At 51.5% G+C, this 70,941-nt stretch overlaps 1 long non-coding RNA gene across 1 annotated transcript; it reads left to right on the forward strand.

Moving 5' to 3' along the window:
- The first annotated feature begins 2,867 nt into the window (after positions 1–2,867).
- LOC103658028 lies at positions 2,868–22,944 on the forward strand. Its single transcript, XR_567025.2, has 4 exons — positions 2,868–4,070; positions 5,074–5,195; positions 17,707–17,834; positions 21,767–22,944. It is a non-coding gene; the product is annotated as an uncharacterized LOC103658028 (long non-coding RNA).
- Positions 22,945–70,941: the final 47,997 nt, after the last annotated feature.

Consider the following 70,941-nt stretch of genomic DNA (forward strand, 5'->3'; position numbering starts at 1 on the left):
GTTATTTATTTTTTTTAATAAATCAGCTGTACAACCTGTGCTTGGGGCAGAACTAGAGCTCATGCTTTGAGGTTTTGCTGAGTCACTTTGGACATTGGTAAAATGTTAAAGGAGAGCTTCCCTGGGAGCCCAGGAGCAGGGCCATAATGTGAAAAGTTGAAAATTTGTTTTTATCACTCCTGTGTTCTTCCCACCAGTAGACCTGCGGTTTGTTCAGGTAGTCGTGCAGATTCCCCGATCTCAGGGAGGGGGAGCCTGGACCCCAGCCCCAGGGGACGAATCACAACTGTACCAAGGCCAACATGATAGTATCATTCCCGCTGACCAATCGTTGGTTTAGGTGGGCGTGTGATGCTGTTTTGGTCAATAAAATGTAAGTAGAAGATGGCAAGAGAGGAAGTAAAGTAAAAGTAAAAGTTGGGACAGATCTGACCGGCTGAACCCTTCAGCCCTTTATCCTATGCTCTTCTTGCTGCCTGGGATGCACATGGAATGTCAGAGGCACAGCAGCCCTTTTGTGACTCCGAGTTGACAAGCACGAGGACAAAGGCCAACACACCAAGAATGGCTGAGCAGAATGAGCCTGTGTCCTTGAGGACCTGGTCCACTTTTGAACTGCCTATTCCAAGACTTACTTCCTGCTATGCAGAAAAACAGTGTTATATTTACTTACGCCCCCTTGACTGGCTTCTCAGTTACTTGCATCTGAATGCATTCCTACCAAGAGATATGCCAGGATAGATGATGCTAGCTGCTGTAACAATGTCTCAGTGGCTGAACACCATACAGTTTCTCACTCACGTCACAGTCTGATGTGGGTTCGGCAGTGCTCCTCCAAGCCGTGACTCAGGGATCTAGGCTCCTTCCATTCTGTGACATCATCTTTTTCAACACATGGTCTCCGGGGTTGCCTTGGAAGGCGAGCATGGACCATCATGTCCATGATCTTATGGCCAATCCTGTAAGCGGCCTGGATCGCTTTGGCTGACATCTCCTTGGCCAGGACCCAGTCACAGGGCCTCAATCTAACTGCAGGAGAGGCTACGATGGAGTCTTCCTGTGTGCACAGATCGAAGAAATGGGCTTAGTGAGCAAGCAGCCAGTCTCTGCTCCACACTCACTGGAAGGGAAACATCCCAAAGATGAACACGTTGGCATCATGGTTTGCCAAAGACCCATCTGGGAATGTGCATTCTGGATCTAGAAAGTGAGCCTGGTGTAACGTGCAGTGGCAGAGCTGTGCCTGAAGATTGGCAGTCTGTCATCAGCGTCCAGGGGCAACCTCGCCAGGGGCCCGATTTCTGTTTTCGTTGTTTTTAGTCCTGCAAAAAAAAATGATATTGACATTTTTCAGAAGTGTGCTTTAAAGACTAGTAAGACCCCCCTCTTTCTCTCTCCCTTCCTTCCTTCCCTCCCTCCCTCCCTCCCTTCCTTCCTTCCTTCCTTCCTTCCTTCCTTCCTTCCTTCCTTCCTTCTTTCCTTCCTTCCCTCCCTCCCTCCCTCCCTCCTTCCCTCCCTCCCTCATTCACTGGCATCTCTAATGACTCCTTTTCTAAAGCCAGAAAAAAAGTAAGAAGATGCTACCCTGCTAGAAATATTGTAAAAGCAGCACCCATTCTTTTAATAGGAAAAAAGAAGTCTCTAGCGATGATGATCTTAAAACAATCATATCTGATATTTTACTGCTTGCTACCTTTAGGTAAGGAGTGGGAGAGTTATGGACTAAGCTTAATTGACTTTTATCAGATGACCTGCAGATGGACTGAAGCAATGCTCTCATCATCCTGGAATTGGAATTAGGTCTATCTAAATATCTTGGATGATGATTTTGAGGGGTTAATTACACCTTACTTGGTGCTAAGTTAGCAGGTGTTGCTAAACTGAAGTCATTTCAATATTAATAAATAAAAATGGAGGTGGAAAATATTTACAAAACATGAAGCAAAATGTTCAGCTAAATTAATCACCATGTTATGGCATGGTTGGATGGAGTTTCTATCAAATGTCTTGTCTCTTATTCACACACAAAAAATCTATTTTCCTTCCTTCCTTCCTTCCTTCCTTCCTTCCTTCCTTCCTTCCTTCCTTCTTTCCTTCCTTCCCTCCCTCTTTCCTTCCTTCCTTCCCTCCCTTTCTCCTTCCTTCCTTCCTTCCTTCCTTCCTTCCCATACCCAAATTTATCAAAAAGGTTTCCCTCCCTCCCTCCCTCCTTCCTTCCTTCCTTCCTTCCTTCCTTCCTTCCTTCCGTATATTCTGAAGAGATGGGTGATCTGTGGCATGGTTTGGAATGGACTCATCAGGATCTCAATCACCTTGGTCAGAATGTCTTCTCTTAGATGCTGTCATCACAAATTCACTTATTAACAGTCATGGGTACTGACTCTGTGAAAACTCTGGGCCACCCTTGGGGCCCAGATACACACACATTGGGATTCTTGCCCCCAAGGAACCTGCCATTTTGTCAGCATGTAAGTCCACAATAAGGGGGGAAGGACAGGAGGGAGGCCAAAATGGGGGCCATGGCCAAGACCCCAAGGATTATTGAACCACACTGGGTCACACAGGGAAAGCTCACTGGACAGAGCCTCTAAGAAATCGTGGGGCCATCATTCATGCATTTAATCAGGCAGTATATGTGAAATGCTGAGAACCATGTCTGGCACATGACACACTATTTTCATTCATTCATCCATCCATCCATCCATCCATCCAACTGAGAAGGAACACTGGGTACGTTCCAGGCCCAGGGCTGATGCTGAGGACAGGTAGAGAGGGCTCTGCAGGGTTGTAAATCTGGTGATTAATTCTGAATGTCCCGTCCAGCTGAGGAGCTGGTCAGACAAGCAGACAATTACAGCACAGTGATGGGAGGTGTGTTGTTTTTTGTGGGGGTGCACAGGTGGGACACTTAACATCTTGCGGAGGTAGGGAGGGCTTCCTGGAGGAGGTGGTGCCTAAACAAAAGGATGAATAGGCAGGAGCTGGCCAGGCAGAGATGGTTATATAATACACAGGACTCAAGGCAAAATGAAAATGCAGGGCCTCTTGCTCAAAAAGCAAGGACGAGTGCCATTTAAAGCATTAAAATATAAAGTTTTCCCTTTTCTTCCACATGACCTTTCTTGTCTTGTCCTAGGGCTTTTATTTGCTATTTAATGATACTCTAAATAAAGAGAAATTAAAAATTAAAAGTATCAGCACACGTTTTACCACTCACCGCTATACCGTGCCGTGCCAGTTTTAAATGGAAATATAAGAGCATTCAGCTCATAAGCAGAACCACTGAAATGACACGGCCGATCTCAGAGGTCTTGCATGCACGCGAACTTCATTCTTACCACAAAAGTGGGAACGTTCAACTATTTTTTTTTTGCTTATTGATGAAGTCACCTTCTGCCCACACTCTGTGCCTTCATCTTCCTGCTGAGTGAGGAAGGGCCCTCAAAAAGGGAACTGTGGGGGCCCCATCTCTCCCTTTCTGTGCCTCTGGTGTAGGCAGAAGTGATGGGCTAATGCAGGGACGGGACATGACTAAGAAAGGGCTTCTGGAAAGTGAGACCCTGGAGTGGGGGTCTCTTCCGTGGACTGACTCCAAGCCTGCACAGAGAGGGTGAGCCCCACACCGCCCCACCAGGTCCACACTCGGCCTCCACTGGCCTCTCCTCCTCCACGTGCCAGCCTCACCTCCACGTGCCAGCCTCACCTCCACCATTTGGAAAGCGCCCATTTGCCAGCATCCAAACCTTGACCTACCAGTTTGGCCCATCCATCATCCTTGGCTAGGGGGTTGGTGTCTCCTTGGTCAGTCCCCTGCCCACCTCTCCAGCCTCATCTCCACCTGCCCCGGTCTCTCCCCTGCCGCTTGGCCAGGGCGAGGCCCTCCAAAAAGAACATAGGGACGTTGGCTGCCGGGGGCGGGCAGGCCTCGGAGGGCACGGAGGTTTGACCGGGACTGTGGGAAAGCACGATTGCTCAAGGACTCTGACTTCCAGTTCTGCTAAGTCGGCTGGAAGCTGGCAAGGCTCGAGCAAATCTGGTAAAGGAGACGCAAAGCAACAGGAAGTCTGGAGGTAAAACAGGATGGGGAGGAAGTGGAGGACAGAAACTCCCTCCTGGCCGGGCGCCTCCTCTGCCCGTCCATCGTCTGAGAAGCCCATAATTAGCTGCCTTTAGTTCTCCATGGGGTGAGCTGAGCTGCACTGAAGTGCCAGGAGGCCCCGAGCGTTTCTGGCCAATTCCGGTCCAAGCGGCTCTATTTCTGGCAGTTTAATTTTGGATGCTCTGCTCCCAGCGTGGGAAGGAAGACAGGAAGGGCATTTAGGGAGCTGGACCAGAGGGGACCCATGGCTGCGTGACTTTTCAGACTGTGTCCCACGAGGAACAGGCTACTCTTGGCGGCTGAGCTGTGCCCCCCACACCTACTTCCAGGTCGGGGGGCCAGCAGGGAAGGGGGCCTGGCTTAGCGAGGCCAGCTACAGCTGGGAAGTTCTTCCTACACTGAAGGAACTAGGGTGTGTTTGCAGAAGAACCAACACATTCTGAGGAACTCGGGCCTCCTCGTGAGGATGGGGCTGGGCTCGGAGTCGGCCAGGCCCCGGTCATGACCCCAGGGTGATGCGAGCATTCATGGAAATCACAACACATCTGAGGCCAGCTCAGGGCCTGGCACCCAGCACAGGATCTGCCAGCGATCGTCTGCATCCTGCCCTGTCTCTCCCTTCCCTAATAAAAGCATCTCGGGGCGGGAAAGGCTGCCCAGGACTGGAGAGCTTGTCTTTGGGGACTCGGGCCGGTGTGGAAATCCACAAGCCTGAGGGTGGAGGCCAGCAGGAAAGAATTTGGGTGGGGATGGTCTTTAAAGAACTGGTCACAACAGGAGTGGTGACTGACGAATGTCCTGATGCTTAAGAAACAGAAAGCGTAGGTTTCCAAATCTGAGACTGATGGGTTGTAGTTTTGATTGAGCCCATCTTGGCATGAATTCCGGGACACGTTATAAAACAGAAAGGAAAGTGGGGATTACAAAGAGGTTTGGTTTATTACTTTGTTTATTTACTTGTTGTTTACTTACAGGGCTGAGCAGAGGGCTGGCGCTCAATCCACGCACTTGGAAATGAACTGTCAGCAAGCCAGAGTGATGCCATTTTCCCTTGGCCATGGGGCGACTGTGGGTGTCCCAGGAAAATGCCCTGCACGTAAGCCATTTTGAATTTGGCCACACATTAGAGAGTCCCTCCCGAAATCTTCATGAACCACAGAGGGAACTAGGAGCTGAATGTTGGCCAGTTAAGGTAGGATTGAATACAGTTGTTCAACCAGCTGTGAATCTGGTGAAGTTGTGCGATTGCCAATATTTGACTGTTTTGACCTACAAACACGGCCATGCTGCACAGTTCACCTGCTGTTTATTGGACTAGGGAACTGCGTAAATCCCTTCCAACACAAGGGCTCTGTATTGCTAGGAGACTCTGGTTGCCCAGAGAAACTGGAACCTCAGCCACGCATGGAGGTGAAGACTCCGATTCTGGGGTCAAAAGGCTCTTGGCTCAAATTCTGGCCCCACCACTCGCAGGGTTCATGGAGGAGCACGCATGGTGTGTTCAGCATGGTGCCTGCCCAGGGTTCCTGCCCCTCTCTCTGCTGAGGGTCTTTGCTCTGTCACCTGGCCTCTGCTATGCCTGGTGTGAGAGCCAAAGCAGGAATGAGGCCAGGAGGTGCAAGGTCAGAGCTGGGAGTGGCCGTGCATTGGGTCTGGGATCCAAGGGCAGAGCGGGGATAGCGCCAAAAGATGGGAGGTATTAGGGAGATGCCATGAGCATTAAGACTAGCATTGCCCAAAGGTAGACAGCAACTGGGGCTGAAGACATAAGTAGGACACTCAAGTACCTAGTCTGTTAGTTACTGCTGCAAAATGCTGCAAAACCAACCCCCAGCTCCCCACTCAGCGGTCTTCAACAGCAAATCTTCATTCTCAAGATCGAGAGTTTATAGGATGAATGGCTGGGCCTGGGTGGGTGGCTGTTTCAGGCAGTGGGTTGGATTTTGTTCTGGGGTCTAGGACGAAGAGACGGAGCCCAGCTAGGGCATGTTTTCCTCAAGGGGTGAGTGGAGACATGCCATGTCCCTTAAGGCCTGTCACCTCTACCCAAATCCCATTGGCCAAATCAAGCCATATGGCCAAGCCCGGTATGAATGGGGCAGGATCGTGCACAAACCCTATGGCGGCGGGGGAGGGGGAATGAATGATCGCCAAGCAAGAATCCGTTTTGCCACCGTGTTCGAGAGTGGGACAGAATCAGCAACCACTAACACGAGTACCAGGAATGCTGGAGACTGGAGAGCTTCTCTTTATTTTTAAACCATTTTTTAGAGAGGGAGCATGCCTGTGCGTGTGTGAGTGGGGGAGGGGGCAGAGAGAGAGGGAGAGAGAGAATCCCAAGCGGGCTCCATGCCCAGTGCGGAGCCCAACCTGGGGCTCCATGTCACGACCCTGAGATCTTGAACAGAGCTGAAATCAAGAGGTGGACGCTTAACCGACAGAGCCACCCAAGCGCCCTGGAGAGTTTCTCTGTAAAAGGCCAGGTACACCCTTGTCCCACAGCTTCATAAAGGTGCTCTGTGACCCTGACAGTGTCTAGTCCTAAAAACAGCCCCTCCTATTATGGCTCCTACTATGGCTGCATACGTTATTTCCAGTCCTCAAATCTGTCCTGCCAGGTGGGGTTATCATTCCATTTTCTGTTTGAGGAAGCCGAGTCCGGAGGTCAGGGACGTCCTGGCCAGTAAGGTATTTCAAGGCAGAACCAGGATTCCAAGGCAGATCTGGGTGCCTCAAGGTCTATATGCTTCACCTTGTGCTGACCTTGAAGACCTGTGCCCCAAAGTGCGGGGGATTCTGGCTCCCATCAGACTGCAAAGAGGCATTTGGGGGCAGAGAGGGCTCCCTGTGGTCCCTCGTATAAAACAGAGTTCGGTGCCTGTCCAGCTGTTTTGAGGAGCTGGCCGTAGCTTCTTTCCTTTTATGAGATTGGATGAAACTCACCCCGGCCCCCTTTATGGGCTGTGCTACAGGGCCGACTCCAGGCGAGCAGGGGGGTAAATCTGGGTCCTTTAGGGTGAAATGTACCATGCTGAAGGCATCACATTGGTCCCCTAAGAGTTAGGAGATGATGAAGTCATTATTGCTCATGATTGCTCATAAAGCTCGTCCCCCTGAGCACAGCTCTGTCGCTGGCCGCCCTGGCCGCGGGCGCTCAATAAGGTGCCAGACTCTTCATTCCACGCCTATTACTTGTGGACGCCTTTGCAAGGACTGCTCGTGTTCTCAGTCATTGATCCTGCCGGGACAGATGGCGCCACGCTCCTGCCAAGGCTTCCCATAGACCCCGAGTCTGAGCTTTGGGCGGCCTGGCGTGCAGGTCACCCCTGGAAATGACCTTGGGAAACCATATGTTGGGGCCTTGGAGCAGGGAAATTTGTATTCATGAGAAAATTGACGATCCCATACCTTGGGCTATAAAAGGGCCTTGGTGCAAGGCTAATAAAACTCTGAAATCAATATTCTATGAGGTCCTAAGTGTTGTGGAATGAGGCGCTGTTTGCTTCAGGTTTGCCTCTGAAATTAGATAAATTAACGTAATGAATTCTCACGACTCATTTGCATACATTGCCAATTTGATTTTAGAGGGAAGCATTGGAAAAGACGGTGTTGTGGAGCGTGCGTTGGATTTGACCTATTTTCTGAGCTGTTTGTGTCTGCAAAGCATGCACATTCTCTTCAAATGTAGCTGTACCGGGCTTTAGAACCAACGAGAGGGCCTCAGCCGGCCCGGAAATGAGCCAATGTCTCAGGAAGGAATACGGGGTGGCTTGTGACCTTTGGGGACACTCTGTGCTTCTGGAGGCTTCTGGCTCAGCCAGTGACATTGGGAAGGTGTCTCGACCTCCTAGAAATTCCGTGTGTGTGTGCAAGGCTGAGATTCTGGGGGGCCTGCCCATAGCCTGCGTGGGTGCCAGGAGGAGGTCATGTGGGGCGGTGAGTCCTATCTGTGCTCACTCCCTTCGCTCTTTACCAGCTCAGAGTCTGGGGGATCCAGGCCAGGACAGGTGACCCCACACCCAGCCATCTTCACACGGTTAAATCCGGAGTCTGAACCTGGCCACGCCATGTAGCGAGTTGAGCACTTTGCTGCTCTGACAGCAGCCACGCCCCCGGGGAGCAAGGTGCCCTCTGCAGTGTGGAAGCAGCCAGACCTGGGACTGATCCCGGGGCACACCCCACCCCTGTCCCCAGGTGGTCTTCAACACTGTTTGCTTTCACGGATGAGCCCCGGGAGCGCCGGCTCCTTGCTGGGCTCCTGGCGGCACCTCGCTCGTAGGCGAGGTGGACCCATTCCCCTCATACTGGACCGTGTCCGGGCTCCAGCCCCAGGAAGTGAGGCTTTCCCGTTAAAAGTACTCATTTCTCCTGCTGTGTGGAGAGGGGGCTCTAGAAGTCCGGAGTGTGAGTGTGGAAAACTGGCAAAGGAGGAGGTGAAAGCTGTGTGATCACCAAGTCAAGGTTTCTCAACCGTGAGAAAGAAGCAGGTGAAATTGTAAACCCCCCACCAGGAGCTTTGATAACAGCCCTGTCCATCTGCCAGGAGCTGACTTGTGTGTCCCTGTGGATCATGGTGAGGACCTGGCCTCACATCCCACCTCCAAGCCTTTGCTCGCAGAGGAGCACAGGAAGGCCTGGGGCTGCCCTCGCCGACTCCACTGACCCGGGAGCCTGGCTCCCCACAACCTCTTGGGGGCTGAAGGCGGCACTGTCGACAGTGCTGCCTCCATCACGTCTGCCCCTCACCTGTCCTCATCTTGTGCTTACCTTCTGGAACATTCTGGGCCGAAGTTTTAGCCAAACCCGGGTATAACGCCATGCATGATGTAAGGGTGTTCTTGGTTGCCACAGAACAATGGCAATGGGCAGAAATGTGTCATCAGTTTTGCCAGCAGCAAAAACCCCTGAGTCAAGTGGCAAATGTCCCCAATGCAGGAAAGGCAGGAAGAAAGTTCTGCCCAAAGTCTAGGCATCTTCCAAGCAAGGAGACCAGGCAAGGCAGCATGGGCTTTGGCGATGCCCGGCATCGGCGCCCTAGCTCAGTGCCTCCCCCTGCCCTCCTGCACCTCCGCCACCAGGGAGGATGGCCAAGGGGCTGGGAGTGAGCCCTGGACCCGGCTGCCTGGGTTGGAATCCTGGCTCAGCCTTGGCTGCCTTCCCCAGGCATTGGCTCCGTGCAACGTGACTGGGTGACACGCTATCCTTCTCTGTTCTCCTGGGATTACGATGGAAGCTCAGGATGAGCTCTGACCGCTAACCACGGTCTGAACAAGGGGCTCTCCCAGTACCTGATGCGGGTGTGGGGTCCAGCGCTGCAGGTGTCAAACGTCTGACTGACGGTCCAGGCTGTTGGCTCAGAGGCGGAGAGCGGATGGGGCAAAGCCACTCGCCAAGGAGAGGGGGATCTGCAGGGAAGTGGTGAGCCCCCCTGCCCTGAACCGGCAGCATGCTCAGTACCAGTCACAGAAGAAAGCCAGGCCCACGTGCCTGTGTGCGAAACCTCCCAGTTTTTAAAAATTTTAATTCCAGTATATTAACATTCAGTGTTATATTAGTTTCAGGTGTACAATACAGTGATTCAACACTTCCACTCCTTAATCCCCATCCCCTATTCCACCCCCACGCCCCCTACCCACCTCCCCTCTGGTGACCATCAGGTTGTTTTCTATGGTTAATAGTCTGTTTTCTGGTTTCTCTCTCTCTTTCTTTTCCCTTTGTTCATTTGTTTTGTTTCTTAAATTTCACATGAGTGAAATCATATGGTGTTTGTCTTTCTCTGACTTATTTCACTTAGTGTTATACTCTCTAGCTCCAGCCAGGTGGTTGCCAATGGCAAGATTTCATTCTTTCTCATGGCTGAGTAATATTCCATTGTGTGTGTACGTATCACTGCGTCTTCTTTATCCATTCACCGAGCAGTGGACACTCGGGCTGCTTCCATACCTTGGCTGCGGTAAATAGTGCTGCTAGGAACAGAGTTGTTCATATCTCTTTCCAAATTAGTGTTTCAGGTCTCACATTTAGGTCCTTAATCCATTTTGAGTTTATTTTTGTATATGGTGTAAGCCAGTGGTCCAGTTTCGTTCCTTGGCATGTTGCTGTCCACTCTTCCCAAGACCATTTGTTGAAGAGACTGTCCTCTTCCCATTGCATATTCTTGCGATCTTTGTCCAATATGAATTGACCGTATAATTGTGGATTTATTTCTGGGATTTCTATTCTGTTCCATTGATCTATGGATGTATTTTTGTTCCAGTACCATACTGTTTTGATGACTACAGATTTGTAATATACTCGAAGTCTGGAATTGGGACACCTCCAGCTTTGTTTTTCTTTCTCAAGGTTGCTTTGGCCATTTGGAGTCTTCTGTGGTTCCACACAAATTTCAGGGCTGTTGTTCTGCGAAAAATGCTGTGGGTATTTTGATAGGGATTGCATTAAATCTGCCTATTGCTTTGGGCGTTATAGACATTTTAACAACATTTGTTCTTCCAGTCCATGAGCCTGGAATGTCTTTCCATTTCTTCGTATCCTCTTAAATGTCTTTCATCGGTGTTTTATAGTTTTCAGACCACGGGTCTTTTACCTCTTTGGTCAAGTTTATTCCCAGGTATTTTATGACTTTTGATGCAATTCTAAATGGGGTTGTTTTCTTAATTACTCTTCCTGCTGCTTCATTATTAGTGTGTAGAAATGCGACGGATTTCTGTACATTGGTTTCGTACCCTGCGACCGTACGGAATTCAATTATCAGTGCTCGCAGTGCTTTGGTGGAGTCTTACGGGTTTCTATATACAGTATCATGTCATCAGCAAATAGTATAAGTTTGGCTTCTTCCTCACCAATTTGGATGCTTTTTATTTCTTTTTGTTGCCTGATTGCTAGGACTTCCAGTACTATGTTGAATGGAAGTGGTGAGAGCGGACAACCTTGGTCTGCTCCTGACCTTAGGGAAAAAGCTCTCCATTTCTCCCCATTGAGAATGATGTGAGCTGTGGGTTTTTCATAGAAGACCTTTATTATGTGGAGGTATGTTCCCTTTAAACCTACCTTGTTGAGGGTTTTTTTTTTTTTATCATGAATGGATATTGCACTTTGTCAAATGCTTTTTCTGCATCTATTGAAGTGTTCATATGGGTTTTTATCCTTTCTCTTGTGGATGTGATGTATCACATTGACTGATTTGCGAGAAATCTCCCAATTTTAAGTGATAGAACCACTTTGGATTTCTGTAAGATGGTATGAAGAGCTGAGCAAGGTGCAGTGGCAAATGGGAACAGATGGGCACACGTCAGACGGAGAGACAGGAGGTCACCCCCCTCCTTTCCGGGGCTGGCTGGCCCATGTCCTGTAGGGGGGTGGCCTCCTGGCCCCTCCCCCCAGCTGCTCCTCCCCAGGACACATCACATCTTCCCTTCCTCTGCTGCCATGTCTGCCTTCTTGTCCCCTCCCAGAACGTCACTCTGCTGTCCCTTTGGCCCCTTCCAGGTCTAGCCTTCCCTGCCATTGCTGCTCGTGGGGTGACTGGTTAGCAGGAGGGACATCAGCAGGGACTTTCTGAAGCTAGCTGGGGTGTGGCCAGCCTCAAGAGCAAACAGAAAGAGTACTTCCAGGAGGAGGTCAGGAACAGAAGGGCAGCTGAGGGAGCAGGAGGTGTTCCTCCCAAACACATTCTCCCAAGGACACACCTTGGAGTCAGCGGCTTTTGATGAAGACTGTTGGCGAGCTGCTGGAGCAAGCGGAGAGGAGGACAGGCCGGGGGAGGGAGGCAGGGGTGGGCGCTCCTCTCTCACATGCTTCTTTTCCACCAGCCCCTGGCCTGCTCTTCTGGGTTAGAGCCAGACTGAGCCTTGGATCTCGAGGCCATGGAACGTCAGGGCAGCAGCAAGGCCACGGTCAGTTCCAATGGTGCCTCTGTGCAAACGCGAGCCCAGTGCTCCTCGCTCAAGGAAGATGTTTTGAAGTTAGTCCAACGCAGCACAATCTGAGGAGGTGGGGGAAGGGAGCACTCTGGAACCGTGGCAGACAGCAGCTCCGGCTGCACATACGTGTGTGCGTGCAAGTGTGCACGAACCTCTCTTCCTCCCCATTTACACAGCTCCTGGGCACTGGAGCATTTGTGTCGGGTTTAGTCTGAAGAAGTACAAATCAGGCCTCAGACAGCAATGGGGGCGGGAGAGGCAACTTGGGGGTGTCCGGCGAGTGAGTGTGAGGGTGCATGCTCTTTTTCCTGTGTATATTGCAGTGTGGGTTGGTGTAGACGGGACCTCGCCCTTACCCTTCTCCTCAACCTCCCAGACTGGCCAGGGTGTCTAGAATGCCATGCCCTCCTGTGCATTCTGGGTGCCATGTCTACAATGTGAATGAAGCCCCCTCAGATAAGGCACCCATGTGCAGTGTGCAACCTGAGCACCCATACAAGGCCATCCTGGGTTGTAAGTGTAGGTTTGGATAATAGACTCCTTGGCTTGAGTCTGGGCTCTGCTAATTGTTACTGGAAACAGTGCTTTGCATAAATTAACCACTCAATGTGTTTAGCTCTTACTATCATGGAGCTACGAAAATGGGTAAATACTGGCAACCTGGGGCCCTGAGTAGTCAGTGTTACAGCTCTCAGCTGACAATACAGGCCCGAGGGCCCCTGAATGTGGAGTTCAGGGCCGAAAGGCGGAGGGGAACCCTGAATCTTTTCAAAAGGTGTCCTGGGTCATTCTGGCAAAAACACTTTGAGCCCACTGCCCCCACAGGAGACAAACTGCCCAAAGTTCTCCAAACCTCTAGCTCTTTCAAGACTTCTGCCCTTGTTCCTGCTGTCCCCTGCCTGGGCCATTCACACCTGGTGAGCTGACCTTGCCCCTCCAGGCTCCATGTGAATGCCCTGATGCCTGCATAGGAGGGATCTGTGAGTCCTCCCTTCTCTGAGCCGCCTGGCCCTGTGCTTGGTCTCCTAGGCCTGGACTGTGGGCAGCCTGAAGGCCGCTGGGGCAGGCAGACTCTCCCGCGAGCCTCAGCGCTGCACCCGGCATCCAGGCCACCAGCAAAAATAGGTGAAAGGCCATGGGGCGTCGCTGTGCCGGCCTACGTGTCCCCTGGGCTGTGAGCTCCCGAGGGGCAGACATTGGCTTCTCTGTAGCTTGGAATCTCCCGGTCTCTGACAGAACAGGGGCTGAGAGGTCCTGGGGAAAACAGGCTCAGAAAGCCCATGTGGGAATTCGAGAAGCTGCTGGAAGTGGGGTTGTCTCCTCAGCAAGAGAACAGACGGGAGTAAGAATTACCCAGCTTCTGGGCTGCCCAACAGGATGTGCGTTAACTCCTCCAGAAACCACATCACCAGGGACTTTGGGGCTGAAATTCCTGTAGGACACCAGAGATCGTGCCACAAAAATACCCTTTTAAAAATAGCCGCTGGTTTTGTTTTGTTTCCTAAAGGCAGTGGAGTGCGGCTTCCTGATTTGGGAAGACAAGTGTCTGAGCAGCCTGGGGAAGACCAGGGTTTGGGTCCCGGAGGGTCTGGCCCGGAGCTCAGGGTCCCCTCTGTACTCTCACCGGAGTCCTGGGGGCCACGTGTGGGGGCCTCACCCGGCAGCCCCACCAGGGATCAGTGACCAGTGACACATGGAGGCTTTTCGCGTTTTATCCTTTATTGACTGCCTCCTCCTCTCCCCATCCTCTTCCCCACCTCTCTGTTCTCTCCCCTCCCCACTTCCCTTCCCCTCCCATCCCTTCCCCACCCCTCTCCCTCCCTGCTCCTTGAGGTTCCAAGAGCTCCCGAGACTGGCGCGAGTCCGGTTCTGCCCATTCCCAGCTCTGAGATCTTGGTCAAATAACTGCCCCTCTCTGGCCTCCTTTCCCTCATCTCTAGAAAGGGAGTAACAGGAGTCCTAACCTGACAGGGCGCGTGTGGGGGTGAGAGAAGCAGGCCTGGGTTGTTTCCCTCACAGCCACCCCGTGGGACTCTTCAGAGGGTGATGGTGGAGAAGAACGGGGAGCCCCTGCTCCGAGGGGCTCTCGAGGCCACGCGGCACAGCAGGGGCCCGTCTGTGGCGGGGAGACCCCGGCGTCCGGGGCGGTGGAGTGGGACTGATGTGTCTCCCTTTCGCTTTTCTGTTTCCCCAAATTTCTGCCTTTTGCTGCACTGTGTTTGTGGTCAGAAAGACAACAACAGTAAGTGCCAGTTAGAAAAGACAGCATTCGCGGAGTGCTTCTGCCCTCTGACCTCAGCTGGAACGCAGGGGCCCCGGAGGGAGGGCTTCTGGAGGGCTTCAGGCCCCATGTGGTAGGTGGGAGCCGCCAGGCAGTGGGGTGGGGGCAGGCTGGCAGAGGGCCGCAGGCCTGCTGCCCCCAGTCCGGGTCTCTGCAGGGACCTGAGCCGACCACCCCGGGCTGGGTGGCCTGCGGGAACCAGCACATTCCAGCCCCAGGGGGGCCTGTAGGGGTGTGGGGTGTGTCTGCTCCTGTGTCCCCCACTCCCTCCCTCCACAGTGTTTGTCCAGAGTCCCACCCCCTTCCACTCTGCCTTGGGGGGTGCTGCGTCCCCCCACCTCCCCTGTCCTTTGGGGACGCTGACGAAACTCCAACCCCTTGGTCAGGGCTGGGGAGATCTCGACCCAATGTTCTGTTCCTGTGGACATTTTGACCCCAAGCCATTTTGAATGCAAGCATTTTAATCAGAATTAGTCAACAGTGATGAGTTTTCCTCTAGAAAGTACCAGAATTCCACAGGGAACTCCATTAAGCCAATTGAACCCCTTTATCAATTTTCTGTACAGCACAGTCAAACCATGTCCGATGTTTCCGTTTCCCTTTTGCTGAAATTATTTTCATAGAGATCAGTTCTTTTGCATTTAGATTTTCGCAGTGGAGGTTTGCTCCAGAAATCCCTTTTCTCTCCAGCTCAGACTTTACTAATTGCGGCCGCCGCCGTGGCAAGCGGCCTGGTGTCCGTCAGGGATGGTTTTCCTGGGTTATGTTAGAGTCTGCGTTTCTCTGAGTTGATCCAGGAGGACACAGTGAGCGGTTTTATGAGACGGGGAGCTCGTGGGGCCGGGAGCATGGGGGAGGGGAGGGGGAAGGATGGACAGAGACACAGAGAGGGAGACGGAGGGGCCTCTGCGCAGAAACAGGGCCACAGCTGGCCTGGTGTCCGGGGTGGGAGGGGCCAGAGGTCAGAGTGTCCCCTTGGCCACAGCGTCATCCTGCGGCACAGTCCCGCAAAAGACCGTGTGTGGCCACTTGGCACACGGGCTGGAAGGTGAGACCCAGAGGCTGCCAGCATCCACGTCTTGCTGCATGAACAGAGCCCAGGTAGGACGATCAAGGAGTGCAGAAGAGTGGGCCAAGAGACACCCGAGTAGGGAAGTCCAAGGGCCTTAATCGCTTCGCTCCTGGATCCAGCTATGCCTGACAGGAGCTCCCCAAGCTGCCCTGTTACATCAGCCAATTAACTTCTCCAATTTTCTTTTCTTTTTTCTTTCTCTCTCTTCCTTCCTTCCTTCCTTCCTTCCTTCTTTCCTTCCTTCCTTCCTTCTTTTCTCTCTTCTTTCTTTCTTCCTTCCTTCCTTCTTTTCTTTCTTTCTTTCTTTTTCTTTCTTTCTTTCTTTCTTTCTTTCTTTCTTTCTTTCTTTCTTTCTTTCTTTCGATTAAGGTAATTGATTATGAGGTTCTTATATTTGCAACCAAACATATTCTCCCGAACACCCTCCAGCTCTATGCTCACTAGTGCATGGCTTCTGCCCCAGCTTGTATGACTCAATTTTCCTGAATGCCTTGCAGAAACCCCCTTGTCCTCTCCTCACTGCCCCCTCTGCTCAGTGTTGACATATCAGAGTCCATTTACTATTTCTTTTTCAGATGCCTATCGAGTGCCCAGCATGTCTAAACGGCATGCTGGGGACTGAGAAAGGGGTGGGGAACATCCGGACAAACTTCTTACTCAATCTCACTTCTCTGTTGCCTTCTCCGTAGAACAGGTAAATTGCAAGGAGCGTGCGCGGCTCTGTGGCTGGAGGGCTGTCCAGGCCATAGGGGACACTGGAAGTTACTCACTACTTGAACGTTGAGAGGAAGAACACCCCTGGGCCTGGGGAAGGAGCCTCGGGATGGCTTCCATGGTCTCACCGCTCTTAGAGGGCAGGGAGGGAGGGACCTGTGATCCCCCCTGGTGAAGGGAAACCTCTGGATGGAGAGGCCAAGAGGGATCAGAGTTCCCCCGAGGGGCATGTGCCCACAGCAGGGAGTGGGGCCGCAGGTGGGCAGCCCTAGGAGATGGGCACCCCTGGCTCCCTGGAACCCTGGTTTGGTGCTTGGATATTATTTATTATTCCACGTGCTGTGTCTGCATTTTTGGATGTAGGGTGGAAGCCAAATCCTCAGAAGTGAGCTGGCACCCTCCTTTCTCTTGGCGCCTCTAACCACAAGGCCATCAGGCTCGGTTGTTTACCAGAGCCCAGAACGGAGCCTTGTGTAGCATCTTGGACCCTGGTTCGGGCCAATGTGTTTATTGGAAACAGGGTGGGAGCCTCAGCAGGGCTCTCTGGCAGTGCGGCCGTCCACGCAGCGTTATGCATCTGTGGGGTGCTGCCCTACATCCCGGGGGTCTCTGCTTGGGGGTGGCGAGTTCACCTCTGTGTGCATGTTGAAATCCTGGGGGAGGGGGCTGTGACAGGTGGTGTTTGGAGCAGCATACTCAATACTCAAACATGATTTTATATTCTGAAAACTAAAAAGTAAAACCAAACACCAACTATTGTTTTAATAAAACAAAGAAAGGAAAGCTGGAAAAATTTGCCCTGGCTTCAGAGAGACCTGGATGACAGGGTGTCCTCACGGGGATGGGGGGCGGGGCGGCAGAAGCACAGCTGGGGTGGGCATGTGCCACCGTGGAAAGCTGTCTCCCTGCCCTGCTCCAGTCCGCCTCGCCTGGATTAGCCCCGACCTGGTGCCGGATCAGCTGTCCTGTCCCTGCATCCTCAGGCAGCAGAGTTGAAACATGTCGGAAATGTCCTTCCTTACCACAAGGAACATGTATCATGTTAGAGGACGGGGATGATAAGGTTTGTGTAACCCACATGTACTTTCCACCAGAGAATGCCAGGCAGGGGTGAGGCTGGACCCTCTGCAGTGGAGCAGGGTGGAGGCCAGTGAGAGGCAGAGCAATCCACCTTGGGTGCCCTGGGAAGGTCTGTCCTCCTTCCTCCAGTCCTGGCTGAGCCCCTGGACCTCAGGGGACCCTCTCAGAGAAGGCCAGGAGTCCTGGACTGTGGTCCCCAGCTCAGTCCATGGAGACCACGCAAGGCAGGAGACAGAGCAGATGACCCAGTCCGAGCTGCCGCTGGGGCAGGCATCAGCTGCGTGACCTTGGGCAACTCACTTAACCTCAGCTTCCATGTGTATAAGCTGGGGCAGCAGCTCCTCTGGTCCTCTGGTTAGCGCCAAGACAGCCCCTGTTCTCCGTCCCTTGAAAGGATTGTAGGCAGTGAATATTTCTCGAAGATTCTTGACTCTAAAAACCAACGTCTGTAGAGAGCGTCCGTGTGCCGGGCATCATTCAGATGACTTTACCTGTGTTGATTCAACAAACCCGCCCCACTACCTATTCGTTTTTACAGGTGGGGCGACCCAGGCAGAGAGCTGAGAGAGGAGGTGCCGGTGTTTGAATGTGGGCAGCCTGGCCCCCAGTCGGAGCCGCTGGACGCCGTTCCATCCCGCCTCTGATAAAAGTCCCAACGGTCGGTGGGTGAGTGACAGCAACACCCTGGGGGCCTCCGCCGGGTGCAAAGCGAAAAGGACACCCCCCGATCTCCCGAAATCTGGGAGCTTGCTGGGCACAGAATCATCAATGTCTCTCTCTCCACCTGCTTCTCCTCCTCGGCTTTCTTCAAATGTCCACGAGGGCTTTTTGATCATTTGTGTTTATGCCTCGGAGGGCAAGCTCCGAGTTGAGGAAGGCGAGGCACAGAGGGGTGACCTGTCTGAGGTCATGCGGCACACTGCTCGCAAGAGGAGCCCTCTGGCGGCACGTTGCATGGCTTTGTGGGCCAGCCAAAGCAGTGTTTAAGCTACAGCGTATGACAAATGGAACGGAGAGGGAAAGAGAGACGGAGAGGGAAGGGGCTCCTTGTTTTTCTGTTTCAGACTGAGATCCCCCACTTTGGGAAACCTGCCTAGTGGGCAGACTGCCTCTCGTGAGTACCACCAGATCAATGGCATAAAGGTGACGTCTGTCTGCAGGCTCAGGGGTAGAGCTTAGCCAGGGACCGGAGGAGGGCAGTCAGGCCTCACACTCCCTTCCCTCTGACAGGTGACAGACATGATGCCTGGCGGAACCCTGCTTGGCCTGGGGGTGCCAGGGGATAGCCAAAGGGACTTTGTTCCTGAGGCACGGGGACGCACACCCAAGCTGCTGAGATCACTCCTGCTCATGGCTTCATAGCTAGCATGTGGGCTTCGGGGCCAGGCTTCGAACTCTGGCTCAGCCACTCACTGGCTGTGAGATCTTGGGCAAGTCCCTTATCCCGTCTGTGTCCCGGTTTTGTCTGGTGCAAAGTAATGATTATAAGAGTAAACATCTCAGAGGGCCATTGTTGGGGTAAATGGGGCAGGTGGCTACGCTGTGTGTGCACTCAATAAATGTGAGCTATTACCAAGATTCATATTATCAGTAGCCTTAATTATAGCTGTCAGTGACGTACCTGCATTGTTCCAGGCTTGTTCCCGGGGTAATGCATTTAAGAAATGTGACCAACAAAAATGTTTGCCGAGTTTATGCGCGGGGTTCCTGGCTCAGGCGCTAGGCTATGGGGTGGCAGCGGGGAGGGGGGAGCCTGAATGACCAGAAGCATGAAGTCAAAGTGAATCCTAGCACCGCTGCTTATCTTTATGGGGACTTCAGTGGGTCACCTCATCTCTCTGAGCCTTGCTTTTCTTATCTGTAGAATGGGAATCTATTGGTTTGAAGTGTTCGTCACTGAAAGTAACAGAATGCTCAACCAACACTGGTATAGATGAAGGATTCTTTTTAAACTGGCCTCACCAGAAGTTTGGCATAGATGGTTCGAGTTATTGCAATGGCTCCCGACAGGGGCCCAAATTCTTTTTTTCCCCCCACCCTTAGAATATTGGCTCTGTCCTCATGCTTGCTGCCTCATGGCCTCAAAATGGTTGCTCCAACTCCAGCCTCTGGTTTGTGTTCTGGTCAGAAGGAAAAACAAGGCATTCTGTGTCCAGAAGGGGAGCCTGTCTTTGGCTGATGTCTTGTTGGCTAGACAACAAGTTGGGGGAGAATGATCACCCCAACTTTAACGGGGTCTGGGAAAGAAACTATTTTAGCTCCCTAGACTCGTCAGCAAGGGGAAGGCAATTGTGGGTGCCTTTAGGTAGTAAATCTGCAGGGCCCAGCATGGGGCCTTGGAGAGGGTGTATGTAAAATGCTAACTCCAGTGCCTGACACAGATTAAGTGCCCAAGGAGGGAACACTTTATCCTTATTAGCTAAATTTGCTAAGCAATGGATTTTAAAAAGGGGAAGGATTAATATCTTACAGTGCAAATTGGGCCTTAGTAAATGGATTTCCTTCTAGTTCTTCTCTTGGCTTCCACTGGCTTTCTTGGGGTTGTTCTCGTGTCTCCCATCTCAGACAAAGCTTCCACTGAGATCGCCAGCGTGGGGGGCATTCTGAGCCCCCCACCCCACTTCCCAGGCTCTCTGCAGACTGGAGGCTTTGTGCTGCCTGGAGAAACTTGGCTTTGCCCACCAGCTACAAAACAACTGGAGAGTGTGTTGGGCCAGGGGAAGGCTGGATTGCCCTCAGACCTATCAGTGAGAGTTCTGGGGGAACCTGCACGTTCGCGCCCCGCCCTGATCAATTGGTGATTTCACCACGGAGACCTTGGGAGGTTCCTCTCAGCCTCCTGACTCTCCAGAAACTTACCGCCCTGTTCTGCATGGTTCTGTTTTTAAGTGTATTTTCAAAAATGCGTTCATCCAGATAGAACTCAGAATTCATGATAAATTCATGATAACACTGCGGGTGTTTACAGCAGTAAGTGTTTTCTTTGGGCTCCTGATTGTTTACTGCCTGGGGTACATTATGCATGTGGGAGGTTAAGGAAGGAAATTCATTAATTCCACAGCCAACCACAGGTCTCACCGGGGAGCAAGCACCTCACCTCCAACCTGTCTCGGTAGCTAGTGAATGTGAACCTCAAACTGGGGGTCCTTCCTCTGGAAACTTAACGGAGACAGATCTCCATTGGTTTGGGAGCCGGGGAGGGGGTGTAGGTTGTGATCGGGAACTACCCCGAGGCCTAATCAAACTGGCCTGCTGATTCCCAGGGGCCAATGGCCGCTGGACAGCGGCGAGGCGTTGATCTGTGGGTCCCCCCTGAGCAAAAGATGACAGCAGCTTGTGATTCCCTCCAGGACTGAAGGGGGTTGAGCCCCTTGGAAAGTGGGAATTAGACAGATCTTCCTGCCTAGCCTCCCCTGCTTTATGGGTCTTGCCCACAAATCACAGGCTTGGGTGCCAAGCCATTGACAGCACTGAAGGAGATGGGGCGGCCGGGTTTTGATGGCTGACTTGGTTGATGCTTGGACCGAGGGTATCATCAATCTTGAAACTTTTGGAAAGCTGTATGGATTTTGTTGGGGGAGGAGACTAGCTATATTTGTGGGTTAGGAAGGCTTATAAATTAAAAGCATATTCCTGGTAGTACTTTTGAAGTTCTCCATGGCGTTTTATATCTACCCTTACCTAACATCCAGCGTTTTCTTGAGGACCTCCCGTGCGCCAGGCACTGTCCCGACGCCTTCCACGGGCGAGCCTCCTGCATTCGTCCTCACTGTGACGACGACTCTTGGAGGAAGCAACAATTCTTATTTTTTTTAATTTTAAAATATTTTATTTATTTATTAGAGAGAGCAAGAGAGAGAGAGCACGAGGAGGGGGGAGAGGGAGAAGCAGACTCCCTGCTGAGCAGGGAGCCCAAACGGGGCTCGATCCCAGGACCCCGGGATCATGACTTGAGCTGAAGGCAGACGCTTCACCGATGGAGCCAACGAGGCGCCTGGGGAGGAACAATTCTTTTTTTTTTTTTTTTTTAAAGATTTTATTTATTTATTTGACAGAGATAGAGACAGCCAGCGAGAGAGGGAACACAAGCAGGGGGAGTGGGAGAGGAAGAAGCAGGCTCATAGCAGAGGAGCCTGATGTGGGGCTCGATCCCATAACGCCGGGATCACGCCCTGAGCCAAAGGCAGACGCTTAACCACTGTGCCACCCAGGCGCCCCTAGGGATTCTTATCCCCACATTGAAGATGAAGAAATTTGTGCACCAAGAAGGGAAGTTGCTCCTCTGGGGCCACATCGTACGTGCCGGACCTGGCCTGAGACTGACGCTTCCTTCCTTTAGTGTTCGAGGGCTGATAACGACGGCCGGCAATCCTTAGAATGACCGTTATCTCCGTGTCTCTCCAGTGCTAGAGCTCTTGTGTTAGCAATAATAGTAATTAGCAAACAATAACAATTAGCAACTAATATTAACTATCATTATAGTTACATTATAATGAACTGTAATACTATCAGTTAATAATAATCAGCACTGGCTGGTGTATCCCTTCGCACCTGGTGAGGGTTCTTTGTTTGTTTGTTTGTTTGTTTGTTTGTTTTAGGTAGGCTTCATCACCAGCATGGAGCCTAATGTGGGACTTGAACTCATGACCCTGAGCTCAAGATCTGAGCTGAGATCAAGAGTCGGACACTTAACCAACTGAGCCACCCGGGCGCCCCTCCCCCCAAGGTGAGGGCGCTTAGCAGTTGTGACACACGGAACACCAGGGGTCATCTGGCCACCCGCAGTGGCGCTCTTTCGCTATCAGGCGGCAAACGATCCAGTTCTAGGATCACAGTTTGCTTCCTACAACCACTTCTTAAACCATCTTGGATTGGTCTCCCCCAGAAGCAGACCCTTGTAAGCAGTTGATTTAGGAGGTGATCTCTGGGAACATCTGCAGGTGGACGAGAGAGGAAGGGTACAGCAGCCGAGGGACGGTGTACTATCAAGCCGGTTTCTAGCTGTGGGCAACTGGAGCTCATTCCCACTGGAGAACTGTGCGGCGGTGCGAACACAGCTCAGACTTAACCGTGCAGAGGGGCGGTACTTACAGGGGTACTTACCCTCCAACCTGCGTCAGTTATGGCTTGAGGGCTACTGCTGGAGGCTTCTTCTTCTGCAGCTCTTGGGCACATACAGCCCACGGGCTAAGCCTGCTCCTACAGCAGAAAGAAGTCCTCAAGCAGAGTCATGGGTTTGCAGTAAGCAGCCTTTGGCACCTGGAGAAGAATGCCAAGGGGATCTGTGTGGGATGCTGACCGCATCGGCCGCGGGGGCTCCCCGCTCCCAAGCAGCCTATTCTGACCTTGGACTCCAGGTTGCTGGAAAGCCCTTTCTCCAGATCCAAAATCAAGTCCCAATGCCTAGAACCTGTGAATGCTGTCTTCTTGGGGAAAAGGTTCTTCGCAGACGTGAGCAAATCAAAGATCTTGTGATGAAAGATTACCCAGGATTGTGGGGGTGGATCCTGGTTGTTATCACAAATGTCCTTGTGAGACAGACTCGGGGATCTGAGGACAGAACAGGAGAAGGCAAGGTGACCACGGGGTGGAGATTGGGACAAAGCCACCACGAGCCAGGGAATGTAGCAGCACCGGAAGCTGGAAGAGGCAGGGACGAATTCTCCCCTGGAGCCTCTGGAGGGACGCCGCCCTGCCCACACCTTGATTTTGGACCAGGGATACTAATTTTGGCATTTTGGCCTCCAGAACTGGGGGCAAATAAATTACTGTTGTTTTAAGCTACTGAGCTTGTGGTAATTTGTCTCAGAAGGCCCAAGAAATTCATATAGCATTCCTGGATTTCATTTCATGGCTTTGAGTTCCTTAGCTCTGCCAGGACAGTTCTTTTAACATCTGTAGAAGGGCCCGTGCTCCCTGGGTCTTTTTTCCTGCAGGCAAAGCAGGATACCCCAATGTCCTCTGCTCGTCCTCCCACCGACAGACCCCCTCTTCTTCATCCTTTTACATGGGTGAAGAAAGAAGGTGTAGCAACAGGCTACAGCCAGATCAGCCCTGGACCTTCTCCCAGAGTCTGGAAGCTGAACCCAAGAACTGATGCTAGCCCCAACCGAGCTTGAGCTTGCCGGGCCTCATTGCGAGCGGTAGAGGGTGTCTGGTGCCCACCTTCGTGGCTGGCTCGGCTGGCGGCATTGTCTCCGTCCTTGCCTGAGCTCCCAGAATGCCTAGTACCGAGTCCAAAAATTATGACCACAACTCGTCACTAACTTCCAAAGAGTGACCCACTAAGAAATCACAGGTCACTGGTCCTCTGCAGGTCTCAAAGTCCTGATGGAATCCTGCAACTGTTCCTGCCTCAGTCCACCAGGACCCCAAGGCTAGAGCCTTCGTACAGATCGTCTAGAGATCCTGTTACAATGCGGGTTCTGATTTGGCGGATCTGGGTCGGCACCCGGATCCTGTATTTCTAACAAGCTTCTAGGTGGTGCTGATGCTGCTGGGCTGCCGACCACGCCTTGAGAAGGACGAATCTGGAGACACCCAAGTCCCATGGATGAATATTTACCATGCTTCAAATGCAGGTCATTTTCTGCAAAGCTTTAGCAAATCTCAAACACAAATCTCTATTTTCTATTGTGTAGAATGCTGTTTTCATGGTTTTGTTGCCAAGATTATTGCAGTTATAGCTCTATTAGGAAACACCTCATCCCTGTCTTCCCTAGAACAGAACACCAATCTGAGTTTTCTCCAAGAGACCGCATCTGGCCTTGGCCCTCGTTCCCTGTTGGGCTATAGATTCCGAGTGGATTAACAATGCGCCCTTCTGCAGACTCCCTAGGACTTCTGTTCTAAAATGAATGTCAAAACAATCCTGACTCCACATGCAAGCGGAAGGCACCAGAGAGTGGAGGAGACAATGACACTTCCTTGGGCTTGGGCATGTGCCAAGGTAAGGGACCCCAACTACTGCTCACTACCTTTCCACCCAAACCCACAGCCTCCACACCTTGCCTCGGTGGGAGAACACCACAGTGCTCCCAGCCTCCCACCGCTGAAGCCTGCCTCCCTCCCTGGCCTCTGGTGTCTCTGGGACAGGAATCGTGTTTGCCCATCTCTATAGCTCTGGTACCTGGCTCATTAGGGGCCTAGATAAATGTGTGCATTAAATGTATACCTCTCCAAAGGCTTTTACTTTATCTGCCTTCCTGAGAGGCCCCACAGCCAGTGACAGGGAAGGCAGATTCGTCAGCCAGAAGGAGACCTAGTCCAGCCTGATGAGTTGATAAACTGAGGCCAGGGCGGGCCAGGGACTCTGCCAGGACTCTACAGAAAGTCAGAGAATACCTGGGCCTGGATTCTGGCTATCCTGACGTCGGTCCCTGTCCACACCTCTTTTGGGATTCTATTTGTTTCCACTAAAAATATCAAGAGGAAAGATAATGAAGAAAATCTTCCAAGCTCTATAAAGAGAAGAGGGGGCTGAGCCCATGCGTCTTGCTTTCTGGGGTTGGGCTCCCCACCTGAGGCTCTGTATCAGGTTACTACCCGAGATTTAGGGAGTGTTGACGCCATCTGTTCCAGCGGGAATGGCGAGACCCTGTGGACTTGTTTGTTTGAGGGTGCAGTATAACGCACTAGAAAGAACAAGGGCCAGACTTTAGAAAATGTCTACCTTTTACCTAGCAATTCCATTTCTAGGAATCTCTTTTACAGAAACTCTTATATAAGCACAAAGGTTTATGTATAAGGATACTCATTGCGGTTGTGTTGGAAACAAACGTCTACCCCTCTGAATAATTTGAAGTCAGTGGAAAGGAGGGGGAAAAGCTTGTTTTATGTACCAACATGGGGAGATCTAAGATATACTATGAAATGAAAAAAGCAAATCACAGAAAAGTATGTATGGGGTACCCTGTTCATTATTTAATAAATGTAGGTATGTTTATATGTATATATGAAATTCGTCAAGGTACTCAAAACTGTGTGGTTCCTTTTGGGAGGAAGCATATAATAAGGGGTGATGGAAGGGCGAACGGAATTTCTGATTTTAATTTTTGTTTGAATTCTAAACAAAGAATTAATAAAATATCCTGTCCATGAGTAAAAAAACACACAGAGGGCAGCAAACAATGGCGTTAGCATTGTTCCAACATATGCTTGATCCTTGTGTTTGTTATCTGTGCCCCAAACCCAGGGGCATGAAGCCACACACATTTAGTACCTCATGGTTTGTTTCTCGGGGTCAAGAATCTGGGCATGGCTGAGTCTGGTCGTCCGCCTCGTGGTCTCTCACAAGATGTCACAAGATGCAACCAAGATGTCAGCTGGGGCTGTTGTCTCATCTGAGGGCTCCCACCAGTGGAAGGTGCTCTTCCGAGGCCACTCACGTGGCTGATGGCAGGTTTCAGGTCCCCGTGGGCTGTTGGCCAGAGACCACCCTCAGGTCCTTGCCTCTCCAAGGGCAGCTCACAACATGGCGGCTGGCTTTCTTCAGTGTAAGTGAGCAAGTGAGAGAGTGGGGGAAAGTGAGCTAGGTGAAGCCAGAGTCTTTTTGTAACTGAATCTCTGCAGTGACCTCCCCTCGCAGTTGCCATATTCCACTCAGAGCACAGCGTTACCGGGTCCCACTGGCACTCATGGAGAGGGGATTATACTAGGAGGTGGAGGCCATTGAGAGCCAACCTAGAAGTTGCCTACCGTACTCCTGGTCTCTTCTCTTCAGTGTTCACAAGCTGTGAGATATTGCGCAGGTCACTTAAAACCTCCAGACTCCAATTCCTTATCTGTAAAATGGGCTTCTAGCAGCTGTCGCTTGAGGCCATTGTGAGGATGACATACGATGGGCAAGCGTGTGAAATAGCCAAGCACAGCACTTTCGCGAGGCAAACCCCATCTCCTTCTCTCCCCCGGCTGTAGAAAGACCATGGATTCAACATTTTTCGTGATTGTCTCTATAAGTTAGAAATCTATCCACGCAGACTCTGCTTCTCTGGAAACTCACTTTCAGGGGACTCTCTAGATAAAATTCTGTTTATGTCAAGGAGCCTGGAATAAAGAGTTCTCTATTTAAAGGCTGCCAACATGGTGAGGAGGCAGGATGGAGTGCAATGTTAATAATTGCTATGTAGGCATGAAGGTGCCATAGATTATAGAATGCTCGGAGAAAATGGGGCCTTTTGCTGTGGGTCTCAGTCATTAGCAAAATTTCGCATTCAAAATTAGTCAGAAAAGGTAATTAGTGTCAAGGAACGATTGCAGCCGTATCGTTAACATGATGGATGCTGGTGCGGGCTCACACTAATGACTTATGGAATTTTCATTCGGGAGACAATCGGAGCAATTTGGTGGTCAGCAGACAGTCTGGGAATCAATCACCATGATAGTCAATAATTTATCATTTCTATTTAAAGTCTGGAATCTGTATCCGCTTAAACAGAAGTGAGCACCGATGAAGGAAGGTTAGCATCCAGCAAAATCCGGGGCCCTGGGTCCATCTAGGTAAGAGGCACCCATTTCTTCCCGGCGCAGAGGACACAGAGCGTTGCTCAAAGGATCTGCTTCGACTCCATGTTGGGGTGGAAATCATCAGATGCTGCGGGCTGCAGGGAAGTCAGCATTTAGACGTTAAACTAGATTTAGCGTCACGAGTTCATCTCTGGTGATTGAAACAACAGCTCCTACCATTCAGTGATCGTCTCATGACATCAGCAGTAACTGGGAGGTGGGAAGGGGTCAGCTCCCCCCGACAGGGAGGACACGGACTCTGAGACCCCAGTCCCCAGTCCTGACCTTGGTCATGTCCTTGCAGCACAAACAACATTGATAATGACAATAATAGTAAGGATACCAGCTAATAGTTCTTGGGCGCTTACTGTGTGCCTGGGGTTTGCTGAGAATTTTGCACACGTTATTTCACTGTGCTCTTTATAGATGGAGGCTTAGAGAGGTCGAGGAAGTGACTCAAGGTCACACAGCAAGCGGTTACAGGGTGAATCTTCGTACCCAGATCCTGGTCTCCTAAGTACTGTGTTATATTGAGCCGCTGGATACAAGAAATTGAAGCTAAATTCTTACTACCTCAGCCATCTCATCTATAAAATATGAATAATAATGTGCTCCATGCACAGTTTCAGGAACAGGTTGCCCGGCGAGCTGTTGTGCGGGGCGTCTGAAGCCTGAAGGTAACTGAGATCTGGTAATTGGAACACACGGTCACACAGCAGGCACCCGTGTGCTGTCGGTTTGGATCGAAGCCTCCCATCTCCACCCCCTCCCTTTTCACCCACGGGGCCCCCGAGTCCTGCCTGTCATTCCCCGCAGTCTCCTGTGTCCATACCACTTTGCACTCACATTGCCTGTGGTCTATAGATGCCGCCAGATTAATTTTCTCCTGCTGTATGTCTCTGAGTCCCCTCTTCTAAAGCTTCCGGTGGCGCCCCGTTTCCTTTAGGATTAAATGCGGCCTCCTCAGAGGAGCATTCAAGACGCCCTACCTCCTTGCATAATCTGGCCCCAGCCTGTGTCCGGAATACTCTCTTCTGCAGGTGTCCATGGCCTGCCCAAGTCTCAAGTCCCTCCTCTTCCTCCTCCACCTTCTTCTCTCTCCTTTCCACCACCATCATCACAGTTAGCGTCCTCTTTTGACGATGACAGCAGGCCTTCCGTTCCTCGTGACCCGCACCAACATCCCCAGCCTGTCAGATTCCCAGGAAAAGGTCCTTGTCCCTGCCCCCAAGTGGGGACTCGTGTTCTTTGTCCCAGTCTCCAGACTGGGGCTGCTCGAATACATTCTGGCACCACCTCCGTGCCCAGGAAGCCCCGGAGGGACGGCTGGGGCTGGAGACAGAGTCTGGGCTGGAGAGAGGGTGAGCTTGCTGCACATGGATCAATCTCCCAGCTCCATGCAGTGACGCAGTGACCACGTGGTCCAAATTTAAAGCATTTCCTTTGGGGCACCTGGGTGGCTCAGTCAGTTGAGTGTCTGCCTTCGGCTCGGGTCATGGTCCCAGAGTCCCAGGATCGAGGCCCACATTGGGTTCCCTGCTCGGCTGGGAGCCTGCTTCTCCCTCTCCCTCTGTCGTTCCCACTGCTTGCGCTCTCTCTCTCTCTGTTAAATAAATTTTTAAAAAATTAAAAAAAAAAAGCATTTCCTTTGTCTTCTTCCCTGTTTTTCATATCATCCGTCCAACTACAAATCCACATTTTTGGTTTAAAAGTGATGGCTACCAAACTTTCATTCTGGAATATCAAGCTTTCAGGACAAGGGAATCCCCTGAGGTCACGTACAAATACAAATTTAAGGCAAAGGGTTCCACAGGTACTCCCAGAAGCCCATGACCCGGTAAGACTTCCCCAGGAGACTTGAGGTACTGGGGACAAGTCCCATGCGATCCCCAGGGTTCTGAGATGGGACCGGAGGGGACACACAGTAGAGGCATAAGCAGGCCTTGACTGCACTACAAAGAATTACAAATCCGCAATCACAGCAGATTTTAACATGCTTCTCTCAGCAACCGTTAGATCGGGCAAACGAAAAAGTAATAAGGTTGTAGAAAAGTTGAACCACACATTGATCTAATGACAAATAAAAGAGCCCCAGTACCCACCAATTAGAGAATGCATATTTTTCCACGCACACGATTATATTTACCAAAACTGATCATATTAAGCCATAGAATTCATCATGGCAGATGCAGAATTGTCAGATCCTAGAGAAATGATGTTTTCTGCTCACATGTAATACAATTAGAGATCAAAACCTTCTATATGCTTGGGAATAAAAAAATCAGTATATAATTCATAAATCAAAGAAGGAATTATAATGGAAATTTTATAATACTTAAAACTGAACAATAACAGAACGCTGTATGTTTCAGCCAGGACAGGCGAGGTTATGCTAGGATAACATACAGCTTCCAAGTCTTCGTGGCTTACACGCCAAAGGCTTGTTTCTCCTTTCCGTTACGTGTCTGTTGTTGGCCAGGAAGACGTTCTGCTTCACACCTTCTTCACTCAGAGACAAGGGCTGAAGGAGCCTCAACCATCTGGAATGTCACCAATCCCTGTGGCTTGGGGACGAGAACATTGGAAAGTTTGGAAAAGAGACTGGAAAAGAGGAGAGCCCTGGGAAGTGGAAGCTTCTGGAAAACGCTTCCACTCAAGAACAGCTCTTGCCAGTTTCACTCACATTTCTACACAGCCAGGTTGAGCTTGAAGGGGGTGAAGAGATACAGTTCTCTCGCGGGCAGGAGAATACCAACCACCAGGGGTGGTAGTAATGGCGGCCACCATCCATGAAAACATGTGGGATTCAACTCAAGCAATGGTTTGAGAGAAACAGATGGCTTTATGTGCAAAAATTAGAAAGGAAGAAAGGCTGAGAATGAATGAGCTAGGAGTTCAGCTTACGAGAGTAGAAGGATCAAGAAGTTTTAGAGAAACCCCAAAGAAAGCAGAAGAAAATGATGAAATGGTGGGCAGAAATGAATGAAACAGAAAATAAAGGGATAATTGAAAGGATCAAACCTAAAACCGATTCATTAAAAAAAAAAAAAAACCAAACCCTAGCAAAATAGAGAAATGTATGGTAAGATGGAGTAATTAAGAGAGAGAAAATACCCACCAATCAACAGTAATAGGCATTTCTTGTGAAAATGTCAGAAGGGGGTCAGCTTCAATGACAGTGGCAGCCAAGAGTCTGTTCCCTATGAGCAGGGAGGAGCATGAGAGGTTTTTGTGAGATGGGGGGAGGTGGGGGGCAGAACCAGGCTTGCTGCTGAAAACCAGGGAATGAAGTGGGTCTCAGCTTCTGAGGAGGGCTGGGCGCAAGAGCCCTGCAGCCAACCTGCTGCCTGGGCTTTGGTTTTGTGAGGAGCTGTGGGCCTTGGCAAGTGAGAGCTAATATTAATTGAGGTTCTCGAATGTTCTAGGTATTGATCTAAGCATTTCATACGCAGAAACTCATTTATTCCTCCTCATAACCCCAGGACTAGGTACTGGTGTTATCCCTTGATTTAGATGAAGAAACTGAGGTCCAGAGAGTTGAAACATTTTTCCCCAAGGTCACGTGGCTGGTAAGTGGTGGAGCCAGATGTCTGGACCCCAGGACCCACACACGTGCTCAGTGAGGTCACTTTTGTGGTCTCCGGTCTAGAAAGCGAGTCCAACTGCCTATCGACCCTGGATGATCCAGGCTTACCTGGAGACAGGAGCCTTCCGCCCCATGTCCTCTGTCTGTACTTACGGATGTTGGGTTTGCCGTGAGAAAGAGTTTAATTTTAACGTCCCATTCAACAGTCTGTTCCCTTATTGCTTCTGGTTGCGTCCCATTCCCAGGTTATGCAGGCCTTCCCCCGTGTTTTCTTGTAGTACCTATAGGGTTTCAGCTTTTATATTTAAATGTCTGATCTGTTTTGGATTTTGCCCCAGTCTGTGGTGTGAGCTCCAGGTCTGACTTTTTCCATATGGCTAACCAATTATCTTAACACCACTTAAAAAAAAAAGAAAAATCTGTCCACACAGACTTGCGAAGCCGCCTTTCTCATACAATAACTTTCCAGATGCAGTTGGATCTATTTCTGGATTTTCTTTCAGTCCCACTGGCCTGTTTCTTCATGTGCCAACACCAAACTCCTAATTACAGGCTTTACAGTATGTGTTAATGGTGGGTAGCCCTGCCCCCCCATATGGCTCTTCTTTTTCCGGGTTCTTCTGGCTAGCTTTGCTTTTTTGTTCTTCAGGATAAGCTTTGTAATCAACTTGCTTAGCTCCGGAAAAAACCTGGTGGTATTTTTTTTTTTTAATTGGAAGTGCATTCAATCTGTACGTTAACTTAAGCAGACATCTTTATGATGATGGGTCTCTTTAGTCAAGAGCACGGTATGTCTCTCCACCCAAAATAAAATATTGAGGGGAAAAATAAGTTTTCAGGGGACACATACAGAAGTTAGTTGAACTACAAGAAACATACAAAACAGCAGTCTATGCAGTTTACGGATTCATACATTTGTCGTAAACAGACGAAAATTAGCATGGGAATGATTCACACCATTTCAGGGCAGGAGTTATTTCTGGGGAAGGGGGGGGAATGAAATGTGTGGCTTTAACTGATTTTAAGTGATTTCAGAGGAAGAGAGAGAGAGAAATCTGAAGTAATTATAGGCAGATGTTTGATCTTGATGGAGGACAGTCTGTTATATTATTTCTTTATAGTTTTCTATATGTTTGAAATGTTGCACACGTTAAAAACAAAAGAAAAAGGAACTATATCTTTTCCCATGGCTGACGGGGACTCCCCAGAAAATAGCCCAGTTCAATTTCTTTTTATGTGGCTGTGGAGTCGCGTCTGCCGGTTAGGCCTCTGTCGGGGGAAGCCCGTCGTTCTTTCTATGGAAAGGGATTTTATTAAAGACTTTGCAGCCGGCTCAGCATCTGGAGTGGGAAGACTCCCTTCCTTTAAACGGGCATCCTTAGCAGTTCCGAAGCAGACACGAGACGGTGTGAAACTTGGGGTTTAATGAAATCTTCCTGCAGCCGCCTGAATTTGTGATAGGAAGGGTCTCACGGTATTAAAAGCCTGTTTCTCAGAATGTTGTAAACATCTCATTTTCCTCCTCTACATCCAGCCACAAGATTTAAAATCGCTAGAAAAAACTCTGACAACTTCCAAATGGAAGGAGTCGTTTCTCCTCCCGACTATACAATGGTCTTAAAAGAACCTTCTTTAGAACAGCTGACAGGAAATTGTATTTTCATAAACTGATTTATTGTGCCGTCCTAATACCTCCCGTTTCAATAGGACTTAAGAAAACAGTTTCAAAATTGAGTTACTGAGGCGGTTCATTCGGAACAATTTTCCTCTATGAGGAAAAGTTTTCATTACTGAAAGTGGCCCAAATCAAGGCAATCGTGTTTTTCTGAATTCATCGCCTCCCAGGAACGCCCTTCAGGGGGGCTAGGTGGCCTGGCCTCGACATTCCGAGCTGTGTTTGTTTTCTGAAGCTGATGAGCTTAGTGTGAGCCCAGCCTTTGGACACAATTCCTTCATTTCTATTCTCGGCTGGGGGCTTGCATATATTACTATTGCCTCTTCGGGCCCACACAAGATTTCCAGAGAAATGAGCATGGCGTTAGACACCCCGTTTTATGTGAGGAGAAACCGTGATAGGTCATTAGGCCTGCACCTCGTCTCCACAGACACCAGAGGGAAGGCCCCCAAGGAACCACTTCTGCCTCAAGGAATCCTTCTCCCACTCCTGTTCTTCCTTGAGGAAAGTCCCCACCAGCATCCTTTAAAAAAAAAAAAAAGACTTAAATTGCTGGTGAGATAGTTAATTCCGAGAAAGAACTGCTAATAAACGTGAGACAACCCTTTGGGAGACACGCTAAGTCAAGCTGGCGTTCCCAAGAAAGACTTGAGAGAGTCTTTAGTGTCTCAAGGAAGAGAAAATCTTGAGGTAAGCTGACACAGTCGCTTCCCCCCAAACTGGAAACAGAGAATGGGGGAGGGCTGTTCATGCAAGAGGGCTGAGGAAAATATTTGACCTTGATTGAGTTTTTAATTGAAATCATGAACATCAAGAAACGGATGGGAGAGGAATCGACACTGGTCTCCCGTTTAATTGTTGGTCCTTCTGTTGGATTGGACTTGGAAATGCTCAGTCTCGCCCTGTGTGAGGGAGTCGAGGCAGAACAGGGGCCCTGCCTGTTTGGAGAGTGACAGGGAATGGGCCCCGCAAGGGAGACAGACATGAGCTGTGATTCAAGGGGTCCACGTCATGGCTCTTCATTTTTGTCCTTACACCCTCTCATCCTGCTGTTTCCCGATGCTATTCTCCCAGGCTCCCAGGCTGCAAACGTGCTGATATTTCCAGCTCCTCCCATTTCTTGGCCACCCACAGTCATCAGTGGTCAAATCCCGTGATTTTACCTCCAAATGCCTCTTGCATCTGCCCCACATAGACCTCTGTCCATGGATGGCATAACCCTCTAGGGGAAGTTCCCGACTTCCAGTCTGGTCTTCTCGGCCTCTTTAAACCTCCCTGGATCGAGCTTTCCAAAATACAGCCAAGCTTCTGTTACTCCCCTGCTCAAGAACCTTCAAATGCTCCCCATTGTCGGCAGCATGAAGTCCACGGACACTCAGGCTTCCCTTCCCAGCTCTGACTCGCCTCTACCTGGGTCTCGGGTCCCTCTGGATCGCCCGGCTCCAGCCATCTTGGCCTCTCTTTGGTTGCTGAATTCTTTCCAAACTCAGGACATTTACAGATGCTGTTTTCTTTACCTGGGACCCAGCGCTCCCCTTTCGTCCTGGCTGGCTCTTTGTCCTTCAGATCCTGGCTTCAATCTCACCCTCTCGGTGGAAGTTTTGTGAGCATTATCAGCGATTCTGTTATGATGCCGCAGTAACGCAACATCCTTCTTAGCAGTGATCATTCATATTTATTTCCTGGCTTGTTTACTTGTTTACTCTCTGTTTCATCATGCTATTGTAAACTCTGCTTGTTTACTATGTGGTTTATCATGAAATTGTAAACCCCACAGGGCAGGAAATATGTCTTTTTTACTCACGCATAAATAGTATCCAGCACAGCAAATGGCAGGGAGCAGGCAATCAACAATGATTTATTGAATACATGAATGAATATTTAGGATAAATTATTAGAAGTAGAATTATTGTATCAAATGGACTGTGCACATTTTGGGGGTTTCTGATGCATGTGTCCAAACTGCTTTCCAGAGAAGTGCACAGATTTGCACTCTACGAGCGCTATGGGCTGTTGACCGTCTCTTTCCACGTCTCCCAGCACTGTGTATTATTTTAAAAACATTTGCCAGCGTGAAGGTGAAAACAGTTTATGTGATAACTAATGGAGTTCAATGGCTTTTCATATTTTCCGTTTTCCATGAATTTTATTTATTTCCTTTATTCCTCTTCCTTAGGAGCTTTTGGGGAGCTAGTCATACATATTTCTGCGAGAATCACTCACTTGACTGTTGGCGCGCTGGAGGATGGTCGCTTTGGATTACCCCTGCAAAACAACACGCACGCTTCTCACAGACACTTAGCAGGGGGTCCTCTTCCCTGTTTTCAAATGTGGTTTGTATTTAAGACTCTTCAGACGTCATCCGTTGTCCATGTCTCCATGACCTCGAAACCAGTATGGCAAAAACAAAAACCCTCAGAGCAGTGGGTTGACATGATTGATTATGTTTTGCGTGTCTCCTCTGGAGCTTTGGGTGTTGTATACACATAGACTCTAGCTCCCTGGGGGAGAGTTAAAAAGCTCTAAAAACAGTTGCCTTTTCTGTGTTTGTTTTGTTTTCCTCAGAAGAATGTCCGGCATTTTTTTTTTTCATGTGGCCGACATTAAGAGTCAGGGAATGCGCTCGTGCGAAAGAAGGTATTATACGGGAGCTGGGTCTTTGCTCTGGATAGAGGGTGCTGAGATGCCTCAGGGGTGGCCCCAGCTTGGGCCGTAGGCATGCAAATGTTTTCATAGTGGTTTCCTAGCGAGGGGCACCTGCGTGAACGTGACCTTGACCATGGGGAAGTTTCAGAGTCTGCACCTGGCTCCTTCCTTCATTCCACAAGTATTCAGGAGCTGGCATTTCAGAGCAGGACCAGAAAGGGGAGGCCTCTGCCCTCACGGGCTCTGGCTTTTGGTGGGAGAGACAGATAATTAAGAAGTCAGCAAATAAATAGGGTGCCAGGGTAGAGAATCCTGGTGAAGTGTTTGGAAAGGGAACACTCACTCTTTCAGCCCATCACCAAGAGCAACAAAGAGATGTACCGGGCAGGTGTGTCTGCTGGCTGGAGACTTGTGAGGCCTCCGCCAGGCCCTGGAAAAGAAATTGTTCATTGCCCACTGATAACCCATTCTCTCCTTTCCTAATATTGGCACCCCTGAGTTTTATCTGGGCACAAGGCTGCCATGAATAAAAAGTGGCCCTACGACTACGTTCTGGACAATGGGATATAAGCAGAAAGGGAGTGTGCAATGTCTGCCAGCTGTCTTTGATGTAAGAGCGTGTACCCTCCTTTATTCCTTCCTTCTTCCTTTTGGGATGAAAGGGATGTAATGGTTGGCGCACATGCAGCCTTCTTAGACTAGGAGGTGGAAGGCTCATGCTGATGATGGCAAGGTAACAGGATAGAAGGAGCCTGGGTCACTGACCTGGTGGGGGGCCATCACAGATCTAGACTGTCCACCTCTGACCTTGTTTACTTAAGAGACACAAAACTCTGTCTTGTTTAAGTTACTGTGTGACCAATAGCAGTATGGTACATGCAGCCAAAGTGACTCCTAACTGATGTAGGCCTTGTGGTGACATCATCTTGAGAGCAGAGATCATGCGTTGACTTATTTCATATCTCTTCTCCCAAAAGCTTCGTGCGGCGTAGGACACAGGGGTCCATCTTCAAGGGAGCTCAGTCACATTGCTGGCGGGGGGCATTAGTTCTTCACCATGTGGTTGTCTCCACAGGACTGTTGAATGTCCTCATGACATGGAGGCTGGCTCCTCCTCTCTTTTTGCCCCCCAGCACACAGAGTCTTAGCTGGAGGTGCCACATACAGGCCTCAGAGGCCCTTGGGTCAGTGGGATGGAGCCACTACTTGACAAAGGGCCACCTTGGAGACGATCAGATGGAAGAAGCCACGTATGCTTTAAAGATGACAGGTTAGCGTCCAAATCTCCCTTCCTGCAGGAGCTGGACACAGAGTTCAGGGACCAGATCTCATCTGTCAAGGGAGCAAAATACGTAATAGCATTTGAGCTCAGCAGCTGCTCAGGCTGACCGATGAGAAAAGGAAGTGCCTGCCCACGATCGGTCCTTCCAGGCCAGTGCCTGTTTGCAGCCGAGCCTTCGAGCCAGGGCCACGGCTCCTTCTCAGGTGTGTTCGCACTCATAAAAGCGATGTGTGGCCAGTGACTGTCAGCTGAGGGAGCAGTGGGGTGCTGGCCATCCCGAAATACCTCATAACTGCTGATTGTCCAATTTTCGGGAATTTTGAGAGCTGTTTTTTTCCTTTAATTATTTTTTTTCCAGATCTTATTTATTTTTTTGAGAGAGCAAAAGAGCGAGAGAGAGCATGAGCAGGGGGAGAGGCAGATGGAGAGGGAGAGGCAGAAAGAGAGGGAGAGGTAGACTCCCTGCTGAGCAGGGAGCCTGACGCGGGACTCGATCCCAGGACCCTGAGATCATGACCTGAGCCGAAGGCTGACGCTTAACCGACTGAGCCACCCAGGCGCCCCGAGAGCTGGTTGTTAAACACAGCCATTATTAAAAATTAAATTAAATAAACTCATAATTAAATTCTATTAAAAATAAAACACAATAAATACTCAAAACTCATCACTTGCTGATCCTTTTACTACAATGCAGGTTGTTTAGGTGATTTGTGTCTCTTGTATCTGTAGGGAGAAGATACTGTGCAATGCCGAGCATCTCTCCCAGCCCTGCACCAGGGACCTCACGCTGGTAGCCTGAAGTTGGCCTTGGTGGGACTATTTATGCCACCAAAGTTGGCAAATGCTACCAGTCAATGACACCTCCACCCCCAGAGTCTTCCGTTACACATTTTGCCAGCACGCCATTGTGAGGGACATGGCAGGGAAGGATCACCTGGCTTGATGGGTACTGTCACCCAGGGAAGAGGACACCCAGGTGGCAATAGCCTCTCTCAGGCTCTGGTCCCTGACCCACCTTGACCTTGACTGAACAGGTGTCTTCTTCCCTCTGATCCTTAGGGGGAGCTGGCAGTCTCTGGGTGTAGACAGAGACCCTTCTGGCCCTCGAGTGTAGACTGGAGCTATTAATTGTAAGAGAGCTATGAATTTTAAAGAGTGCCCCTTTAAAATACTCCAGATGTCAGCCCCCAGAGATTTCCTGTCTCATGGAGGGTTATTAATTCTGGGTCTGGGGAGCACAGAGGGTGTGAAAGGTGAACTCCTGGTAGACTTTGAAGGAGTCCACAAAAGAAAGATGAGCTGGACCTGATCAGAAGGTTACGTCCTTCCTGCGTATTGACAGAAGCAGTAGAAAGAAGGAGAATCCCAGAGGCTTTCAGGTAAACCTGTTACTAACTTCAAAACCGTGCTGTCTTGACAACCCAATTTGTCTCCCTGGAAGATCGGAAGGGACCAGAAAAGAAGGAGTTAATCTGTTGCCACCACAGGAATGATCCCTCATTCTGCCTTTGGTGCTGCAGACCATTAAAATGTAATATTACGTGTATCACGGTCCATTTCCTGTATGTGTGGAGGGTGGCGGTGGGTCTGGCACTGCAGCATTTTGCGTGCTACGCTGCGGTTCCCCAGAGCCATAGATCACGCCGGGATGGGGGGGAGAAGCCTGGGCATGAGGGGCAGCTTGCTGAGGTTGGGAGCCATTTGGCTCTCCCTCAGAGCTCCCCCCCCTTGGACATCTTGCTGGCGCCCAGTCGGGGACCAGGGATGTGGAACCCAGGAACCACGCTGCTTTCCCTTAGGTGGGAATCGTGGGGGTATTCACACCGGAAGGGACCCTGGAGAGCCGGTTTTCCAGATGATGAAGCTGAGGGGCAGCAGGCTCAGACCAGAGCCCCCCGGGGTAGAGGCAAGGCGGGTGCCAGGGGCTCCCGGTCTGGGGGGGAGAGGCATCTGGTCTGCTGCGCAGGCAACAAGACCGCAAGTCCGTTCGTTACTAGGCTTGGATCCGCCGCCTCCACCTCTGAAGGGTTCCGGGGTGCAAAGTCAAGAGCACCCCAGAGCCGTTTGTGCACCGCCGCTCCTAAGTGCACATCTATAATCCTTTCAGTGACGGCCAGCTCCAGCCCGGGATGCCTGGGAAACAGTGCGGGGTGGGGAACCGGGAGAGACCCCTGCCACCCTCCCTGTCCCCGCCGTCAGGGCAGCTCCAGCGCTCCCTCGGGCAGGGGCTGTGTCTGGGCAGGGCTTCGCAGCCCTCCCGGGAAGAGCAGGTGGAGAGAGGAGGGGGAGCCCTGTCTGCTCCTGAGGCTGGGGCCCATCTGCGCCGTAGCGAGGAGCCCTGCTCTGCGTGGCAGCACTGGCAAGCCAGACCCTGTCACCTCCCTGGCTGAGCGTAGCCTGCTTCTCTTCCTTGCTGCACGTCCCTCGTCACTCGGTGCCGTCCCTGCTTCCCCCTGCCCCCCAAGGCCATTGCCTGAGTGCCCGCACCCCATCTTCTTTTTTAAAAAAAGTTATTTATTTGAGAGAGAGGGGGAGGAGAGAGAGAGTTGGGGGAGGAGCAGAGGGAAGGGAGAAGCAGACTCCCTGCTGAGCAAGGAGCCAGGGGCTCGATCTCGCAACCCCGAGATCACCACCTGAGCTGAAATCAAGAGTCCAATGCCCAACCGACGGAGCCACCCAGGCACCCCTGCACCCCCATCTTCTGTCTGGACCTGGGGAGAAGGCCCACCAGCCACCTCCTCTCCAGCTGCCTCGGTTGCTCCCTATGCTCCCTCTTCCTGGCACTCAGACGGATCAGGTCACTAATCCCCGACAGTCCTCAATGAAGACCAGCAACTTACCAGGCTTGCTTTCCCGGGAAGACCTGCCCTACACATCTCTCCCGGGTCCCCATGGTCCACTCAGCTGGAAATCCTCTCCCATCCTTGGGCATACTAGGCACCCTTGCTCCTGGGCCGTTTCTTCCTGCCATTCCCTCTGCTTAGAACATCCTTCCTCATCTCTTTATCTGACTAATGACCTAACTAACCCACCAAGGCCCAGTCTTCCATTTCTGTAGACTCAGAGCCCCCACGTTGCGGTCTCTCATCACAGCATGTGGCACTTTGGTTTGCTCTGGGCTGCTTTCCGCCCTAGACTGGACAACATGGCGACAGGGGCCACATCATCCTGGTGGTTGTTATGGATGAATACCCAGCACAGGGCTTGGCACAGAGCAGCCACTCAGCTGAACTAACTTCGACCAAGGGACATAAGCTACCAGGGACAGAACTTTCTAGAACTTTTCACAGATGCTGCACACTACCCTGGAGGTAGTGAGTTCTCTGGCACTGGAGATATACTAGGAGAAGTTAGACACTCCCTGGCAAGTTTATGCATTGTAGTGGGGGTGAGGTTGGATGGCTAGTTAAGCTTCTAGAGTTTCCCTCATGTACCAATGTGGAGGTTGAAGAATGGGGAACGTGTGGCAGCATAGGCCAGAGTTGGGAGGGAGGAGGTTGGCATCACGGAGGAGAGAGAGAGTTTGGATGGTGGCTTCTCTTCGCCTGGACGTGCCCGATGGCTCCATTTACTGATGTGCCTTTTGCTCAGGGCTTTGCACGTATGTGCTCAGTGAAGCCCTGACTGTGGCCCTATGAGAAAGGGCCCATTATTATACTCCTTTTATAGAGAAAGAATGAGGCCCAAGTCCTCCAGCAGATAGATAGTGGAGGCGAGATGTGCTGGGGGCTGTCTGCGCCCAGAACCTGGGTTCTTAGCTGAGGTACTCTACCACTTCCTCTCGTGTAAAAAATGCCTCCGTTGCTTTGTCCCCTCCCGGCTTTACGTGCTCTGCCCAGACCTCCCTTCCTGCAGGCTCCTGCCCTCACTCAGCTGTGCGTTTCCTGAACCTGCCCTGTCTAGTCCTGTCCCTGGACCTCACCTTCAGGGGCAGGAGTTCATTCTCTCTTACTGGCACCTGTTAACTGATGGCATGAACTTCCCAAGTATCTCTGCTCAGAGGCTTCGCCAGAGATGGCCGTAGTCAGCTTTCCTCCAATGCTTCCTGTGTGACACCCGCCACCAGGCAATACCTTCCTTTCCTATGTGAACCCTGCACCACAGCAAAGAGAGGTAGGAGGATAGGGGTGGGGTTCCGGGGCTGATCTCCCTTTGACCCAAAGAGTAACTTCCTAATTGGAGTTGAAGAAGGAAGAGAATGTTGTCCTCCAAGCCCTGCTCAAAATGAAAATATTGACAAAATCCCTCTGGGCATGGGCCACACTGTATGTATCATCACATCTAATCTTCTTATCATCCCATGAGGTGAGATCCCCTTCTCTTTACTTTATAATCTCATTTTACAGGTAATAAACTGAGGCCAAAGAGGTAAGGTTCTCCACAGTACCACACGTAAGTGTCAGAGCTGGGACTCAAACCTGGGTCCATTTGATTCCCAAACTTGAATGCTTAACTTCCTTGGTCAGCTGCCTTCTGGAAGAAGACTGTTGACAACTTAAGTGGACCTTGCTGGGAGAGATTGGAGTTGGATGATGACAGACCTCAGGGCTGGACAGGCACCCACTTGGATTCCCCCGTGCCGCCGCTGTCCTCTGTAATACAACATGCTGGAGGCAGTCACTTGGAAAATTGAAAAATGATGAAGGCCCAAGCGAGGTGACCATTGTGATATCAGTCAATGGTTTTATGTTGTGGGAGAGCCTGGGCAAAAGCAGAAAGGCCTTTTGTCAAAGTTGTCTGCACGGAGATGAAATGAGCCATAGATAGAGCAAGGATCACGAAGAAGGGGCTGGAGCTTGGCCATTTATCCCCTGTGGGAACCCACTTAGCAGACAGCTTCTCCAAGCCTCTCTTGGGGCTCCCTCCTGACACAGAAGCTTTGGTGGGGGTTCCCAGCCCTGCTCTCTCTCTGGGAGCCCAGACCATACCAGGAAGGGAGGAATTTGCCCTTTAACTGAGAGCTCCCCTTTCTCAGCGATCTGGCTGCATGGGTTTTATTTTTAGTGATAGAGTACAAGATGATTGAATTGACAAAATGGGCTTTAGTTAAAGAGCAGCAGGAGGAGAGGAGGGAGATTTGGGAGGATTCTCGGAAGACAGAGATGCAGCTTGGGCTGGCAGGCTCTGTGCACAAATGGCCATCTGTGTGAGTGCTCTGGTCCTGGCGGTCTCAGGGCCACACCGAGCCCAGGATCCCAGAACCCCAGCTGGCGAAGGGCCTGAGGGAGCCCACGGGTCTGGCCTTGACCTATGCAGCCCACACCCGCCCCAGCTTCTGAGACAGGCTGGTGTTTGTCAGTATTTAGTTCCACCATATTGCCCTGAAACGAAAACTCAAATGAAAGATGAGGTGGTGGGCACGACCTCAGAAGGGAAGCTCTGTTTATTGAGTGTCTGCTGATGCTAGGGACTATGCTGGGTGCTTTATAATTTCATTCAATCCTAGTTGCATTCCTTGGAGACACATATTAAAGGAAACAGGAATTTGAACTGTTGGGTCTCTCCCTTGGACCAAAGCACTGTCACACGTGTTATTTATTTCTCCATCACAACAGGCCCTGTGGTTAGGAGCACAAACTCAGACTCAGGGAGGTCAAGTCACTTGCCAGGTCCCCGGAGCTAATACCTGGCAGGGCAGCAGTTAGCCTGTTGCTGCTTCCAAAGCCCATGTCGATCCTCGGGGCTGCCTTGTTCCTTCCCGATGCTATTGCAACAGGCCCTGTTAGGAGTGAAGCCCCTGGGGCTGGGGTCCAGGGAAGGAGAATGAGTAAATCCAGTGCCACAGGAGAAAAATAGGGATCAAACAGGACAGCTAGGTTCTGGGTGTGAAGGAGGGGAGGCAGAAATAAGAGCCTCATGGCTACGAGCTCCCGTGCCTCCTGGGCCCATGGAATAGAGGCTGACTTGCCTAAGTGTCAGAGTCATGGTTGATGGGGGGGGGGGGCAATGGGTCTTGAGCCAGGTCGGAGGCTGCATGGAGAACATGGAGGGTACAGAACAGCAATGCCCTGAAGGCCAAGGCTGAGAGTGCATTCATGTGGTCGGAAGATTCCCGTGGCCCGTGATGTTTACTTAATTGTCTTTAACGTCAGTGTAAGGCCCCAAAGCAGATGTGTTTCCTTTGGCCCAGGATGGATTTGGTCAGACACAAGGATAGTATTGTCAGCCCTTAAAGCAAGTGACTGACTTCGAAAAACCTGCAGTTTTGGGTCTACAACCACGCAACCTCATGTATCATATAGTGCAGGCAATGTGCCTCTGAGCCGGGCTCAAATCCCAGCTGCAACGGTGAACAGCTGTGTGAGCTCAGGCACCTTGGGTAACCTCTCTTAGTTCCGGTAAGCCTCAGTTCCCTTGAGTGCTCAAAAGGCAGACTAACACTCCTTTCGGAATTATCTCGTAGTGCCCTTATCACAGTGCCTGGCCTAGAGCATACCAGGCATGGTAGCCACTGGCTCTATAGTCAAGGCAGAACGTGGGAACCTGGTGGTAACTCATATGTGAGGAGAGAAAGCCCTGGAGGGGCTTGGGCAAAGTGTTTCCCATCTGAAAATTAGGGTGGGTTGGGTGAGCTTGACTCTCACATGGGCCCTTTATGCCCCTCCCAGGTACTCTAGTCTGATTCTGGGATTTATAAGATGTGAGTCAGTAAGTCATGGAAAGATCATCTCTACGTGATGGAAAGATTGTGGTGGGAATCCCGGGTAGGCCAGTTGGCTAATTGCTCAGAGACCCGAAAGTAGAGCCTTTGGTTAGGTGTGTGTCCTTGCTCCCACAGCAGCACTGATGGCTAGTGTCTCCACCACCCCACTTCTCAGAGGGAGCCCTTTGATTGGCAGAACTCACTCCCTGCATCAGAGAGCTTTCAAGCTGTCTACATCGAAAGGGGAGTCACAGATGGGAAAGTGATGAAATAGGGTCTGATTTCCTCTTGACTGCGGCCACCCGCACCTCTGTTCCCACTCCGCACAGCTCCTGATTGCTTTCTCTGGCCCAAGGCTGTTCAGACTGAAAGCTTTGGAACCAGTCCCTGCTTCAACACCAGCCAATATCTGCTGTCTCTGTTGGAATAGGTCATCTTTGAGCAAGGACCAAAATAGCTCTAGAGTTTGGGGCGAAGGGTATAGGCCCTCGAGAAGGTTTCTTTCTAGTTCTTTCAAGTTATTTCCCCCCAGGGAATAGAGAAGACAGAATATGTTTAAAAACAAACCAGTCTTAAAATAAAAAGGCTTTAGTTTAAACTTGTTTATGGTTTGTTACCGAATCTCATGAACTACAGAAAAAGATAGAATATTGTCACTTTTTCTTATGTACTTTTATAGGGGCTCTTACTTAAATGTAGACTTCTATCACAATCTGTACTGCTTAGATTATGCAGAAATAGCCTACCTTGGATTGAGGGACAATTTCTTTAAACCTCTCCTCTGCTCAAAAATCATCACTGGCTCCCCACTGCTCACAAAGAAAGTCTAGGCTCCTTAGTGCCCAAGCTCCGCTCTTCTCAACATCTTCTATGGGTAGAGATGGAATGCTTACCTGTTCAAAATCCATCCATTCTTCAAAGCCTCCCTTGAATGCTCCCCCTGCCCCCAAAGCTCCTCCCCTACCCATGATATTCTGCTCCTTCCATCCTACAACGCGCTGCTAATACCTCCCCCTCCTTAGCCCTTGAATCCTTCCCTGGGTGCTGGGGGTCTCTGAGCACATGTCTGTCTTTCTTCCCCAACCTCCTCCCAGATTTGAAGTGATGGAGAGCAGTGTCCATGGGGGAGTCACCCTCATTGCCCAGCATTTAGCAGAGAGGTGGTATTCAGCCTCTGAATAAGAAGCCTGGGACCGTTACTGAGAAGACCCCAATGGGTAGTTGGTCCAGTGAGGAAGACGAATGAAGAAACAGAACTACTCCCGAGTCTTAAACCAGTGAGTCAGTCAGGGGTTTGGCAGCAGGAAAGGGAATCGTTTAAAGCATTGATCTAAGAGAGTTAAATGAAGGGTCCATTTATAAAATGTGGGCAGGATGGAAGGAACCTGACAAGGGGTGAGATGGCATCCTGGAGCTGGGCACAGGAAGAAGCCCTTGCCACCTCTAAGTTAGCAAGGTAGGAGGAGGAAGGGCTTCCCAGTAAGGGCTGTAGGAAAGCTTTAGGAAAAGAAACGCAGTGTCCCTCAGAATGTGGCCTGGCAGTCAAGAAACCAGATAAATAAGTATTCTGGCCTTTCTCTGCTCCCACCTTCTAATCTCCAGCCTGTGCCTCCCATTGGCCAAAACCAAAGGCAAACAGGGCTCAGCTGATGTACACCACAAGGACAAGCCTCCTGGGCCACAGAGTGGGTACAGAATGGAAGGAACACCTGGGAAATGTCCAGCCACATGGTTACTGGTTGTCCTTGTGCCTGGTTTTACCCATTATACAAGGAGAGCTGGTTTACCCACTGTGGGTCTCCAAGGGAAATCTGTCATCAATACCACCCTAACACCTGTTCAAGCCACGCCCCTGCCCAGGTCCAGAGCTTTGGAGGGCCTTGCAAAAACATTTTAGAATCTGTCTCTAGTGCTTGGAAGAGCTGGGGTGGCAGTGCTGGCTGGGCAGGAAGCCCAAAGCCTGGACTGGGACCCAGGTGAGCCCTGAATCCCATTTCTTTCCTTTGAGGATCTCTCCAGCCCTTTACCTTCTGCTCCTCCCTGACCCCACATCTATTGGGTGGACCAGAGGCTCCAAGGAGCTCGGGGACTCCCACCTATGCAGTCATCCTAGGGCCCTGGCGGGGCACCCTGGTTCCAGAGGCGGGGCGGAGGGGGAGCCACATGGGGGACTGTTCCCAGTCGCAGATGTGGTATTTATTTTTCAGCTTTAGTGAGATAAAATTGACGCATAGTGGAAGTTTAGGAAGTACAATGTGTTGATTTGATACATTTATATATTGCAAAATGATTAGCACTGTAGTATTAGCTAATGTTTCCATCCTATAACATAGTTACTGTGTGTGTGTGTGTGTGTGTGGTGTGGTGAATACATTTGGAGACCAACTCTTACCAACTTTCAAGTATATTATCCAGTATTATTAAATATAATCACCATGCTGTACATTGGACTCCTGGGACTTACTCATCTTGTAACTGAAAGTTTGTACTGTTTGACCAGTGTCTCCCCATTTCTCCCACCCCCAGCCCCTATAACCACCACTCTACTCCTTTGTTTCTATGAGTTTGGCTTTTTTTTTTTAACTTTTATTTTTTATTTAATTTCAATTAATTAACATATATGTATTATTAGTTTCAGAAGTAGAGGTCAGTGATTTATCAGTCTTATATAATACCCAGTGCTCATTACAACATGTGCCCTCCTTAATGCCCATCTCCCAGTTAGCCTATCCCCCCACCCTCTTCCCCTCCAGCAATCCTCAGTTTGTTTCATATGATTGAGTCTCTTATGTTCGTCTCTCTCTTTGATTTTGTCTTGTTTTATTTTTTCCTCTCTTCCCCTATGAGCCTCTGTTTTGTTTCTTAAATTCCACATATGAGTGAGATCATATGATAATTGTCTTTCTCTGATTGAAGTGTGTGTGTGTGTGTGTGTGTGTGTGTGCGCGCGCACACATACACGCACCACATCTTTATCCAATCATCTGTCGATGGACATCTGGGCTCTTTCCATAGTCTGGCTATTGTGGACATTGCTGCTATAAACACTGGGGTACAGGTACCCCTTCAGATCACTACACTTGTATCTTTGGGGTAAGTCCCTAGTAGTGCCATTGCTCGGTCATAGGGTAGCCCTATTTTTAACTTTTTGAGGAACTTCCGTGCTGTTTTCCAGAGTGGCCGCACCGGCTTGCATTCCCACCAGCGGTGTAAGAGGGTTCCCTTTTCTGCTTATCCTCGCCAGTATCTGTCGTGTCCTGATTTGTTAATTTTAGCCATTCTGACTGGTGTGAGGTGGTATCTCATTGTGGTTTTGATTTACATTTCCCTGATGCCGAGTGATGTGGACATTTTTTCATGTATCTATTGGCCATTTGCATGTCTTCTTGGGAGAACTGTCTGTTCATGTTTTCTGCCCATTTCTTGATTGGATTATTTGTTCTTTGGGTGTTGAGTTTGGTAAGTTCTTTATAGATTTTGGATACTAGCCCTTTGTCTGATAAGACATTTGCAAATATCTTCTCCCATTCTGTTGGTTGCCTTTTAGTTTTGTTGACTGCTTCCCTGCTGTGCAAAAGCTTTTTATCTGATGAAGTCCCAATAGCTCATTTTTGCCTCTGTTTCCCTTGCCTCCAGAGACGTGTCTAGCAAGAAGTTGCTGCGGCCGAGGTCACAGAGGTTGCTGCCTGTGTTCTCCTCTAGGATTTTGACCCATTCCTATCTCACATTTAGGTCTTTCATCCATTTTGAGTCTATTTTTGTGTACGGTGTGAGGAAATGGTCCAGTTTCATTCTTCGGCATGTGGCTGTCCAGTTTTCCCAACACCATTTATTGACGCGGCTGTCTTTTCTGAGTCTGGCTTTTTTAGATTCTACACATGAATGAGATCATACAGTATTTGTCTTTCTTTGTCTGACTTATTGTATTTAACATGATGTCTTCAGGTTTTATTGACATTGTCACAAACGGCAGGATGTCCTTCTTTCTCATGGCCGATAGCATCCATTGTGTATGTACATCACGTCCTCTTTATCCATTTATCCTTTGACAGACACTTAGGTTGTTTCCATGTCTTGGCTACTGTGACTGGTGCTGCAAGGAACTCAGAAAGGCAGACTCCTCTTTGAGACCCTGATTTCAGCGTTTGTGGCTCTATGACCGGAAGTGGGATTGCTGGATCGTATGGCAGTTCTAGTTTTGATTTGAAGAACCTCCGTACCGTTTTCCATAATAACTATACCAAATTACATCCCCTGCATCAATGCATGAAGGTTCCCTTTTCTCCACATCCTCAAATGTATTCGTGATTTCTTGTCTTTTTATGACGGCCATTCTAACAGGTACGAGGTCATACTGTGATTTTGATTTGCATTTCTGGTGTGGGTTCCTTTTTTTTTTTTTTTTTTTTTAAGGATCACGAGAGCTTGGGCTGCTGATTTGGGGTGACTCAAATTGTTTATATGGACAGAAGCCAGAAAACAACATTTGCTCAGGGACCCACACCCCGGGGACAGTGCTATCTGTCATCTCTAGGTGCCTCTTTCTGGGGTTCTAACCTTCGACCCCCTTACTCCCGGGCATAGCCTTGGCTCATTGGCAGGGCTGGAACAGGCCTCTGCTGGTTGAGTCCACGAATGTGACCAACATTATAGAAACCTGAGACATCACCAGCAGGCCCCCCAACTGGCACCGTCCCCCAAACCCAGCGACAGGCTCCTTCCAAGTGTGGCCAAGTCGGCGGGAGAAGCATTATCTTTCCTATGCCTGACTTCCTCTGATCACCATTTACCGGGACCCCTGTCACAATTCTGAGCTATTCCAATATTCCAAGAGATGTTTTGATTTCACAAATGATTTACCCACAAGAAATTAATACATTCATTAACCTTCTAGGGCTCCTGGAGGGCAATTTTTTTTTTAGGAGAGGAAAGAGCCAAGAACACAGCTAATATTTCAATAGCTATCTTTCCTGCTCTCATCGGCTGGTGGGAGGACAAGCCATTCTAATCTTTCTGGAGGGCAATTTGGCAACACTTACTAAAGCCTTTAAAATGTACTTACCCTGTAGTCCAACTGTTCTTCTAGGAATTTACCTGAAAGAGAGAATTCAGATGCGCTCAGAGATGGGTCTCTGAGGATGCTTTTCAAGTGCGGTTTACAATAACAAGACCTCCAAAAAATATGTACATGGGAGCCAATAATTCAGAGCCGGTTATCTGGAGCATACACGCAGTGGAGCCCCGTCCAGTCCCTGAGATGCTGTTGCCAGAGAACAATTGTTCATACAGAAAGGTATTTATGATGCATTTTGTGTGTGCGTAAAGTAACACAACAGAACAGTGGGGTGTCAGTTTTGTTTTTTAAAAAATCTATGTCTGGGTGTTACGCGCAACTGATGAATCATCGAACACTACATCTGAGACTAATGATGTCCTACTGTATGTTGGCTAATTGAATTTAAATGGAAAAAATCTATGTCTGGGTATGTATGGGGGAAAAAATGGGAAAACTGTATATCCAAATATAACAGTGGGATGATGTTTCTTTTTCCTTGGTTGGAATATTTCAGTAATAGCCTACGTGACACGTGGCATCTTTTTAAAGTAATGAGGGATTATGCTCTTGCTTCCTCGGTGCTTCCCCATAGGCAAGCCCATCTGAACTCCTTGGTGAAGCTGCTTTAAAAACCAGTGATTCCTGGGCCTGCGGGACACGCACGGTCCTGAAGCGAGTGGTCGTTCTATGCTTGCCTTCAAGAAGCCTGAACGCTGGAAGGGGGAAGCCTGGGTCCGTGTGTGGGGAGCAGGCTGGGAGGAGGCTCACTGCAGAGCTGGGCATGTCCCAGTGAGCGACTGTGTGTAACAGTGCCTCGGACCAAGGGGCAGGGGCTCGAGGTCCCGGACATGGACGAGAGGCAGAGACTTGTGCTGTGGGGAAGTGTCTTCCAAAGGCGTGGAGGGTGAGATGCCCTTGGCTCTGCAGGGGCTGCCCCTACTCGTGGGTCCTCTCTTTAGTGTGACCCACTCAGAGTCCGCAGAGGGCTCAGCCCATGGTAGGTGCTCCATCAGGGAGAGGTCGGCTGAGCAGAGCGTGCGGGGCACCTGCCGGGACTCCGTGGCAGGTGGTCCCTCCCGGAGCAGGCGGCATCCCTGTGCTCGGCGCACCTGCCCCGTTGGCCCGCCACGTGTCAGAGCGTCCCCTGCTAGCTGCGAGCATGAAGCTTCCTGGCCTCTCGCTCTCCCTTTTGGCCTAACAGTCCCACACAGGGAGGACTGTTTTGGGGTTCGGGAGATCCCTCCTGCGTGCTCACCCTGGCGGGCTTAGGGGCTTAGCGCTGCAGATGCGGGGCAAGCCTCCCCTGTGTCTCGCCTCCAGGGAGAATTGCAGCTCGCAGGCAGGAATGAAAATGTAAGACCTGAGATTTATGCTTCCCTGGTCGAAGACAACATCCTGACCACGAGGTCTCTGAAAGGATGTCCTCTCTCTGTTTTCCTTTCTTTGACAGCCCCCGCAGACTAAGCCATTGGCCGGACGCCCGGTTCCTCCTCTCCTTGCTGCCAAAGCCCCTGATCAGCCTGAGAGTCGGCGGCCCTGAGCCGGCCCTGAAGGCAGCTGTGTCCTGCTGCTGCCCCGGGCGCAGACGGTGTCCTGGTGCTGTCACCAAGGGCCCCCCTCCCAGGGGTGTGCCCACCCCGGTGCACCTGTGTGCATGCCCTCGTGGGTCAGGTGGTCCCAGAGGCAGTGGACAGAAGCAAAACCAGCCCTGGAGCTGCACATCAGAAGCCGGCATCCAACCCCACCCCTCAATAGCTGGTGGCTTATTGAGTGACTTTACCTTTCCGGGCCTCAGTTTCCTCGTCTGAGAAATGGGGATCATAATGGCATCCAGCTCAGAGGGTTGGTGTGCAATGGCAGGTGCACGCAAGGGGCCCGAAGCCATGACCAGATGTGTGCGCACTGGCATGAGAGAGGCCCGAGGGGATTTGGGCCTGACGGTGCCCATGTGCACAGGAAGCCGGGGCTGAAGATGAGTCACAGGTGTTCCCGGGGTAGGGCACGGGGACTGGGGAGCACTCTAGCTGTGTGAAAACTAGGAGGAAAAGGCAGGAGCAAGCTAGGAGAATGGACAGGCTGAGCAGAACCCGTGGGTTGGCATGGTGGGGTAGGGGGCAGAGGACGGCTCGGGGCAGGATGCCAGGCTGGGGGGGCTGCATGAAGGAGGCAGTGGCCTACGTTGGGGAGCATTACCCATCAGTAAAGCTTTGGCCCTGAGTCTGGGGGGAGGGGAGGGAGGCAGCCTTGGACCAGCCTGGAGGATGTCCTTGGTAGCGTTACCCATTCTTGGGACCCTCCGCCCCCATCGGAAAGCCCAGACCCCGGACATGGAGGCGAGGCAGGGACTTTGGCCTGGGGAAGGGCTCTGGGGGTGGTGGGGAGAAGTAGTCTCTGTGGTCAGGTAGGGGCCAGCAGAAGGGCCTTCTCTGCTTCTCTGGGGCCAGCTTGGCTTCCACAAGAGGAGGAAGCACAAGAGGAATTGGAAGGAAATGCAAAGTGATGGTTGCAAACTGTAATGTGCTGCGTGGGGTCCCTTCCGGGAGTGTCCCACAGCCACTGTGCACGGGTCCCTCCAGCCTGGGCTGCACGCAACCCCAGCCCTCCCTCCCACCATGCATGGAGGGCCCTGCAGACATGCCCATGACAGGTGCCAGCCTGCTCAGCTGCGGGCCGAGGGCCTGGAGATCCTGGCCCCATTTTCCCTTGGGACTTTAATGAGCCTCGAGCGTATATTTTTGGAAGCAGTAATGAAGGCTTTCCAGGAAATGAGGGGCAAGGTGAAATCCATTGGTGCTGCCACAAATTTGTGGTTGGTTTTTTTTATTTTTAAAATAACGATGCTGTTGAATTCAATTATTTCTAACTAGGAAAGTGCCTGGATCTTGAGAGTTGGAGTGTGTGGTCTCGAGCCAGGAGCAGGCATCTAAAGTGAGGTTTGGGGCAGTGAGATGTTGGGGTCCAGACTAGAGGGGGCAGGGAAATGAAGAAGGAGAGGCAGGTGGGTCAGAAGTGAAATAGCTCTTTGCAGGGACTTGTCACCGGTCCTGTGCCCATTTTGCAGGTAGGGAAGCTAAGCCTGAAGGAGTTCTTGATTTGGTCCACTGAGGCCTCTGGACTGCCTGGCTCCCCTGACCCCTGCCTGATGGGGGGTCTGGACACCAGGAAGGGGCTGAGGATCCCTGGCTGTGGGGCCTGCATGGAGGGCACTTTCAGATCAGTGTTCACGTTGGCTCCGCTGAAGACAGCAGGTGCCTGTGGGCCAAAGACAGCCCTGTGGACGGCGTGGCTCTGCCCTGCCAGCCAGTCCAGAAATTCCATGCACGCTTTCTTCTTATTTATGCTCTCTGATCACTCTGGGAGGGCGCACCCCCAATCTCAGCCTTCTTCCCTGTGACTTCCTAACTCTGGGGTGGCTCCGGGTTAATGGCTCCTCCTACTGTCCTTCTTGGCTGTGAACCCTCCTGGGGACTGGAGGGCACTGGGGTGTCCCCGCTGGCTGGATACACAGCACCACTGCCCACAGTTGCCTGCCCCTGCCTGAGGAGGGGTGAGTAAGCCACGCTCACCCCGGGCCAGCTCCACCCGCCACCCACTGCACCCCTAGGCAGGCGCTGGGCCTTCCTCAAGCCCTGTGTCCTGCTCAGACCCATGGAACTCTGTCTGCTGTCTGGGCGTGGACGTGGGTGGTCATTAATATTTGATGGTGGGCGGGCGCAGTGAGATCTGGGATGCTTGTGCATGTGACACTCGTCCCCGTGTGTGTGACACTGCATGAGTGTCCCAGGGCTGCTGCAACAAACGGCCCCGAGCGTGGCTTCAAACAACAGAATTGTATCTGTATAGTTCTGGAGGCCAGGCTCCCAAGTCAGGGGTCAGCGGGGCCCACACCCCTCTCTCTGGAAAGCTCTAAAGGAAGAGCCCTCCTCGCCTCTTCCAGCTTCTGGGGGCCCCAGGTGTTCCTGGGCTTGTGGCCGCATGGCCTCTTCTCCACCTCTGTGCTCGTGCTCCCCAGGTCTCTATTCTGTCTCTTATGAGGACACTCATTGGATTTCGGGCTCACCCTAACCTGGGATGATCTCACCTCGAGATCTTTAACTACAACTGCAAAGACCCCTCTTTCAAATAAGTCACCTTCCAAGGTTCTGGGTAAGCACATATTTTGGGGGCCACAGTTCAACCTGCTGCAGTGATGTTTTCTTGCTCTTAGGGAACATTCTCCACCCCTCACACAGGCCAGACACCCTCCGCGCCCTGCCCTCGCTGGCCTCTCACCAGTCTGGCCTCACTCTGCATGTCCCCTTCTCCTCCAAGCTCTTTCGCATTCATCGCTCGGCACAAGCTGCCCGTTGCTCTGCACGGCTCCCCGGGGGCCTCCGGGCGTCTGCTAGAATGTTCTGTGCTAGTTCCCTGCAGACCTCACAGCCCAGTCTTCGTTGACCACTCCTCCCCCGACCCAGGTGGGTGCTCTGATAATTGTGTAGCAATTTGTTTGCCATCTGCTTTCCCCAGTGGAGGGAAGACTGTAGAAGGCCAGAGACTCTGCTCTGTGCTGTTCATTCCTTATCGCCCCCAACGCCCAAGGCCCTGGCCTGCTTGGCCACTCCAAAACTATTTGCGGGATGCAAGAGAAAGAAGCAGGCACCAAAGGGAAGTGGGCACCCCGGGGCTCGGGCTTTGGTCCAGTTCCCCCCGACAGGGGCCACCTGACCTGATAGGGCCTGGATGCAGGTGCTGGCCAAGGGAGGGGGAGGGACGAAGCCAAGAGGCACCGAAGTTGGCATTCTCAGGACGTGATATTCATGACGCCGAGTGTGAGGAGCATGGGCAACCGTGAGGAGGCGGAGCCAGTTTTCTACTTTAGCGACGGGCACCTGCTCGCCTTCGTGATGGAGAGCAAACCAAGGCAGACCGAGGCAGAGGGAGAAATTGGGCTTTGTTCCTTTTCTGCTGCCAAGGCTCCCTTGTCAGGCCAGACCCTTGTCATCTCTTCCCTCAACCTTTGTCACTGCCTTCCTGCCTCCTGGCCCATCTCTCTCTGATCCAGCTCCCATCCTGCAACTAGAGGGTCCAGTGAGAGGCAAGCCTGTCCCTGCCTCTCCCCTCACTAAAAATCTTTCCATGGCTCCCTATTGCCAACCAGAAAGGTCCAAACCCATTGGTCTGGCTGCAAAGGAAGCTTCATGGTGCAGCCTCAGCTGGCTGCCGGAGCCCCATGCCCATGACCTTCCCGAGTCACCCCGGGTCAAGTCACCCTGAACTCCTTACAGTTCCCCAAACATGTCAGACGCTCACATCTTTCCTGTGGTTTACACATGCCATTCTCTCTCCCTGGAACGCCTTTGCCCATGATTCACCTGGAAACGTTTATTTACCCCTAAAGGCTCCAGTTAAAATCATCTCCCAGGGTGGCCCTCGCTGAACTTCCTGGGTGGGGGTGGGGAGCACGGCCATGGCTTGTTTCTACAGGTGTCTCCTCTACCGGGGCCTGGCACAAATACTCCCAAGTGAACTAGCATGTGGTCCCCTGTGTAGACAGCATCCAGTCCGCCCCAGCAGGGTGGGGCCTGAGAAGTGGTGTCTGTGAGGCCGGTGGTTCTTCCTTGGGCCCCCCCAAGGCTGCCCAGCCTGCCGCTGCCTCGCGTGTGGACTGCCGCGGCAGCAAGTTGGGAAGCCTGCCCGAGCCGGCCTGCTGAGGGCTCTGAGAAGGGAGGGGGTGAAACCCTTCCAGCCCTGACTGTCTTCTTCCCCCGGCTGCGAGCGGCTGCGAGCAGGGGCACCTGCTTCCCTCTGATAACAGAACGGATCAGTTCGTGGCTCATCACCGGCGCAGCTGTGATGACAGTGGGAAAAGCGGGCCCGTCAGGGAGCCAACAGCAAGGGTATGGACGATACATGTTCTGAGGATTCATTTGCACACATCCCAGCTATAATTTTTCCCCTTGAGAGAACGGGATGTCACAAGTCTGACAGGCGTTCAACAACTGGGGTAGGAAGGGGAAAAAAAACAGCAAGCCGCCAGGGCTTCAAAAGCAACGCCTTCTTGGCAGAAAGGACATGAGAACAACTTGACAAGATAAAGGTGCCGAGTTCTGAGCTGCACGGCGATGGGTGCTGAAGACACAACTGGCCTTGGGACGACCAGGCTGTGCCGATGGTGGTTTCGGGAGCATCGGAGAAAGAGGGTCACAGGCGGGGGGATGGGGGGAGCATCGTATTTCCTGGGACGGTGACCGTTTATATTCACCGCAAAGGGGCATGTGTGTGTGTGTGTGAGTGTGTGTGAGTGTGCGTGTTCCATATGAGTGCTTGTGGAGACTTTGGATGAGCTTGGACATTGCATCAGTCAGCTATCAGCACGAGAGTGCTGTGTAACCGCTGCAAAACCCAGCAGCTTAAAACAGCGATTACTCACGATCGCTCATTGGTCTTTGGATCACCTGCCACTCAGCTGGGCTGGCTTAGGCTTTTGGCTCCTGGCTCGGGGCCCTAGGACCCGGATTGCAGCCTGGGATTCGGCGTGCCCATATGTCACGCATCGCATTTGAACTGGCAGCCACCAGGGCACGTGGTCTGCTCCGTGTGTCTCATTCTGGAACGTGGTGGAAGGGGCCGCGGCTCCTGGAGCGCGGCCTTCTCGTGATGATCCCTGGAGCGAGACAGCACACCGCACCGTATAGGCACGCTTCAGGCTGTTTGCTGGACCCGGTAACAACACCCACGTGGCCAAGCCCAAAGGGAAGCGTGCTCTGCTCGGCACGAGGCCATTATGGAGCGGGAACTGGCCCACAAATCTCGCGTTATGTGAGATTCTGAGCCACGTGAGCATCCTGAGGGTTTGAATGGACGCGGTCACGTGTCTCAGTGCGTGCGGAACCACTCTGCGTGTCAACGATCAATACACTCCCAGTGGAGCGTCGTAAAATTATTTTAGTGAGTTGACCAATGGGGGTCACGTGAGGGAAACTCCGAGGGTCACGGGACCTTTGGCACGGCTGGAAATTTAGTGCAAAGTGATACAATCTGGCCTCGGTCTCCACTACGGTCGTAAACTGTGCGCAGCTGCCTGGCGTATCCATCGCCTTGAAGGTGTGTGATTTCTGGCCGCATCTCCCGCTCACAGGAAGAGAGGGGGCAGAGCCAAGGAGACTTAACTTTCCAACCCATTCAAGTGAGCTCAGCCATCCATAATTTGGAGGCCACCGGGGAGAAGTTGGAATGAAAATGAGGCCCGAGGAACTGCCCCCACGCCAACGGAGTTGAAAGCATCCCCGCAGGTAAGGACAAAAGCCGCGTCTCCGCTGGGGCCTGTTCCCTGGGGTGGGAGGGGGCAGAACGAAAGGTATTGATCTTTGCGGAGTGTCCAGTAAGAGGCTCTAGCCGTTGGTGTGTTCGCGGCACAGAGGCGCAGCGGGCCGTCCCTCATCAGCTTTCAGGCAACGGAGCCAACCTCCCGGTTAGTTACACTTGCCTTTTATTTTTCACGAGATGAACTTTTAATTTTTATGACAGTATTGGGAACATTCCAAAGCATCTCCACATGGCAGCCTCCAAATGTGCTGTGTATTTGGTCAAACAGTCAGGGCGTCCAGAAGGGTCGGTCCAGCTCCAGACATGGAAATGGGAGTGGGTTCCTCCAGCTCTCAGGAGTGGGCCTTGCCTGACAGCCTCGGGAAGGGGCCCTGTACGGGAGCTTGCTGGGCACAGACGTCGTGTCAGGGGCCCTGCTGGGCTCTGGGGGTGGAACACAAAACAAGATAGGCAGGTGGGCTCTTCGCTCCTGTGTGAGCAGTCAGACCTCAAAGAAAGAGGCTGATAAGCTTCATAACGGGGCCATGAAGGAGCCCCCAAGGAGCAGAGATGGCAGATAACAGCCGTCATCTGGGCTCAGGGTGAGGGGTGGGAGGAGCTGCCGGACCAGTTGAACCATATACCCCAGCTCCCAGGCTACCAGGAGGGGCCTGAGGCAGCCCGGCCTCGCCCAGGATGGATGTCCATCACAGATTCAGTCCCTCACCCATCTCTGAGGCTGTGGTCCTGTTTCCACCTTCTGCCCTCCATGTCGGACGGCACCCTGGCCCTGGCTGTTCGAGCCCCTCCAGAGCCAGGTGGCCATGACCACCGCCAGCTCCTGCACACTGTACACCACTCTCTTCCCTCCTGCGGGCCAAGTCCGCATCGCCCCACTAGCCCAAGGCTCAGAACATGGGGGAGATGGGAAGTTGGTCTCAGGAGCACTGCCTTCTCTTCCAGCACTGTCCTCCTCCCTCCGTGCTCTGCTTGCTGCCTGCAGATGAAAATTACCATCCCTGCTTAGGGCCTGCAGTGAGGAACTTGATAACGCAGGACAAGGCCTGCCACTGAAATGGAAGCCCGTTCAGATCCCAGGAGCAGAGAGGGCCTGAGCCGGGGGCATTTTCCTACTCGCTTGGTGGCCTACCCAGCAGTATCCATGAAGCACGCGCAGGGTGCCCAGAGCGGGCCAGGCAGATGCAGGACACCCCAGGCACAGGCAGACGCAGCCCTCTCGCGGGAGGGCGGGGCTGAGGTTGTGTCCTGGGCACCGGGAGCTGTGTGCAGAGCCCAGAGGAGGCAGGAGGTGGAGCAGTGGCCCCACATCTTGCCCATGGCTGGGGGGGTGGGGATCAGAGGAAGCGAGGCTGATGGTGGGAAGTTAACCAGGTGGGCGGGATGCTCGTCTGAAATCCGCCTTTATCTGAATCCTCCTTTATCTGTCCTCCCGCCCTGTTCAGCCAGATGCAGGACCTCAGAGTCTGGGCCTCAGCAGGGGAGGAGGAATCTGGCCTGAGGTCATGGCCTAATGACAGATTTTGATGATTACTCGCTTTTCACCACCGCAGGGGAGGGGAAAATTCTCCAGGCTGGTGAAGCGGAGAGGATTAGAGCTAGATCCTGGTCTTTGTCTGAGATGCATCCTTCCCCGGCCCAGATCCTGGGGAGAGAGCATAATGGGTTTGGAGACTGAAGAACACAGGGACCCCCACCCCCACCCCCTGCCCTTGCCCGCTCCCACACCGACACGCATCATCTACAATGTCCAGTTACACTTGACTTTTAGGCCGAAAGAGAGCTTCAGTATTTTGCAGCAATGTGGCTCAGAAGCCTTCCAGGTTTTTCCTATGTTTTCCAATCTCTTACAGATGGCAACCTACCTCTCGTTTGATTGATAGCTTTTTTAGCAACTTGTCTTTATGTGGTCTCACCCGTGTAGTCAACTTCTTTTTCATAGAAACGGCAACTCTCTTTTTACATTCATATTTCATTAGCTCGTATCACATTTAATAAAACGATACCACTGCGATACCAAAACTGGCGCAAACAGGTCCGGGACCATCACATCCCACTCTGGGCAAATTCACAGGTGGACGGCTGGGAGCAGAGGTGGGGGAGATCCTGGAAGGCAGCCCCTCCCACCCAGCGCCTTCGTGTGTTGACAACATCAGGCAATCTTGTTCACAGAGGGAGAGCAGAGAGGGGTTACTCCAGACCCTTCGTTAAGTGGAAGTTGGTTAACAGAGTTTCCACTGTGTTTGCAAGAGAATGCTCGCGTCTAAGCTGAGGTACCTCCAAAGCGGACCTTGAGGACCAGGATTTGAGAGCAAGTGAAGCTTCTATTTACTGGGGAGGTGATACAAAGAAGCATGGGTTGGGTGGGGGAAGCCAGGCGAGGGTGGGAAGAAAGCCGACTCAGTCAAGGCTCCCTGACAGCAGGTTTCCACCATGGGCAGCTGGGACTCACGCCCGCTGCGGACTTCTGCAAGAGCACACAGAATGCCTCCGAGTGCTCCCACCCAAAGGCCAGGAAGCTGGGGCCCCCTGCCCCCCAATACCCACCCATCCTTAGCTGGGGCTGCTCCTGGGAGGCACAGAGGACATCCTGCCTGCAGCTGAGCACCCTGCTGTGGCCCCAGAAAAGCCCTGGGCAGCACCGTCCAGTCCAGCAGGCCTCATAGACCCAATGCCCAGCACCTAAGATACTTCTGGGGCTCATGAAAATGTTCCCTTTTTTTTTTTTTTTTTTGGTTAGGGAAAAAAATGAAGATAGTTGAAGAAAATGTTTTAATATGTAACATTAATATGTTTATCTTGATGCCAATGCAGTCATAAAATAATTTGTAATATTTACTTATGGAGTGTCCAAGTCTGGTTGGGCTGCCATCACATGACATCACAGGCTGGATGGCTTCAACAACAGAACTCACAGCTGTGGAGCTGCAGAGTCCAAGGTCAAGATGCTGGCGAATTCGTTTCTCGTGAAAGCCCGCTTCCCGGCTTGTACGCCTCCTCGCTGTGCGCTCCCATGGCGTTTCCTCAGTATGTGCACAGGGAAAGAGAGCGAGCTCTCTCTTCCTCTAATACGGGCCCCAATCCTATCAGATTAGGACTCCGCCCTTATGACCACAATGATCCCTCATTACCTCCTTTCCCCCGAGGTACTCACACCGAAGGGTGGAACTCCAACATATGAATTTGGGGAAGACGCAGTTCAGTCCACAGCACGGAGGAGGGGCCCACAAAGGTCAGACTGAGGCCCTGGTTGGAGGTGATTGCAGAGAGAAGCAATGGGTCCATGGAGGCATGGGAGGGCCAAGGGGCTATCGTGTGGCACCGGCAGCCTCTAGCGGACCGTAATGACTGTTGACTCGATCTGACATGAGCAAGGAGGGTGAATATGGGGGGACCACTTGGGTAGTGAGACAACGAAGGGGTCAGTGGTTTTGGGGTCTCCGCAGGGTCACAGAGCAGTGGGAGTAGAGTCATGTAAGCTAGCAGGCTGAAGAGATGAAAGGTCATGTGAATTTGTGGGTTTTGGAGGCCATGTGGTTTGAGGGTGGTGACGGGAGTCCGTGGCTGAGATTCGCATCACCGCAGGCAAGAGGGTTGAGGAACCACGGGCCAGACCATGCTCATGGGTCATCCAGGTGGGCACTAAACAGTGTCATTTGGGTGTGAGGGAGATGGGGCCGGGGGTTCACCAGTGGCAGAGGGAGTGTGACCAACAGGGCAACAGGCAGGTGAGCAGAACTCTTTCCAAGAGGGAAGGAGACCAACTAACCCTGACCTGAGCAGCAGGCGGTGAGAGAGAAAAACCAGCATCTGCTGCTTCTCTGAACAATTAACCCGTGCGAGCCCTCACCGTCAGGGTGGGAACGGAGCGCTTGCTGAATTCCTGCACCAGACAGAGCCGGAGTTGGAACCGGAACTAAGCCCTTCAAACTGAATGACTCAAGCTAATTTTAAAAGGGAGTTTGTGGGATGGACAGGTAAGCTATGCTCTTGGTTGGCAAGATAAAATACTGAATAGATGTCTATCTTACCCCAAGCTAATGTATGGATTCAACACATTCCCAATCAAAATCCCTAAAAGATGTTTTAAAATCAATATGCTTTGAAGTCCCCTCTGAAAAATAGGAATAGGCAAGAATTTCAAAGAATGTTCTTGAAATTAAGAGCAACAAAGTGAGGGGTAGAGAGAGAGGAGGTGCGAGCCCAAGATCATGTTATCAAGAAACCTCAGAGCTGGCTCGGGCCCAGAGAAATAGAGTATGGAAAATGTTTGCATTGATGAAGTCCACTTCCCAAAATAAGTCCTAAGGAAGTAGTGTGTATAAATCATGTCAGATAATAGCATAGTCATTTGGAAGAGAAGATTAGTTTGGACCCGCAGAGTGCCATACACCTCATAAAGCCCAGGCAGAATCAAGTATTAAATATGGAAAACTAAATATTAGATAAACTAGCAGAACAGAAAATAGAGTATTTATCAGATCTATGGATGAATTGCTCATCTCAGAGCAATAGAAACAACCACAATGACAGAGATTGGCTGAGTTCAACAGTGAAGGTCTACAAACTCCAGAGTAATGACGATAACAGAAAAAAATTTAAGGGTTAACATATTGGAAGAATACTTACACCAAAAACGAAAATAACATGATTTTCAAAATATGATTGAATAATATAATATAATAAATATAATATAATAATATCCACAGAGTTCACTCAAATTTATAAAAACAACAAGACTCTCAAGAATATCCAAGCAGAGACCACCGAAATCATTCATGGGGTAAGAACAAATGGCTCCACCACAAAAGAGCTGAAGCTGGGGACGCCATTTGGACTTACTCAAGGATGTGTTATTTTGAACAGTTTCGGTTTAACACTGAGGCCGGGGCGATGGCCGCAGCACGATGGAACCGTGGGCGCAGTGTGTTCAGAAAAAATGGGGAGAGGAAGCAAGAACCACAAAGACTTGGACGTGAGCGCTTATTTCAATGTCTGAAACTCTACGCGAAGAAAACCATCAAATGGAAGCTCATTATCATGTACTTTTAATAGGAAAGCAAAGCACAGAGAAACAGAAGTGACTCTAACGTCTGAAAATAAGGTAAAAGCTTGGTTAAACTGTGGCACATCTAACTCGAACGTACTTGGTCGTCCCACCCTCTTAGAGAAGGAAGAACACCAAGCCCAAATTGGAGTCATTTGCCCCCCATGACAGCCTACCAGGACTTAATTACAGTTTCAACCTATTCCAGGAACAGAACCTTTTCAAAGTCAATCGGAAACGGCCTGATCAGCATTAGGGAGGCAATCACTAAAAAAGAAAAAAAAAAGATTAAAAAAAAAGATAAAAGCCTTGCTGTTCCCTTCCCCCCTAAAAGAAGATGTCCTGGCCTGACACAATCATTTCTTTTCTTTTGCTAATAAGGTTCTTGCCACACCCTCCTGCCTATCAAAACCTTCCGTTTTGACTGACTCCTTGGAACACCGCTGGGCTGGCTCAATGGGATGCTTCTCGGTTCATGGATGGCTTGATAAAGCCAATTAGATCTTCAAATTTACTCGATTGGGTTTTTTTTTTTTTTAAGATTTTATTTATTTATTCGACAGAGATAGAGACAGCCAGCGAGAGAGGGAACACAAGCAGGGGGAGTGGGAGAGGAAGAAGCAGGCTCCTAGCGAAGAGCCTGATGTGGGGCTCGATCCCATAACGCCAGGATCACGCCCTGAGCCGAAGGCAGATGCTTAACCACTGTGCCACCCAGGCGCCCCGAGTTTTTTTTGTTTTTTTTTTTTTAAACAAACCCGTATGGGGAAATGTTAGGAAAATGTTAAGATAAAGAAACAGATCCTCATGGGTGGAAGATTGTAACTCTTAAGATATATATGTATGTAAAATTAGCACGTGGGTAGAAAAGGACCAAAATGTAAGCTGGAAAAATGAAAACGGGCACCGTGTTAGAACCGTGGATTTAAAGATACGCCGTAAATAGTTTTGGGGGGAAAGTCGTGTGTTAATACCTTTCCTTCCTTTCCTCCTTCTGTCCCTCCCAAGCAGAGTGGATCTGATGGAGAGAGCAGAGGTGAGACCTCAGCCTTCTGTGGCAGGCTCCGAGGGCTGGCCGAGGGGCCGGTGGGGGCACTGGGAGTCGATGGAGACCTTTCATCTGCCGCACGTGCACACGCTCCTTAGGTACGAAACCTTAGAAATACAACCCATCTATTTAGAAACATCATGCATGCTAGTTATACTAGATACATTGCCAGATGAACCCAAAATGCTATTTTGAGTATGTTTGAAAAACATTTCACCTCCTGGTGAAAATGAGTCACGCTTGCAGCAAAACCACAAATCTCAGTGTGGATTTCTCCACCCTGTGCTAACACGAGAGCTTGTCTTGCCTCGGATCTTTCTAGGCATCTCTTTCCTCTGGGAGTTGTTGTTGTGGGATGGAGGTCCGCACGTGTAACTGGAGCTGTGAGGTCCTGCCCTGCAGAACCCTCCTCCTCCAGTATCTGCCGGGTTCACCCTCCTGCTGCCCACCGTGCGTGTCTGGTCTCAGACGTCCACTGCCCCTGCGCACATCCCGTTGTCCACCCCAGCTGAGCCGGTGCCTTGGCTCCTCGTCTGCCTCATCACGGTCCCCTTCTCAACGCCAGCTCTTGGAGAGGCTTTCCGGCAGCCTGGCTGCTGGGGCCGGCTGCAGGGGTCTGTTCCTCTCTACTACGGATTTCTCCTTCCAGTGCGCAAGGCCCTGCTGGGTCAGGGAACTGTCAGGTCAGCCTCCCTCTGTGGCCCTAGTCACCTCCTTCACTTTTGGCATTTTCTCTCAGAATGCCACTGTTGCTCCTCTTCCTCAGACCCCTTTTTAGGGACCCTTCCCTCAAGTCCATCATCGAGGACCTCAGAAGAGGTGTCCCTGCAATTGTCAGCTTGGTTCAAGTTCTTACTCTCAAGCTCTGGGCTCCCACATAAATCGACAGAGGTGGTTGGACAATTGTTTCTGTTTTCCAGGGCCTTCTGTGAGAACTGGAGGCCTTCTCTGTCCAGGGCACATAGTCGACTCTGGGGGCAGTGTGGCCTTTGTCTCAAAGCAGCCTGATTGAGCCCCACCAGTAAGCAAGTCAGGGGAGCCACAGAGGTGTTCTGACCCCCACTGCCTATCTGCATGGGGGAGGGGGCCACACCTGTAAAGAGAAACAGAGGGGAGAGGGGGAGACAGACAAGCAGATGGACCCTGAATGAATCCTTGGGTAGAGTCAACCCAGAAGCAACTCTGCCCCTCGTCTTATGCAAGACACTATTTCACTGAAGGGGAGCAGAATTTGTCATAGCAAAGTATGTCTCTTTGGCATAAGGATTATTTTAGGCTGACTACTTTTAAGAAAGAGCAGACAGAGAAGCTCTGAAAACTGAGTAGACGTTGCCCTTTTGTAGGAGACATTAGTCTCCGTGCATAAGGGAGATCTCCCTGAGCAAGGCTGTCTCCCTCTCTGTACCAGGAAGGGAGCATGACTAAATCTCTAGCAACTCTTATCCACTCAGAGGGCAAGGACTTATATCTGCCCAACAGGCTTAGCCTTGTTTAGGGTGCTTTTCCTGATAACTCCCCAACCTGGCTGCTCCCACCCTGACCTAACTTCTTCTTTTGCCTTTAGCTGGAGATGGTATGTAAGGTAATGGCTTGGGCCATTTTGGGGAGATGCTCCGTTTTCCTGGGTCTTCTTACACAAGAAGTACACATGTTACTAAACTTCTGTTGGTTTTTCTCCCATTCGTCCGTTTTGCTTATTACAGGGGGATCTCAGTGAAGAACCTAGAAGGGTAGAGGGAAAATGCTTTTTCCACGTCCACAAGCTTATCCAAGCAGGGTTTCTGACATGCACTGGGAAGAGTCACAAGGGGTGTGGTATTTGTTATTATTTCTTAACTGTTGCAATTCATCTGTTGTGCGAGTTTGTGGGGTGAGGGTGTGGCTGCCACGCGCCTGGGATGGGGTGGGGAAGGACCAGCGATGCGCCCCAGCAGAGCCCAGGGGCCACTGTGTGTCTTGGTAGCAGGAGCAGACAGAAACAGCAGTCCTTTGTGGCCACACGGGCTCAACAGCTGGCAAGAGGTGCCTGAAACCCTCTCTGGGTCAGTGTGTGGTGATAGCAGCCAGTGGTGACGTCTGAGTCCCCCAGCATGTTCCTGAGAGACAGCAGGTGGCCTCCCGGGGCAGCAACCTGGTGCCGTCCGCAAAGGGCTGCTCCCGAATATCTGACAGCGCGAACCTGGCTGATAAATTCATCTCAAATCCTGAGAAGGACCCAGCATATCTCTTCCAGAAATGTGAACTTTAATTTATTTAAATTTAATGGAAAAGCATATGGAGGGGAACAGAAAGCTAATTTAAAATAGTGCTCAAAGCAATCAATATGTTAACAGATTCCCTTCAACTTTTTTGCGCTTGGCTGCAGGGAAAAAAAAAAACACACACAACAAACCTTTAAAATGTAAGTGGATCCTTTCCATCCTCCTCCTCCTATTTTATAAAAACACAGTTTTTGATGTCTGGTGCTGAGTCCTGGGGAGTTAAAAATCAGTCTGTCTTGTAAACATTAAAATATGCTTTTGGAAACATAAATCATCTGATGAAGTCAGAAGTGGTGCTGGAGAGAACTTTAAGTCAAAAAATACTTTTTTGGGGGTCTGTTGAAGCAGACAAGGAGTCTGAAGTCTTTCGCATCAAGCTATTATTGTTTTCTTTGTGCACTTGAGTTTTCTCATCTACCGTGTAGGCATGACGATCCCCGCTCAGTGTTCTTGTGAGAATTCAGTGGGAAGAGCGGCAGGAGCCTGTTTTGCAAACTGCAAAGCTGTGCGGTTGTTCCTTTTAGAGACACTTCTCACCACCCTTCTCAGAGGAGACAGCCCGGGCCCAGCACCACGGGCCTCCCACAGACATGGTGGAGTCAACTGAGCTGATCTGAAAGGCCACTTCCTAGCCTGTTGGGACACAGGAACCGTGTTGAAAGTTCCACCATTAGGGAGTCATTCCTTTGTTGCGATCTCTCCTCTTAGTCTTTTCTGGGGGGGGAGCAAGGTGCGGGCGAAAGAACAGCAGAGCAACGATTCTCTTTTTGCAGCAACGATTTGGTTTGAATCCTGCTTCCAGCGGGCTTCCTAGCTGCATGGACTTGTCCAGGTCGCTCCAGCACACCCTAGTTGTGGAAGGGAAGGAATCAGGCACAGTGTAAGTGCTCAGGGAGCACTTTATTCCTTCCAAAGGACAGGTCCCCAGGGAATGCTGCACTGAGCAATCACTCTGCTGTAGTGACTCCAGCTGCGAGTGGAGAGAACGGACAAAGGCTGTTTGGAGGTGGAGTAGGGCTCCTGAAAGGCCGTGTGGATGCAGATGAGGGCAAGGTAACTGGGCAGGTTTGGAGGTCTTGGCCCCTAAACTGCCACCACCCCCCCATCTTTCCATTGTGGTACAAAGGGAAGCCTTGGTAATGGTGACAGAGCCCTTTCTCTGCTCCATGTTTCCTTATTCCTTAAAGCACCTCAAGGTCAGCTGTTTCCAGATTGAAATTTGGAGACCACTGGCAGACGCCAGCAGAATCTTGATTCTCCTGCGCCCCCCCCTCCCCAGTGTTGACCTTCACAGGCCTGGGTGGTGTTAAGATTCTGGGGCTTCTCCCTGCTCTGCTGCCAGGTGCGAAGAGCCCTCATTTGCTTATATCTTTTAAAAAGGGAGAAGAAGGCTGCAGGACCATTTTAGAATTTCATATGTAATCAAAATCTGCCTAATTGCATTTTCTCCTGGAAAAAGGAGAATTTCAGGGCTATTGAGTTACCTCCCTGCCGCATGTAAAGGTGGGTTTAATTTCCATAATGTGGCCCCATCAGGGTTTTCTGCCTGAGAGGTCACGATTGAGACACTGTCTGCACTCCTCTTCCGGGAGAGATATCTTAGCTTGCCAGGAATTTGCCAGCTTAAATGTCATCGGGTTGACGGAAACGTATTTCACCAAGTGTCCAGAGGTGGCTTCTAGAAGGTTAAAAGGTTGTGGGGCTGTTCCTCCAACAGAAGGTGAGACCTGGAAAGACAAGGGCGTTCCTTCTTCCAGGTAGACAAACACTGTTCCCAGACGGAGAGGACCGTGGCGATCCAACAACCGGGCTCTGGGTCTGGGGATCCAGAAAAGACATCTCAGAAAGGGGTAAAAAAATTGTTCACAAATTGTCAAAAAGCCAGGAGGGGCAATAAATCTGTACGCCAGGAGAGATCCAGAGCACACCTGTACTCAGCAAGGAGCGGAGTCCAGTGCTCAGCCCCACACGGTTCTGAGCAGCCGCTAGAAAAGGAGCAAAAGAACCAGAGGGCCAGAAGCACCAAGAACGCAGGCCCCAGCCTCCTGCACCGTCTGGGAATTTGTAATTCGTGGACAAACCTGCATGCCAGGAAATGACTGCTCTGCCATGAGACGCGTGGGACACAGTCGTGTGGGATCTAGTAAATCATCCATTCAGAAGCATCTGAACCAGCTCATGCCGAGAGGTTCCTCGAGGCCAGGTCTCTGGCAATGGGGCTGGGTGTCCGTATCTGAGGGTCACGGCATGTTTCCAGGCAGGGGGTTCTCGGGAGACCCTCTTGGCACGTTCCAAGTCCGACCTGGCGGTCACCAGGCTAGGAAGCTTGCTAGGTGTGCTCCCCCCAAGCCACGCGGCCACTTACCGCTGAGACTCACCTGGAAATGGGGGTCATGGGGGTGCCTACCGGTGGCTGCGAGCACTGCATTAGGTAAGGTGCGCGACACGACTGTGTGAGTGCGCAGTGCGTGATGGTGTAGGAGAATCACACCCCCTCTTCCTCGCCGACACCAGAGTCATCCGCATGGGTGCTTTGGACTAATCCCTCGGCTGGTTTGTAAGGATCTGGTTAAAGAACTCCTTTGGCTGTTATGAAGGAGGACTTTATCCCTGTGACCCCCAACTGTGTCATTTGGACCCCGCAGGTCCCCCGGGGGAGTGCAGACGGTCCCAGTCCTGCAGCCCACCGCACTCCCAAAGTGGGTGTTTCTGGCCCCTTGATTCCAGACTCTCTCTTCCTCTGGGCAGGGGACACTGGCAAGGCCCGCCCCGCCGCCCCCTGCCCTGCTCACAGGTAACACAGAGCAGTGTGCTGCCGTGACATATAATATGGGAACTATAAATGGGAGGCTGGCTCTATTTTTAGAAATGGCATTCACAAGTGTGCAGTGTTGTAAAGGGTCTGTAATTTCTCTGGGCTGAGTGTGGTTTGTACCAGCGTTGGGGGGAATGTGCATCTAAAATGAAATTTGAGGGGGGGAAAAGAAAATAAGACAAAATCAGAGAAGGAGGCAAACCATCAGAGACTCTTAACTCTAGGAAACAAACTGAGGGCTGCTGGAGGGGAGGGGGTAGGGGAGGGATAACTGGGGGATGGGCATTCGGGAGGGCACGTGATGGAATGAGCACTGGGTGTTCTATGCAACTGATGAATCACTAAACTCCACCTCTGAAACTAATAATACACTATGTGTTAATTAACTGAATTTAAATAAAGAGGAAAAAATAAAATGAAATTTGAGGTGACACAGTTGTCCAACCTCTATGGTCTGCGGCTAACCTCCCTGGGCAGTGGGGGCCCAGGGCACCTGGGTCAGAGAATTGGACTCCGCTGGCCCCCAGGGTGGAGCCTTCCAGGTGTTGGGGGCAAGGACCCTCCCCGTGGGCAGCTTGGCAGAGTGAAAGCACCCAACGTGCCTGGAGCAGTCTTGTCCCGGGGATGCTCCGGGAATGCCGGTTCTAAGTATGACGAGATTTGAGCTCCTTCCCATTCTCCCCACCCCCTCCAGTCCATCTGAACGTGCCCCTGGTTGCCATCATCCCTCTTATGGGTAGCCCTGCAACTGAACAAGAGGCCATGGGTGGGACACCACGCTTTCGGCTGTCATCGCAGCCTGTGGCCCAGGTGACTGTGGCCAGCCACCCAGGGCTGGGTGGGAATGTGAGCCTTTGGCCATCAGGGACAGAGCATGTGGCCCTCCGTGGCCAGACACTGTGGACTAGAAGGTCAGCACACTGACCTGAGAGGGGAGCCTGGGATGGGGCTGGGGGCAGTGGGGTGGGACAGAGCGAGGGTCCCCGTCAGGAGGCCACCCAGTGTTATTCAAGCTGCCACTTCATCCCTCTTAGCCCCCGTCTCCTCTTCTGTAAAATGGGTGACTCTTGCTTCCGACGCGGCGAGTATGGCTGGGCCTTCTCCGAGGGGCTGCGCTTTGTGGCAGAGGGGCTCAAATCTAAGCACCCCCCACATTGGAACCTTTCCTTAAACCCTCCCGGCACCTGTGACTCAGTCCCACCGAGCAGATACGGGGACAGAGGGAATTAAATGTAGGCCTGGGTCCCACCCCCCCAGCCCGTACAGAAATAAAAAGTGTTGACCAAACTTCTCTCGCCGCTGTCCAGGTTTTCAGACTGCTGAGTTGGACATTTGGTTTCTAACCCGTATCAAAAATCCCACAGCAAACACACCCGCCTAATGCCCAGGGAGTCGGGTGTCGGGGAAGTGTTCTGCTCTGGAAAGTCCAAGTTCGAGGCAGGAGAAGCGGGGCAAAGGTGGCAGGGCTGGTGGTGAGGCTCAGCCAGGCCAGGGCCGCTGGGATTGCCCTCACCCCGAGACGATGGAAGGGAGAGAGGGCCCCTCACGCTGGCTCCCTTCTAACCTGTCTGCTGCTTTCCCCAGGCTCCCAGAGCAGGGGCGAGACTGGCTTTGGGATCCCTCTTGAAATTAAACCTCGGGAGGAGGAAAAAAGGAGCAAGAGGGAAGCAGCAGATGCCGGGCAGGGCTGAGTGACCACACGTATCCGCGTGCTCCGCATTCCACAGGCGCTGCGGCTCCGCGGCCACCCTTCCCGGCAGTGGCCTGGCCGGTGACTCCAGCACAGGCCCCGTGGGTGTCCCTGGCTGGAGTGGTGGCCTTGGCACAGGCCCTCCCTGGGAGGGTCTCCCTCTGTGGCTCTGGGAGAAGGACCCTGCCACTGTCAGGGTGGTGAGTGTGCATGGAAGTGTGTGTATATGTGTGAGTGCGAGCGTGTATGTCATTGTACATGAGTGTGTGTGCGTGTGAGTACATGTGTGTATGAGTGTGTGTGTGAGAGTATGTGCGTGTATGAGTGTGTGTGTGTGTGTGTGTGTGTGTGTGTGTGTGAGCGTGTGTGAAGACTTCCCACAGCAGGGGTCCGGCTGTCTCCATCAGTGCCCTTCGTGGTTCCCCTGCTGAGCTGCATTCCAGCCCACCTGCCTTCTGGTCTTTCCTGATGTCCCCACCTCTCCTCCTTTCTTCCTCTTCTCCCTCAGCCTGGGCACGTGCTCTGGGTCCCACCTCTGGTTCCTGCCACGCTCTGGGGCTGGCCAGCTGCTTTACCCAGGCTCTACGCTTGGCCGGTAATTCCCATTCCATGCCTGTATGCCGCTGTTGAGACTGAGGAAAGAATCTCCCTTCCTAGCTATCAATGTTACCTCCTCCAGGAAGCCTTCCCTGACTGGCTGAATCATTTCTCCTCTGAACCACCAGTGCACTTAGCACACTCCCCCTGTGTCGGGCGCACTGAGGGCCACCTGATCAGTACTGGGAAGAAGGTGGTGGCAAGAGGGTGCCTTTGGAGTGGAATCCTGGCACTCCCATGTTCCAGCTGGGTGACCTCAGGCAGATGACTCCGATGCCCTGAGCATCAGGTAGAGACAGTAATTCTGCCCTCAGGCTGTGGGGAGGATAAAGGGAGAGTACTACCACAGCACAGGGATGGGGAGGGCACTGAATGCTGCTGGCTCCTTGCTCCTTCTGACCTTGAGGGCAGGAGCCATGATGCTCATTTCTGGGGCTGGCACCTGGCCCTCTGAGGGCACTGCTGAACACTCGGACACCAACTTAATTCTTGGTCTGGGGAGGTCTCTTTGGGTGTCAGGGGTTTGGGGCAGGGAGCTGAGCAGGGTCGGGACTAGGCTTGAGTGTGGCTTCACCTCTGTCTAGCAGGGGACCTTGAGAGCCCTCTGTGGGGGTAGCAGTGCAGGCCTCGCAGTGACCAGGTAATGCCGTGCTGTGGCTAGCCTCACTCGAGGTGGACACCGAATGGATTCCCATCTCGGCCTCGTTTTCTGCCTTCACCCTTTGTGTTTCCTCTACTTTCGGCAAAGCAGCTGGGGCCGGGAGGCCATGGGAGGGACCCTTTGGGTCTTCCTGAAGTAAGACAAGTAGAGATGGCAGTTTGGCAACGGGGGTGCCCTGGTTTGTGGTTCCGCTGGCGAGACCTCAGGGTGCTTCTCGAGGTCAGTCAGGCTTCCTCCGCTGTTAGCAACAGAAGTTCCGACTGTCGTAAGCAGAGAAGGAATGTTCTGGAAGGATACCAGATAGCTTGCAGATGGGATGGCATAGCGGGAACGCTGCCCAGGCTCCCAAATCCGGAAAGAAAGCTCCGAGTGCCCTGGCTCAGGCCACCTGGCCAGCCTTGACTGGCAGCCCCACCGAGACAGGATCTCACTGCTTGGGCTGTTTCCCCAGGTCAGAGTCTGCCAGGCTTCTCACAAGGAAGGGCAGGCGAGTCCCCGCGCCCTGTGCAGGACACTCACTGGCCCCGGGACGGCAGGGCTGGGCACTGGCACTCCTTCTCGTTGACATCTGGTTTCCTCAGGTCTGGGACCAATCATGGGAGAAAAGTCCAGTGTGCGCTCACAAGGCTGGCTTGGGTGTCACAAAATGACAGCCGTGTCGTCCCCCGTGAGGAGATGGAAGCTCCTGGGGGTGGGGGCTGAGGGCAGCTCTGGAGTCCTGGGTCCCTGAGAGGGTCTGTCTGTCCGGCTGTGAGGCCTCCTCCAGGCACCTGAGCTCATGCTTCCAGGGGCAGGCCCGGGAAGCCACCTCTCCTGCTCCCTCTGTCTTGCCCTCATCGTCTCTGGGCCGTGAGGCCTGGGCTGCCAGCAGCAGAGCCGTCCCCAGTCGTGTCCTCATTTCCATAGCTGCTCACACGGGGCCTGTTTATCGACAGCAGCATTTATCTCTCAGTCGATAAGCTCTGCGTGCCTCCGTCCCACCTGCTCCATGTCCGGCAGGACACCGGCAGCCAATTGCCCAACCTCGCGGAGCGGTGGGGTTGCTGATGCTGTTTCACAGGCATATTGTGAGCATTTCAGGAGAAATGTCCCCATGACTCCAGTGTAGCTGGACGTGAGCCCTATGTCAGCACGCTGGCCCACGGAGAGCACGCCAGTGCACGCTAGACTCCAGAAGTGTTGAGAAAGATGTTTACGAGGGCTTATTGGGGTCAATCACGATTACACAAGGGGAAGTTGGTCCAGTAGGACAGAGCTTCCCTAAACTCCCACTCCAGCCATTCTCCCTGCAAACCCCCCACCTTCCCTCTCCAGGCACCTGCCCATCAAATGAAATGATTTCTTTTCTCTTTTTTAAGAGATTTTATTTATGTCTTTAAAGAGAGAGCACGAGCAGGAGGAGGGGCAGAGGGAGAAGCAGACTCCCTGCTGAGCAGGGAGCCCAACGCGGGGCTCGATCCCATTATGACCTGAGCCGAAGACAGATCCTTAATCAACTGAGCCTCCCAGGCACCCTCAAGCTAAGCACTCTTGCTCCCTCTTTTCTTCTTCCATTTGTATTTCCTCCAGAAGTTGTCTGAACCCTACAAAGGATTCCTCTTCCTTGTTGGATGAGGAAGGGGTTCTTGGAAGCGTTTGTGATTTTATTTCATTTCTTCTTGGTCACATGTGTGACATTCCCCAGCGGTACGTGGTCTCCTGTGCCGGCTGTGAACTCAATAGCCCGTCCTGGTTCCCAGATCAAGGGGCCCCTTCCCCACCTGGGGAGAGGGACTGCTGCGGAGGCAGAAGCTCGGGGCTGCTCAGAAGGTGCTGGCTCTCGGAGCCCAGCTGCCATTTGCATGTGAGCGTCCCCTCTGGGGCTGGAGTCTCTGCCCGACCCGGAGATTGTATGGCGTTGGGTCTTCCTTGTGCCCACACAGCCCGGCGAGAACCAGGGCTCATCATGCTTGAATTA

Source organism: Ursus maritimus, unplaced genomic scaffold (genome assembly GCF_017311325.1).
Source record: "Ursus maritimus isolate PB19 unplaced genomic scaffold, ASM1731132v1 scaffold_7, whole genome shotgun sequence".
Classification (NCBI taxonomy): domain Eukaryota; kingdom Metazoa; phylum Chordata; class Mammalia; order Carnivora; family Ursidae; genus Ursus; species Ursus maritimus.